This window comes from Plecotus auritus (genome assembly GCF_963455305.1).
Source record: "Plecotus auritus genome assembly, chromosome: 13".
NCBI lineage: Eukaryota > Metazoa > Chordata > Mammalia > Chiroptera > Vespertilionidae > Plecotus > Plecotus auritus.
The window spans coordinates 30,587,198-30,648,434 of record NC_137779.1 but is presented as its reverse complement, the minus strand read 5'-3'; the positions used below and the strand labels follow the sequence as shown (position 1 = coordinate 30,648,434).

Here is a 61,237-nt window from a genome sequence, read left to right as displayed (position 1 = left end):
CCCTGGCACCTCTGATCCCAGACTCAGCCCCTTCCCAAGCCTAAAGCCTCTGCGCCAGGCTTTAAGCTTGGGAAGGGGGACCCCGCGCCCCTCCAATTGCAGGCTCAGCCCCTTCCCAAGCCTAAAGCCTCCACCCCAGGCTCTAAGCTTGGGAAGGGGGACCCCCCACCCCTCCGATCGCAGGCTCAGCCCCTTCCCAAGCCTAAAGCCTCTGCCAGATGGCCAGCTGGGAGTGACCTGGGTGCCGAGGAGGTTCCCGGGACCCAGGTGTGCATGCAAATTAACTTCCATCTTCGTTGGGTTAATTTGCATACTCACTCTGATTGGCTATGAGCATAGTGGAGGTACGGTCAATTTACATGTTTCTCTATTATTAGGTAAGATAGTTCTGACAGTTCTTCCATTTTGAATAAAAGAAAAAAAAACCTTGTATGTCATTTTCTCAACAGCAAAGGAAGCCACCAGGGCAACACCATCCCTATGAACACGGACAGGGTCCTCCACCAGCCGATCCGAGCCTTTCCGGAATGACGGTGACACAGCGATGCGTGACAAGGGTTTCTGGCGTCCAGGCATCATCAGTAGAGTCAGCGGCAATGCTAAGGGTGCAGGGACGTAAATGCAGTTGTGTGAACCCCGAGTAAGCCAGAAGGAGGATGTGTGGCTTGTAAGTTACTGACAGTGTTTCTTTATATATATATATTTTATTGATTTTTTACAGAGAGGAAGGGAGAGGGAGAGAGAGCTAGAAACATCGATGAGAGAGAAACATCCATCAGCTGCCTCCTGCACACCTCCCACTGGGGATGTGCCCGCAACCAAGGTACACGCCCTTGACCGGAATCGAACCCGGGACCTTTCTGTCCGCAGGCCGACGCTCTATCCACTGAGCCACACCGGTCAGGGCAGTAGTGTTTCTTTTTATGTTTTGTCTGAAAGTTATACGTACGGCTTTTTAGTCTGCAGTGTTCATTTCTGCCGGGAGAGGGAGCAACTGGGACAGACTGGGTTAGCCAGGAAGCCGGCAGCGCCCCCAAGTGGCTGTAATTGATCGAGTAATTGGTTCCTCCGTATCTTTCCTTACTTTCTCTTTTAAAAATTTATTTTATTTATTTTTTTTTGTTAATCTTCATCCAAGGATATTTTTCCATTGATTTTTAGAGAGAGAGTGGGAGGGAGGAGAGATAGAGACAAACATTGATGTGAGAGAGACACAGCCATTGGTTGCCTCCGGGGCCGGGGCCGGGGATCAAAGCATGTGCCCTTGACTAGGATCAAACCCGGGGCCTTTCAGTCCACATGACTCCAAACCCGCATCATCTGCTGGCTACATGGGTGCCGCCTGCCCCCGGTTGGCTCCGAGGCTTCACCAGCCACAAGGGGGCGTGCGTGAGGAGGTGGCCGAGCATCACAGCCTCGCTCTCCTTTCCTCCCCCTGAAATACCGCCCCCCTTCCTCGAGTTCTTCACAATGTTGAGTCTTACTACTTTTTGGAAACATCCTTCTTTGTTTTTTTTTTTTAAAAAAAAGACTGATTTCTGGGGTACAGCTCAGTCTTCAAGCGTGTCCCTCAGACCTCATTCCTTAAAAACAAGCGGAGCCACAGGCCACATTTGTGGGAGGCCACGGATATGAAATGTCCAGAGTCATCACGTCTGTGAGACAGAAAGCAGGCGGGGGCTGCCAGGGGCAGGGGGCCGGGGCGGAATGGCCGTAAGTGGGACGGGTACAGGGTCGTGTTTCGGGGATAGAAATGTTGGGGAACTAGAGGTGGAGGGTGCACATGGTGAGTGCACTGGCCTGTTCAGTTTAAAAGGGTCAAGTTTGTGCCCAGCCGGTGTGGCTCCGTGGCGGAGCGTCGACCTAGGAACCAGGAGGTCATGGTTCTGTGAGGGATGGAGCCCGCAGCCCGGGCATGTGCTCTGACTGGGAACTGAACCCTCAGCTGGTTCATAGGTTGACGCTCAACCACGGAGCCACACCGGCTGGGTGGTTTTTTGCTATTTTTTTTTTAAATATATTTTATTGATATTTCACAGAGAGGAAGGGAGAGGGATAGAGAGCTAGAAACATCGATGAGAGAGAAACATCGATCAGCTGCCTCCTGCACACTCCCTACTGGGGATGTGACCGCAACCAAGGTACATGCCCTTGACCGGAATCGAACCCGGGACCCTTCAGTCCGCAGGCCGACGCTCCATCCACTGAGCCAAACCGGTTTCGGCGGTTTTTTGCTATTTTTACAAAAGGTGGTTAAAAGCACATGATGTCAAACATACCCTCTTACCCACTTGGAAGTGTGCCGTTCATTCGCGCCTCGGGTCCGCACCCGATCTTCCACATCCCGCAGAACGAACACTAAAGGCCGTTCAACAACAGCTCGGCGTCTGGAGGGCCAGCCTCGCCCGGAGAGGTGGTCTGTTAAAGGCGAGCGCGTTTGCTCTGAGCGGGGTGTGGGCTGCTGGCTTCCGTGCAGGAATACCAGAGCTCAGGGCTTGTTTCGCTTAAATAAGAATCCGCTTCCTCTGGTCAGCTCCTCTGTGCTGGGTCAGAGGCATGTCACTTCCTCATTGGTCAGAAGTTACACAGAACTGAAAGTGGCAACAGGGCACGTACGAGAATCAACCGGTGAACGCGTGAGTGAGTGGGATAACAGATCGATGTTTCTCTCTCCCTCTCCCTCTCCCTCTCCCTCTCCCTCTCCCTCTCCCTCCCCTCCCCCTTCCCTCCCCCTCCCCCTCCCCTTCCCTCCCCCTCCCCCTCCCCTCCCCCTCCCCTCCCCCTCCCCTCCCCCTCCCCCTCCCCCTCCCTCTCCCTCTCCCATCATCAGTAAGAAAACCAAACCAAACCATGCAGGGTTCCTGGGGTCTCCACCCAAACCTTTGAACTTGGCTCTCAATACACAATGTTACTTACAATGGAGGCAGAGACCCCGTCTACACTGCGACCCTGAGGATAAGTGTCCGGCAGTGAGCGTCCCAAGCAGCGCAGGGGAAAGCAGCGCGAAGGGTTCAGATTTACTGCTCAACACAAAGAGGAGGCCTGGATGGGCGGCCAGACAGTCTTTGTTCTTTTTTTATTAATATATTTTATTGATTTTTTACAGAGAGGAAGGGAGAGGGATAAAGAGTTAGAAACATCGATGAGAGAGAAACATCGATCAGCTGCCTCCTGCACACCTCCCACCGGGGATGTGCCCACAACCAAGGTACATGCCCTTGACTGGAATCGAACCCGGGACCCTTCAGTCCGCAGGCCGACGCTCTATCCACCGAGCCACACCGGTTCGGCCAGTCTTTGTTCTTAGAGAGGAGGAATCGTCTTGAAAAGATGTCAGAGTTCCCTAAAGTTAGTCAGAAATCAACGCAACGCCGATTAAATAACCAGCAGAAAATTTGGGGGAATTTTAGAAAATACTGCTGACGTAACATTAAAAAAAAAAAAAAGAATATATAAACATTTCCAGGAAAATTCTGAAAACGAAGAATAGCGAGGGAAGACTAGCTTTTCCAAATATATATTTTTAAAATAGGTTTTCATTGGCTCGAGAGAAGGAGAGAGAAACATCAATTGTACCAGCGACCTCTCAGTGCCCAGGACAAGTGGGCCACGCCGGCCAGGGCTCCAAATATTGCACTGATAGAGAGGTGGAGCGTGCGGTACAGCGGGCTTTCGAGAAGGAGTGGGTAGACTGAGCTATGCCGTAAGCGAGAACAGTCCAGAAAGAGGCCGGAATATATAGGGAAACGGGTGGTCACTTCATTCCGTGGGGAAAGAATCAGAAATAGCCCTAACTGGTTTGGCTCAGTGGATAGAGCATCGGCCTGCGGACTGAAGGGTCCCGGGTTCGATTCCGGTCAAGGGCATGTACCTGGGTTGCGGGCACATCCCCAGTGGGGGGTGTACAGGAGGCAGCTGATTGATGTCTCTCTCTCATCGATGTTTCTAACTCTCTCTCCCTCTCCCTTCCTCTCTGTAAGAAATCAATAAAATATTTTTTAAAAAAAGAATCAGAAATATATTGGGTTGGAATCCCTGGATTCTTTTTTTATAACATATTTACTGATTTTTCACAGAGAGGAAGGGAGAGGGACAGAGAGCTAGAAACATCGATGAGAGAGAAACATCGATCGGCTACCTCCTGCACACCTCCCACTGGGGATGCGCCCACAACCAAGGTACATGCCCGTGACCGGAATCAAACCTGGGACCCTTCAGTCCGCAGGCCGACGCTCTGTCCACTGAGCCACACCAGCCAGGGCCTCCCTGGATTCTTATCCCACAGCTGAAAACAGCATCAACCCCAAGGAGAGCAGAGACTGAAAATGCAAACACGCGGGGAGACGGGAGACGGAACAATTCCCACCCTGGGCGGCGTTTCCGAACATGACCCAATCCCAAGACGTCAAAGGGAAGGCAAACCCGGTCACCAGAAACATCAAAGTCCATGTTTTTGCAAACGATCACCGAGCCGCAGCCAATGGGGAAATAGATCTGCAAGTCCCATGCCAGGCGCAGCGTCGATGTCCTTCCTATCCAAAGCTTGGCCCACAAAGCAGCCCGGGGGAGATGGGGTCACAAGAGGCCCCCCCCCACCCGCCCCGCCCCAGTTCACAGAAGGAATGTGCGTGGCCAGTGAGCATGCGGAGAAATGGTCAGCCCCCTGGCTGGCGGAAAGAAGGCGGTCTGCCAACATCAAGAGCTTGAACCTGAAACCCGCATCGTTTTATTACTCAGTGTCATCCCAGTACATTCAATTTGTAAAAAATATACTTTTATTGATTGCAGAGAGGGGGGGAGAGAGAGAGAGAGAGAAATATCCGTGATGAGAGAGACTCATGGACCGGCTGCCTCCTGCACGCCCCCAACTGGGGATCGAGCCTGCAACCTGGGCAGGTGCCCTGCCCGGGAATCGAACCCTGACCTCCTGGTCCCTAGGTCGGCGCTCAACCACTGAGCCACACCGGCCGGGCTGGGGTCTGAATTTTATGCCTGTGCAAGGGAAGCCAGAGGAGGGGGAGGCAGGAAGTAATGCGATCCTGCTTGCTCTGAGGCCCGCCTGCCCCTGGCCTCGGTGAAGGTGAGATTCCCCCGCCGGCTTCCCTCCCGCTGAAGCATTTCCTCGGGCGTCACTATGGGCTCGCTGGCCCGGCAGTAATGTCTTTGTCCCCAGGGGCGTGGGACCCGCCGGAGGCCAGGGCCTCCTGCTCCCGGGGCCCCCTCCCCAGAGCAGTGCTCAGAGAACTCAGGGACACAGCAGCCCTGTGGGTGGGCGCCCCCCCTTTCCCCCCCCCACACCCCGCCCCTGCCCGACCAGGTCCCGGCTGCTGGGGGCCGCCCTGCAGTGGGCCCCGTGCAGTGCAGTCCTTTCCCGGGAGTATTTTTAGGATCTGCTGCCGCCTGGGCTCCGGCCACCTCTGCCATCCGCCTCCGCCCGGTGCCAGGGACAAATCTGAGGCCCTCGGGAAGAATTTGGCACCTTTGCTACAGTTCGGTGGTTGTTTTTTTTTTTTTTTTTAAGAGGACAGGGGCCTTTTCTACGGAAAGCATTCTTTTTTTTTTTAAATATATTTTTATTGATCTCAGAGAGGAAGGGGGGAGAGAGAAACATCCATGATGAGAGAGAATCACGGATCGGCTGCCTCCTGCACGCCCCCCACTGGGGATGGAGCCCGCAACCCGGGCAGGTGCCCTTTGACCGGAAGTTGAACCTGGGACGCTTCAGTCCACAGGCCGACGCTCTAGCCACTGAGCACACTGGCTAGGGTGAAGGCATTCCTTTAAAGAATTTTAAAATTTTTTAGTTAATCCTCACCCAAGGATATTTTTCCCCAGTGATTTTTAGAGATATTGGAAGGGAGGGGGAGAGGGGAGAGAGAGAGAGAGAGAGAGAGAGAGAGAGAGAGAGAGAGAGAAAGAGAGATTGGCTGCCTCCCACACTGGGATCACACCTGCAACCCAAGTACATGCCCTTGACTGGGAATTGAACCCTTGACCCTTTTGTGCGCAGGCTGACACTCTAACCACTGAGCGACATGGGCCAGGACTCAAGAGCATTCTTTGTACCGACCTTGGCCGGCTGCCCACCTTGCTAGGTTGTGGCCTGTCCCCAGGCGCTGGCGGCCGGACCCAGGTGTCCCTGGGGGGGAGGGGGGGAGTGGATGACGCGGGAGGAAAGGCGGTGACAGGAGCTGCAGCCTCCTGGGCAGGAGGAATAGCAAAAACAGATGGGGACCCGCCGCCCGCCCGTGGGCTGATCGGGGAGGCCGAGGCACAGAAGCTCCGGTTTGCACGTAAAAGCGCGAGGCAGGCCCACGCGGGGTGCAGGGGGCGGTTCCTCCTGAGCGCTAAGCCCAGATTTCACCAACCAGCGCTCCTCCGCGGTGGGCCTGGGGCACAAGCCCTCAGAAAAGAAGGAAAAAGAGAGAGAGGGAGGGAGGGAGGGAGAAAGAGAGAGAGGGAGGGAGGGAGGAGAGGCCTGGGGCTACGGCCTCTGTGCCCCTGCCAGCATCACGCCGCCCACCGGCCCACATCCCAGCTCCTGGGACGCGCCGTTCCCTCCCACCTCAGGGCCTTTGCACGCGCTGTGCCCTCCCCCGAATGCTTTCCCGGGTCCAGAGGAGACGCACGCTCATCTCACTGGCTTTTTAAAATTAAATATATTTAATTTAGCCCTGACCGGTTTGGCTCAGGGGATAGAGCGTCGGCCTGCGGACTGAAGGGTCCCAGGTTCGATTCCGGTCAGGGGCATGTACCTTGGTTGCGGGCACATCCCCAGAAGGGGGCGTGCAGGAGGCAGCTGATCGATGTTTCTAACTCTCTGTCCCTCTCCCTTCCTCTCTGTAAAAAATCAAGAAAATATATTAAAAATATATATATATTTAATTTATATATTAAATATAGAAGGGAGAGGGAGAGAGAGAGACAGAAAGATAGATGATGAGAGAGAATCATCGATTGGCTGCCTCCTGCACGCCCCCCACTGGGGATCAAGCCCACAACCGGGGCCTGCGCCCTGACTGGAGGGATGGGGGGATGAACTGTGACCTCTTGGTTCATAGGTTGATGCTTAACCACTGAGCCACACTGACCAGGCTCACCATTATTTTTTATTGATTGATTTGAGAGAGGGAGAGAGAGAGAGAGAGAGAGAGAGACATTGATTTGTTGTTCCATTGGTGCATTCATTGGTTGCTTCTTGTGGGTACCCTGACCAGGGATTCAACCTGCAACCTTGGTGTATGGGGGCGACGCTCTAACCCCTGGGCTACCCGGCCAGGGCTGAAAGATGCCTTCAAACCTAAATCGGATCGGGGTGCCCTTATGCTGCGAGGCCACCAGGACTGAAATCCGAATTCTCGGATTGTGCAGACACTGAGTGAAAGCGATGCTAGCAAGATGCTGTTGGGCCAAAACCGGTTTGGCTCAGTGCATAGAGCGTCGGCCTGCGGACTGAAGGGTCCCGGGTTCGGTTCCAGTCAAGGGCACGTACCTTGGTTGCGGGCACGTCCCCAGTGGGAGGTGTGCAGGAGGCAGCTGATCGATGTTTCTCTCTCATTGATGTTTCTAACTCTCTATCCCTCTCCCTTCCTCTCTGTAAAAAAATCAATAAAATATATTAAAAAAAGATGCTGTTGGGCCGAAACCGGTGTGGCTCAGTGGATAGAGCGTCGGCCTGTGGACTGAAGGGTCCCGGGTTCGATTCCGGTCAGGGCACAGGTTCGATTCCGGTCAGGGCACAGGCCTGGGTCGTGGGCTCCATCCCCAGTGGGGGGCGTGCAGGAGGCAGCTGATCGATGATTCTCTCTCATCATGGATGTTTCTGTCTCTCTTTCCCTCTCCCTTCCTCTCTGAAATCAATAAAGATATATATATATATATATATATATATATATTAAAAAAAAAAGATGCTGCTGGAACAAGAGGGTGGCCGTGTGTCTGAGGGTCCTTCTGAGGGTCCTCACGGTGTGTCCCTGCGTGTCTGCTCCGTGAACCAGCTGCCGTCTGGCCCCACGGCCAAGGGCCTTTGCCCCGACTTGTCGCTTTGCCAGGAACGTCCTCCCCGGCTCATACCCTCCAGGCCTCACCCCCGCGTTTCTCTGCGCAGTTACTTCACTTGTCCCTCCCAGGAGCACGTCCAGCGGCACCAGGCCTTGTTTATTTGTGTCTGTGGTTATTGTTCTGTTTCTAAATCTCTCTCCGCCACTCAGAAAGCAAGGCCAGGCCCGGCCGGGCCGGTGTGGTTCAGGGGTTGAGTATTAACCTAGGAACCAGGAGGTCAGGGTTCGATTCCCAGTCAGGGCACAGGCCCGGGTTGCGGGCTCCATCCCCAGTGGGGGGCGTGCAGGAGGCAGCCAGTCTGTGATTCTCCTTCATCATGGATGTTTCTCTCTCTCCCTCTCCCTTCCTCTCTGACATCAATACAAATATATTTAAAAAAAGAAAAGAGAGCCGAAACCGGTGTGGCTCAGTGGATAGAGCGTCGGCCTGCAGACTGAAGGGTCTCAGGTTCGATTCCGGTCAAGGGCATGTACCTTGGTGGCGGGCACATCCCCAGGGGGAGGTGTGCAGGAGGCAGCTGATCGATGTTTCTCTCTCATCGATGTTTCTAGCTCTCTATCCCTCTCCCTTCCTCTGTAAAATATCAATAAAATATATTTAAAGAAAAAAAAAAAGAAAAGAGAAAAGGAAGGCCGGGACCTCGGGGAGTCTGTCTGTGTTGCTCACGATGCTATGGCCTGTCCCCAGCACACAGTAGGCCCGGCACAGCGTGTGTGGTAGCAGAGGAGTGAGTGAATGAATGAATGAGTGAATGAATGAATGAATGAATGAGTGAATGAATGAATGAATGAATGAGTAGGTGCCTCTCCTCTCTGGGAGGTGCCGCGGAGCCGGGTGCCCTCGGGAGCCAGGCCGGTGTCTCCGGCTGCTGTGGGCGGAGGGGCGGACGGGGCCTCGCTCCTTCCCGACAGAAGGGGAGCAGTGGTTCGCTCCCACGCCGGCACCTTTGTCCTGGAAAGCCGTGTGTGTTGGTTGGAGGCTACGCTCTTGACGGAGGCGATGTCTCAAGTCCCGAAAGCTGGGGGCAAAGGTGATACTCAGCTGCCAGCTCTTAGAGAAGAAGAGGCCGGAGACGCAGGGGCGGCGGCGGAGATGACTCCCCGGGACCCGGGATTGCAGGGGCCGGGCTGGGTCTTCCGCGGGGGGGGGGGAGGAGGGGGTGCTGGGCAGCTGTGGAGGCCCCCCACCGATGATCACCAAATTGGAGGGGCATTTCCACCTGCTGACGGAAAGCTCAGGAGCCCTCCGCCTCCGCCGGAGAAGCGGGCACCTTATTGGAAGGCTCGCGGGCTGCCCCTGCCCCAGGGCCTTTGCACGGGCTGTGGGAAGCTCTTCCCCAGGTTTCTGCTGGCTCCTTCCCGCACGTCCTTCGGGTCTTTTTTGTTGTGGTTGTTAAACCTCATCTGAGGATATTTTTCCCATTAATTTGTTTAGGGGGAGGGACGGGAGAGAGAGAGAGAAAAAAACAACAACACTTCGATGTGATTGAACCTGCAACCCTGGCCTTGACCGGGAATCAAACCCTCGACCCTTTGGTGTGAGGGCTGGCGCTCTAACCACTGAGCAGCAATGGCCAGGGCCTTCAAATGCCATCTTCTCACAGAGGCCCCCCCGCAACCACCCCCTTTAAATGGGGTCCTCCCGCCTGGCTGGCGTGGCTCTGTGGTTGAGCGTCGACCTAGGAACCAGGAGGTCACGGTTTGATTCCCGGTCAGGGCACAGGCCCTGGTTGTGGGCTCCATCCCCAGTGTGGGGCGTGTAGGAGGCAGCAGGTCCATGATTCTCTCTCATCGTGGATGTTTCTTCCTCTTCCTTCCTCTCCGAAATCAATACAAATATGAAAAATTTACTAGCTAATTTTTTTTTAATATATTTTATTGATTTTCTACAGAGAGGAAGGGAGAGGGATAGAGAGCTAGAAACATCGATGAGAGAGAAACATCGATCAGCTGCCTCCTGCACACCTCCCACTGGGGATGTGCCCGCAACCAAGGTACATGCCCTTGACCGGAATCGAACCCGGGACCCTTCAGTCCGCAGGCCGTCGCTCTATCCACTGAGCCACACCGGTCAGGGCTACTAGCTGATTTTAAAAAGTAAAGGAGAAACCAGCAAAATTAATTTTATTTTTTTTATATATTTTATTGATTTTTTACAGAGAGGAAGGGAGAGGGATAGAGAGTTAGAAACATCGATGAGAAACATCCATCAGCTGCCTCCTGCACACTCCCTACTGGGGATGTGCCCGCAACCCAGGTACATGGCCTTGACCGGAATCGAACCCGGGACCCTTCAGTTCGCAGGCCGACGCTCTATCCACTGAGCCACACCGGTTTCAGCCAAAATTAATTTTAATTGTGTATTTTATTTCACCCACCGTGTCCGATTCCGGCATGTCATCGATCCACAATACTGAGATTGTATGATGACCCCGCTTGCCTCCTGCGTCTCTGCCACTCGGCACCTTTCCCGGGGACGGGGCCCAGTCTCCGCAGCCGCCCCACGTGAGCGGCGACCGAATGGCACAGCACCGCTCCGACCTGTTACCAAACTGGGCGCGTGGGATCCGCCAGGCCTGGGAGCGTCCTCGCGTCCACCGCTGTGGCCCCTGCACCTGGCTCAGCGGCCCGGCGCATAGTAGGACGCTCAGTCAGTACGGGCCGCACGAATGAACGGGGCGTGAGCGCCTGCTCTGTCCTCGCCCGGGCCCGGGGCCCTGATGTGGCCAAAGGCGATGGCTTCCCCTTCCTGCTGGCCTTTCCCTGGCTCCCGTCCCCCTCCCCCCGCTCGCCTCTCTTCCTTCTACTCACTTCCCCTTCCTCCCCTCCTTCCTTCTCCTCTGCAAAGACCCAGGATCGCTGCCCGCCCGGGGCTCTGGGGAAAAGTGACCTCGGTCCAGGCCCCGCCCCGCCCACACCAGCTGGTGATGACTCTTCTGAATGGAGCCATTAATTCCACGCGGGACCTCGCCATGGCTGCCTGCGGGGGGGTGGGGGCAGGGGTGGGGGGGGCGGCCGGCAGGGAGCGGGGATTCCTCCTGCCTGTGGGCACCTTGCTCCGCCTGTGGCCGGGTGAACGCATTTAACCCTCCCGATGCCCGGAGCTGGCACCTGATCCCTGCTGCTTGGACCAGGAAGCCAGGTGCCCAGGTCACCCCGCTACGCAACAGATTCTTTTTCTTCTTTTTAAAAATATGTTTGTATGGATGTCAGAGGGGAAGGGAGAGGGAGAGGGAGAGAGAAACATCGATGAGGAGAGAGAATCCTGGATGGACTGCCTCCCGCACGCCCCCCACTGGGGATGAGCCCGCACCCCGGGCCTGTGCCCTGACCTCCTGGTTCCTAGGTCGACGCTCCACCCCTGAGCCATGCAGGTCGGGTCCAGAGTTTCTGTTTTTTTGTTGTTTTTTTAAAATATATTTTATTGATTTCTTACAGAGAGGAAGGGAGAGGGATAGATAGTTAGAAACATCGATGAGAGAGAAACATCGATCAGCTGCCTCCTGCACACCCCCCACTGGGGATGTGCCCGCAACCCAGGTACACGCCCTTGACCGGAATCGAACCCGGGACCCTTCAGTCCGCAGGCCGGCGCTCTATCCACTGAGCCAAACCGGTCAGGGCCTGTTTTGTTTTTATTGATCTGTATTGTTGAAAGTGACACAGATGTACCCTCCCCCCCCCCCCCCCCCCCGCGACCCCTTCCTACCCGCCCCCTCCCTCTCCGAGCCGGTGTGGAGCCGAGGAAGACCGTCGCGGAGGTGGCTCTGGCGGCCTCTGGGACCTCAGTGATGAGCGCCTCGTCCTATCCCTCACCTCGGTCCTCTCCCGCATCCTTGCCCCACGGCCTCTCTCTAAATCAGCCGTGGGCAAACTACGGCCCGCGGGCCGGATCCGGCTGTTCTATCCGGTTCTCTTGCTCTCCCCTCCGCTCCTTTACTTTGAATTTATATTAGTTCACACAAACACTCCATCCATGCTTTGGTTCCGGCCCTCCGGTCCAGTTTAAGAACCCACGGTGGCCCTCGAGTCAAAAAGTTTGCCCACCCCTGCGTCTAAATCATGACCCAGGCTTCCCCTGCTTAGACCTCTCCCCCATCGGAAGTGCCTCCCCTCGCGGGGGTCATGGGTGGTCAGGGGCCCCACCTCCCTTCTTCTCCGCCTCTCTCTCTGGTCAGGTGACGGCGTGGCCTGACATGACGGGCCTCCCGCCGCGGCCTTGGGCGTCTTGGGTAAGCACCACGCACGTTTCGACCTTGGAGGCCTCGGAGACTCGGCGATGAATCAAACTGAGATGGAGCGAGATGTTCAAGGCAAGAGTCCTTGCTCGGGGCGGGGCGGGGCGGGCGGCAGGGTCAGGGTCAGGGCCAGCTCTCAGGGAATCGGTTCAGTCCCGAGGAGGACACGGAACACATAAACGAGACCGTCCCCGGGCCGACGACCCCTGGGTGACGCCCCCTGGCTGACACCCCCTGGCCAATGCCCCCTGGGTGACACCCCCTGGCCGACGCCCCCTGGCTGATGCTGCTGACCGTCTTCAGGAATTCCATGCGATATGTTTGCAGGTGGATCCCCGTGCGTCCTGATTAAGGGGTGCGTTCCTTAGCCAGTGGGTGACTGCAGTGATTACTGAGTGATGACGACCAGTGGACTCACAGTTTCCCAATCCCTTTCATCTTTCTTTGTTTCTTTTTTTTTTACTATTAAGCAGGGGTTTTATTTATTTATTTATTCTTAATCCTCACCCAGGGATATTCCTCCCACTGATTTTTAGAGAGCGTGGAAGGGGGTGGGGCGCTAGAGAGAGAGAGAGAGAGAGAAACACATCCATTGGGAGAGCTAGAGATGTGTGCCCTTGACCAGAATCGAACCCAAGACCCTTTAGTCCACAGGCCGACGCTCTATCCAGGGGTCCTCAAACTACGGCCCGCGGGCCACAGGCGGCCCGCCGAGGACATGGATCCGGCCCGCCGGGGGCCGCTGCCTGTCCTGCTTAGCAGCCAACGTGTCCCGGGCCCGCAGTGCGCATAGGAATTTGTTCATCGTTTTTTTTTTTAAACTATAGTCCGGCCCTCCGACGGTCCGAGGGACCATGAACTGGCCCCTTGTTTAAAAAGTCTGAGGACCCCTGCTTGGAGCCAAACCGGCCGGGGCCCGATCCCGTTCATCTTCACGGCGGCCCTTGGAGAGAGGCCCCTCTCCCCATTGGACAGATGAGGAAACGGAGGCACAGAGCTGGCCACGCCACTTGCCCCAGGCCTTTGGGCTGGGAACTCCTGGAGGATGGATTTTCTGGGGAGTCTGTTCCCATCGGGCACCACAGCCGTGCCCTAGCCACCCTGATCGGGGTCAGGGTGGGGCCCTGCTCCTGGCACCCTGGGCAAGGCTGGGTCTCCTGCGGCGAAGGCAGTGCCAGGCAAGGCTCTCTGGCCAACATATAGTAGGTGCTCAGTAAACACTGGCTCAGGTAGGGACGGGCCGCTGCCCCCACCAGGTGGAATAAGAGTTCCAGAGGGCCTGGCTCTGCGCCCTCAGGGCCCCCGCCTGCCCTTCTAGGTATCAAGGACACCCTCCTCCATCCCCGTGTAACCCCACCTGGAGAATGAGAGGAGTGGCCTGGCCCCGGCCGGTGTGGCTCAGTGGATAGAGCGTCGGCCTGTGGACTGAGGGTCCCGGGTTCGATTCCTGGCCAAGGGCACAGGCCTGGGTTGCGGGCTTGTGACCTCAGTTCAGGCCCCGCCCCGCCCACACCAGAGGCAGCCGATCCATGATTCTCTCTCATCATGGATGTTTCTCTCTCTCTCCCTCTCCCCTTCCTCTCTGAGATCAATAAAAATAAATTTTAAAAAAGAAGAAGAAGAAGAAGAATAGCCTGCATCCGGGGTCCAGAGCTCAGGGCAGGCCTGGGTAAGACTGGGGGGGGACACGCGCCCACCTATTTTAATTCCCTGGGGCGCTGGCTACCTGCTATTCCCCACCATTCCTTGGCTCACGCCGGTCATCCATCCCTTCACCAGGAAGCGAAGACCTAGCTCTGTGCACCTCTGTGTGCCTGTTCCCCTCTCTGTCACCCGGGCCACCCGTGCAAGGCCCCTCGCTCAGGGCCCGGCCCCCGGAGGACTCCTCCTCGGCTCCTTCTGTGTGCAGAGGGCACGCGGCGCGTGGGGTCCCTCCCGGGCTGGCTTTTGCACGCTTCCTTCAAGTGTGGGGGGCAGGGGGGCCAAGGTCTCGAATGCAAAACACAAACGCAAGTGGGCCAGGCCGGGTGGCGCGGGCGATAAGGCGGGGCGGGCCGGAGGTCCTTTGACTCAGGGTGGCGGGAGGCCTTGCTGATAAGGTGGCTCCCCGCAGCCCAGAAGGAAGGAGCCGGGCAGATATCTTGGGGTGCAATTCCAAGTCCAGGGTGTCAGGACCCCGAGGCAGGAGTCCCAGGCTCGAGCAGGGAGAGGCTGGTAGAGTGTGTGTGTGTGTGTGTGTGTGTGTGTGTGTAGGGGAGGGGGACAGAGATGAGGGTACACAGGGCCCCCCCCCCCCGCGGGGGAGCCTGGGTGCCTCCCCTCAGTTGGGAAAGTCTCACTAAAAGGGAACCAGGCCCCAGCCGGTGTGGCTCAGTGGATAGAGCCTCCGCCTGCAGACTGAAGGGTCCCAGGTTTGATTCTCAGAAATCAATAAAAATATTAAGCCCTAACCGGTGTGGCTCAGTGGATGGAGCGTCGGCCTGCGGACTCAAGGGTCCCAGGTTCGATTCCGGTCAAGGGCACGTACCTTGGTTGCGGGCACATCCCCAGTGGAGGGTGTGCAGGAGGCAGCTGATCGATGTTTCTCTCGCATTGATGTTTCTAACTCTCTGTCCCTCTCCCTTCCTCTCTGTAAAAAATCAATAAAATATATTTTAAAAAATATTTTAAAAAATCTTACAAAAAAACACAACAACCCTTCATGGACACACAGACAATACGGTGCTGAAGGCCTGGGGCGCGGTGGCGGGGGCGGGGGGGGGCGGGCGGGCTGGAGGGGGTCAATGGGGGGAAAAGAGGACATATGTAATACTTTCAACAATAAAAATTTATTTAAAAAAAACCCTCTTTAAAAAAAATAGTGAACCATGAGGACGGTCAAGGCTGGAGAAGTGGGCGGGGAGGGGGACAGGGCGGGGAAGGGGAGGGATGAGCGGGGAGCAGGTGGGAGGGGGGAGGGTGATAGGAAGAGGAGGGGGAGGGGAGCCTGGCACGCGGAACGCCGGGCCTCCCCGAAAAGGGAAGCGAAGGCGTGGCGGCCCCGCCCCCTCGGACCGTCCGATCCGCGCCCCGCCCCGGCCCCGCCCCGGCCCGCCCCCAGCCCGCGGGCGCCAGCCCGAATCCCGCTGCCCGGGGCGCCGGGGGCGGTCCGGCGGGCCCTCCCTGGATGGCGCATAAAGCCGGCGGCCACCTGCCCGGCTGCTCCTCCGCGCGCCGCTGTCCCGGGCCCGCCGTGCCGCCGCCGCTCGCGTCCCCGGAGTCGCCGCCTCTGTCGCCTCTGCGCCCGGACCCCGTTCCCTTCGGGCGCGCAGTTCCAGGAGCGCCGCGTGGGCCCCGGGCGCGCGGACATGGGCGGGCGCGCCAGGGCGGGCTGGGCGGCCGCGGCGCTGGGCGTCCTGGGGCTGCTGTGCGCCGTGCTGGGCGCCGTGATGATCGTGGCGGTGCCGTCCCTCATCAAGCAGCAGGTCCTCAAGGTGGGTGTCGGGGGGCGGGCGCCGGGGGGCGGGCGGGGAGCGAGGGGGCTGGCGGGCTGGGCGCCGGGGAGCGGCCGCTGCGCCCTCCCCACGGCGCCCCCCGTCTGGCTGAGGCTGGGAGCGCAGGGGAGCACCCGGGGGCTTGGCTGAGGCTCGCTGGGGAGGCCCGAGTGGCCCGCCAAGCGGGAGCCCGACCTCGCGCTCCGGGCTGCCCCCACCCGGCCGGTCCTGGCGCGGAGCCGCGCTCTGGGGTTGCCCCAGGAGCCGGGAGTCGGGGAGCGCGCCCACACGCCCGCGGGGGGTGCCTGCTTCAACCAGGGCTGCTTCCGCCTGTTCCCCGGGAGGTCAGGAGCCCAGGAGCCCAGCGCTTATGGGCTCCTGAGGGGGCGCCCCTGGGTGCCAGGCCTAGTCGGTGCCAGCAGCCACTCTCTCTGCTGCCCAGCCTCTCCAGGGGAGCCCCTCTCGAGGCCAACCGCTCCCCCTCCCCTGCCCTGCCTCCCTGGCGCAGGATAAGCCGCTTTTCTCTGCAGATCCACGCCGGGGCGGGCACAGGCCCAGGGCTGAGCAGGCAGGCAGGGTCCCTGGAGCCCACGGCCAAGCTCCCCTAGTTACACAATCCTGCCCTTTCAACCGGGCCCAGGACGGGCAGGTGGCCTCCAGACGGTCAGCTCCTGCCCTGCGAGGCCGGGCAGCCTGTTTGAATGAGTCTGGAGGCGCCCAAGGGCCACGGGCGGGTTGCAGGCTGCACTGGAGCTCAAAGTGGCTCCGAGCTGGCACCTGCACCGGGGTGGGACCCGGAGGCTCACCTCTGCCCAGGATGCCGCTGGCCCGGAGCTGCGCGGAGGCGGGTACTGTCTGTCCCTGGCCAGGTGACCTCTCTCTCCCTCCGTCTGCTTTGCTTCAGGTGACGTTTTAAGAACAGAGACTTGCCCGTATTCCGCCCCCCCCTCCATGCCCCATGCCCCGCGTAGGGGGCCTGGAGAATGAATGAATGAATGAATGAGCGAAGGAAGAAGCCTTCCTCTGCTTAGACCTGGCCCACCCTTCCTGGGACCCAGCCAGGCAGGGACCAAGGGAGGCCTTTCTCAAGGTCTCCGGGTGGGGGGGGGGGGGGCGGTCGTCGGATCTGAGTCATCTCGGCCACGTTGTATTTTGTGTTTTGGTTTTTCAAATCTTGTCCTGAGTCCTGTAACCTGATGGCGCGGAGATCCCTGTGACGGCCCGAGCACTGAGTTCCTCCGGGGTTTGCGTGTGTGTTGCGTGTCGGCGTGTGTTGTTGGTGTTTTGGTTTTATTGGGGGGTATTTTTGTGTTTTTTTTGCTTTGTCCTATGGGGATGGTGGGGAAAAGCTTGCGTGGGGGGACCTCAGACTGTAGAACTGCAGCTTTGCCCGTGCCCACGGCGGCCGGCGGCGGGGACGGGGCGGGTGCCTGGGATACTTTTCAAAGTTGAGCGCTTTATCTCCGCCGGTGCTGGGGGGGGGTGTGCCGAGTGCACGGAGGGGCTGGCGCCCAGGTGGCGTGAGTGTGTGAGCGTGAGCGCGGGGGGCCTCTTGCTTTGGGGGCGGGGGGTGACAGGTAGGGGGGCGGGTTTGTCATCGGGGAAGAAAGTTGTCAGCTCAGTCATTCCCGGCCTATTTCAGTGGGGTTTTCTTTCTACGGCTGTGGGTTCGGTTAACCCTGTCGGCTGTGTGTGTGTGTGTGTGTGTGTGTGTGCGTGTGTGTGCGTGCCCAGGCACCGCCTCATTTCCCACCCCTGCCTCGCCCCCAGCCGTCCCGGGGCTGGGACTCCTGGGCTGAACGTGGAGCGAGAGCTGCCGGCACCCTCCGTGACTCTCAGCGGCCATTGGTCCGCGGCGGAGTGGCGTGAAGGCTGCGGGCCAGCCCGGCCCAGCCCGCGGCTCCCGGGCGGGCCCCCGCACCGGCCCGGGCCCCGCGCTTCCTCAGGAAGAAGGGTGCCAGTGTCCAGGGCCGCGGCGGGAGCGGGCGGGAGGGGCTGGCCCCGTTTCCGTTGGCTGCGCACGTCCACGGCCGACATGAATGGGACGTCTGTGCTTTGATTTCTGTTTTGATGTTTTTGGGTGACTTCAAAAAAAAATCCCGATGGGGAAAAATAGAGACGGTTTTCCTCATTTGGTTCCCCACCTCACACAGGCCCTCCGTCGCCATCCCCAGACCTTGGCCGGTAGAGACGTGGCCAGCACGCCCTTCTGCACGTTAATACGCGTTTTATTTTATTTTTTTAAAATATATTTTATTGATTTTTTTACAGAGAGGAAGGGAGAGGGATAGAGAGCTAGAAACATCGATGAGAGAGAAACATCGATCAGCTGCCTCCTGAACACCCCCCACCGGGAATGTGCCCGCAACCAAGGTACATGCCCTTGACCGGAATCGAACCCGGGACCCTTCAGTCCGCAGGCCGACGCTCTATCCACTGAGCCAAACCGGTTTCGGCGACCCGTCACGTTCTTGCTCACAAACAACCGTGCCGTCGGGACTTACGCTCCCATCCCGGGAGGAAAGTACCGCTGCCCCCCCGCCCCCCCCACCCCCCCCCCCATCGCTGGCGAGGACCCCTGTGTTAGCATAGCATCGTATTCTTTTTTTAACTGTTAACTTTATTAACTGTTTTTATTAATTCGAGAGAGAGGGGAAGGGAGAAGGAGAGGCAGAGAGAGAGAGAGAGAAACATCCATGATGAGAGCGAATCACGGATCGGCCGCCTCCTGCACGCCCCCCACTGGGGATGGTGCCCCGACCGGGGATCGAACCCTGACCTCCCGGTTCGCAGGCGGCTGACGGGGGTGAGTAGGGAGGCAGAGCTTTGCAGCGCCTGCCAGCGTCCGGAGCCCAAGGCTGCAGGCCCGGTGGGCCGGTTCCGTGGGGGGTGGAGGGCGGCGGGCCTCGGGCGCGTCACGTCACCTGTCAGACGGAGGCCCGTCGGGGTGCCTGGTGACGACACAGGCGGTGCGGCGCGTGTGGAAATGCCCGGTGGACCGCGGCTCTCGTGCGCATCCAGGCACAGCCTCTTGTGCAACAGGCGGAGGCGATGGTGTGGTGCCTCCCCGCGGATGAGGAAACTGAGGCAGAACAGAGGTCAGCCGCGGGCGGGGTTGACACAGCTGTGGCCGTGCGGGGCGGGAGCCCTCAGTCGCCGCACCTGGGTCACGGGAGATCCAGCGGCAGCTCTTGGGTGGGTGGGTGTCCCAGACCCGGCGGTGGGGGGCGGGGGGAGCTGGAGAACTGGACGCGCATTTAGCGTCGACCTGTGAACCGGGAGGTCACGGTTCCATTGGTTCGCTTCCCCACCGGGGCTCACACTCGGGGGGCGGGCTCCGTCCCCAGTGGGGGGCGTGCAGGAGGCAGCCCATCCGAGAGAGATTCTCTGGCGTCGTTGATGTTTCTCTCTCTCCCTCCCCCTTCCTCTCTGAAATCAATAAAAACATAATATTTCTTTAAAAAGAAATACAGCCCTAACCGGTGTGGCTCAGTGGATAGAGCGTCGGCCTGTGGACGGAAGGGTCCCAGGTTCGATTCCGGTCAAGGGCATGTACCTTGGTTGTGGGCACATCCCCGGTGGGGGGTGTGCAGGAGGCAGCTGATCGATGTTTCTCTCTCATGGATGTTTCTAACTCTCTGTCCCTCTCCCTTCCTCTCTGTAAAAAATCAATAAAATATATTTTTAAAAAAGAAATACATAAAAGAGTAGCAAATCCATAGCTTTCTCCAAAGAATGGCCAAATGGATCAGACCCCAAACCAGGAGAAGCCCCCTCCCCATCCCCCGCCCCCGAGGGTAGGACCAGATGAGAGGTGCCCAGGATCATGTATCGCCGGCGCCAGGCAGTGGTCAGGGGGCCTCTGTGCCCATCCCCTCCTTTAGTCCAGGGGGATTCTGGGACAGATGTCTCATCCTCACGGACAGTTGGGCAATAGAAGCTTAAGGTAGTCACCTGCCTCAGGTGACCTTGCTGGTATGTGCGTGTCTGGCGGAGGGGGAGGGGAGGTGGCGGGGAGAGAGAGACGTTCGGAGGCGGACCCAGGGGGATGGGAGTTGTGCACCCACCACCTGGGGTTGAGCCTGCATGCCTGGCCCTCTGGACTCCAATGCCCTGGGAGCTCATGCCCTTGTTTTTGTTTTTTTTTTAAGGGAGATCACCTTTGTATTTTTTTTTTTTAAATATATTTTATTGATTTTTTACAGAGAGGAAGGAAGAGGGAGAGCGAGTTAGAAACATCGATGAGAGAGAAACATCAATCAGCTGCCTCCTGCACACCCCCCACTGGGGATGTGCCCGCAACCAAGGTACATGCCCTTGACCGGAATCGAACCTGGGAACCTTCAGTCTGCAGGCCAACGCTCTATCCACTGAGCCACACCGGTCAGGGCTACCTTTGTATTTTTAAAATATATTTGTATGGATTTCAGAGAGGAAGGGAGAGGGAGAGAGACAGAAACATCCATGATGAGAGAGAATCATGGATCGCCTGCCGCCTGCACGCCCCGGGCCTGTGCCCTGACCTGGAATCGAACCGTGACCTCTCGGTTCCTAGGTTGACGATCAACCGCTGAACCACGCCGGCCCGGCTTCGCTCATCTCCTGGATGGTCCTTGGGCCCACCAGGCCTGGTCCCTCTCGGAGTCTCTGGCTTGGTCCCCTCTGCCCGGAAGGCTCACCCGCCCCCCCCCCCCCCCACGTCTGTGTAGCTCATCCTGTTTCCCTAAGCGTCGACCCCATTATTCTACATGTTTCCTCCTGGGTTCTCCTTCTCGCCCCTGAGCAGGGAGCCTGCTGGGGCAGGGGCTGGGCTGTCACGGTCGCCGTGGTGTCCCCACGGCCCAGGCGGGTTCAGCGGCGTGAGCAGAGGTCGGCGCTGTGAGGTCCCCTGCTCCTAACCTCCTCCCCAGCCTGGCCCCGCCTCAGCCTCCCTGTGCCTCCGCCTGCCCCGCCCGCCCCGCCCTCCGTGCCCTTTGGCAGAGCCTGGCCCCATCAGTTAGAAGGCGAGGGTTCGGAGATAACAGCCATGAGCGCCCAGTCCGCCGGACACCGTCTCGGCGCTCTCCATGCAGCTCGCTGCGTGGTACACGCACGGCGCCGCTCCGGGCGCTGGGCACGGGGACGCACAGGCTGGGAAGTCACCTGCCCAGGTCACACGGCCGAAGGGGTAGAACCAGGTTGTCCATCCAGGGAGCCCTCTGCGTCCCCGGCAGCTGGCCTGGATGTTGGGGGCAGGGCCCCCCGGTCTAGGCCCGGGTCCGCCTCCCCTTTCCTGTCCCGGCGTGGCCAGGACGGTGGGTTCCCCGGCCCCTCTCCTCAGCACTTCCTCCTCCAGAGCCGCCGGGATGCCCCCCCACCCCTCCCGTCGGGGCCACGTTCCAGACTCCGATGGCCAGGGAGCTGGGAGGCAGCCTCCCGCTGTGGTCCCACCGGGCCTGGCCTGTCCGTCCTGCGGGACCTGCTCGCTCAGCTGTGCCGGAGGGCATCGCGTGGCAGACGGACCGCTCCCGGGCCCCGCACGGCGGGGTGCCTCCCGCAGGCCCCGCGCCTGGCCGCGTAGGGAAGCCGTGGGACTGGGCCGGGGCCGGGATCGTGGCCGTGGCCGTGGCCCCCGCCCGCCTCCATTTGCTGTTTTCTTCCTCTCCCGCCCCCACGAGGCACTTCCCTATCCCCCGGGCGTGCGAGGGCCACGCCGGGCTCCGTGGTGCCGCCGCCGGGAAGCCGCACACGTGCCTGCGCCCTTCATTTTCGGTTCCTGCTTTGCTCCTGGCAGATGAGCTTCTCTCTGGCTTCACAGTGAGGTGTGCACACGTGGGTGCTGATGGGTGCACACGCGGGCCCATTGTGCACACGTGACTGTGTGGGCACGGGCACATGTGTGTTTTAGTGTGATCACATGCCAAAGCACGTGCACACATGTTCACCGTGTCAACACGTGCAGGCACGTGCCTCTGTATTGGTGTGTACATGGAATGCATGTATACATGTGTTGATAATGTGCCCACACACCAGCACAACCGACGTGAGCCCATGTGTTTGCATACGTGGGCACCCACGTGGCAATGTGGGCCGGTGCATGTGGGCGTGTGGTTACATGTGTGGGCAAGTGCGCACACACGTGAATATGGCCCCATGCCGGTGTGCATGATCACACACGTGGGCACACGCACACAAGTGTTTACATAAGTCTCGGTGTGAGCACACACGGAACACATGTGTACATGCGTGTTCTGTGTCTCTGTGTTGGGGGTGCACACATATGCGATGTATGCCAGTGGGGCCCCAGGGCTGGCGTTTCTCCTTCGGGGAGCGGTTCCCAGGGGTTCCGGGAATGACCGACATGGGCTGTGCTGCCGGGAGAGGCAGGGGGTTACCCAGAACTCGCCGCCCGCGGCTGCTGGCATCGCCCCGGCCGACGGGCTCGCTGGGTGTTGGTGCCCGGGAGGCTGTTCCCGCATCCTTGTCCGTCACAGGGGCCCCGGGGGTCACAGCCGCCCCCAGGCCGCTTCCCGGGCGGGCAGGCCGGCGGGACAGGCTTCTGGTGCGGAATCGGAGTTAGAGGACTCGTGCGGCGGCCTCCCGCTCCCAGGCCCCGCAGCGGGAGCGCCCACCCTGCGGAGAATCCCGTGTCGGGCTCCGGGAGAAACACGCACACGTACCACCCAGCAGGCCGGCCTCCGTGCCGCCTCCCCTCCTCCTTCCGAGCGGCCTTGCCTCGGGGAGCGGCCGCAGAGCTGAGATGGGAAGAGAAACAGGACAGCACACAGTGGCTCGTGGGGGGCCGGGGGGCGGGCTGGCGAGGCCCTGGCCGGGGTGGGGGGGGGGGGGCGGGCTGGCGAGGCCCTGGTGGGGGGCTGATTCGGTCTGGTTGGCAGCTGGGAGCCCCTGAGCCCAGAAGCCACGACCTGTGACCCAGGGACCTGTGACCCCCTCACCCTCTACATTTTCTGTTCCCTCCCCCGCCCCCCCCCCCCCCCGTTTCTTCCTGTTCCCCGGCCCCTGGGCAGGGGAAGGAACAGGAGTGGCCTGACCCTTGCTCGCTTCTCGCATTCCGGGAGGTTCCTTCCCCCTTTCGGAGGCTCTCAGGCTCCGGAGACACTTGAAGGTGCCTCCTGCCCTGTCCCCTGTGTCTGTTTCCTTGACCTCCTGACCTTGGGGTGTCGGAGGACTCAGGCGGCCTCTGTGAGCTCACGCATTCCCTGGTGAGCTCACCCCTCTGTCCACGCCGCCTTGGCCCCGTCCGCTCCCACACGGGCGTCCCGGGCCCAGACCTTCCCCCCGAATTCAGCGGCTCCGGCTTCAGCTCCAGCCCCGGCTCCGGCTCCGGGTGGTCCAAGGCGGCTCAGCCCCGCCGCGCCCGCCTCCTCATCATCGCTGCCCACAGCCCGTCCCTCCGGCCTCGGTCCCATCTCAGTGGTGGCTCCCGCATCCCCCCCGCCACAGCCTTGACCCGCTCTGCTGCCCCCGGGGAGCCGCCAGCGGGTGGTGGTTCTGTTGTTGTGAATCCTCGCCCGGGGATGTTTTTCCCGTTGGTTTTTTGTGCGTACGTTAATATTTTAATGAACCGGGAAAACCGAAGTCTGATTTACATTCTCACGTCGCTTGGAAAAGGGGTGAGAAAAAAATCCATTGATTTTTTTTTTTTAAATATATTTTATTGGTTTTTTACAGAGAGGAAGGGAGAGGGATAGATAGTCAGAAACATCGATGAGAGAGAAACATCGATCAGCTGCCTCCTGCACACCCCCCACTGGGGATGTGCCCGCAACCAAGGTACATGCCCTTGACCGGAATCGAACCCGGGACCTCTCAGTTCGCAGGCTGATGCTCTATCCACTGAGCCACACCGGTCAGGGCAAAATCCATTGATTTTGAGAGAGAGAGGGAAGGAGGGAGGGAGGGAGGGAAAGGTGGGGCGAGAGAGAGAGAAACATGGATGTGGGAGCGATACAGCGGTTGGCCGCCTCCGGCACAGGTCCTGAGTTGGACTGGGGATCTGATCTGCAACCCAGGTTCACGTGCCCTCGATCGGGAATTGAACCCACAACCCTTTGGTCCTCAGGCTGACGCGGTAACCGCTGAGAAACACCCACCAGGAGGTTTGAAGGCTTCAGAACGTACCCAGGCCCGGCCGGCGGGGCTCCGCGGTTAAGCGTCGACCCAGGCAGGAGATCACGGTTCAATTCCCAGTCGGGGCACAGGCCCGGGTTTCAGGCTTGATCCCCTGTGGGGGGCGCGCAGGAGGCGGCCGATCGCCGACTCTCTCATCATCGCTGTTTTTCTCTCTCTGTCCCTCTCCCTTCCTCTCTCTCTCTCGAAAGTCAATAAAAACATATTAAAACACACACACACACACACAGATAATGAGCTGTTCAGCTACCACCTCCTAGAGAGGTCGTGGACCGAGTCAGACAAAGCAATCTTTAAGGCTGTAAGCTCGGGGGCCCAGCCTGAGCACGTGAAGTGCAGAGACTGTTCGGGGGCAAAGGGCGCATCAGCCCTCCTTGCTGCCCCACCTGCCCCACTTCTGCTAACGTGAAATAGGAGCCAAACCTAAGAGCCGGGGACTGAGCGGGGTGGGGGTGGGGGGGGCAGAATGCCAGGGAGCAGCCACAGCACGTACCAAGGCCCTGAGGCAGGACAGTCTGGTGTGTTGGAGGAGAGAGCCTGGGAGGTGTGCAGGGGCCTGCGAAGAAGGTCCTTACAGGCAATGGGGCCGGATGGGCATTACCCCATCGGGGGGAGGGGGGTTCAACCAGGGGCGTGAAATGCTACAAACTGCATTTTTTTTTTTTTTTTTTAAAGAGAGCATTCTGGCCCTGGCCGGTGTGGCTCAGTGGATAGAGCCTCGGCCTGCAGACTGAAGGGTCTCAGGTTCAGTTCTGTTCAAGGGCACCTACCTGGGCTGCAGGCTCGAACCCCGTCCCTGGTCGGGGCCCCTGCAGGAGGCCACCCATCGAGGTGTCTCTCTCAGGCGGGTGCTCCTCTGTCTCCGCCCCTCCCTTCCACTCGTCTCAAAATCAACAAGGAAAAATACCCTCGGGTGAGGATTAAAAAAAAAAAAAAAAAAGAGCATTCTGGCTGCAGAGAGAGCTGCGTGGTCAGAGTGTGGAGCGGGCCGTGCGGGGGGGGGGGGGGGGGGGGGGAGCCAGCCCGTGGCCCCGCGCAGGGCCACACCGGCCACTGGGGCCACTCGGCACGCGCCTCCCCGTGAAGCCAGCCGCGTCTCCCACACGCCCGTCCGATCGATCTTTGAGAATCCGCGGGCCTGTGCCGGGCAGCGGTCCAGGCGGCTCGGGACATGGAGACCAACACCACGGAGGTCCCTGCCCTCCCGGCCCACGGTCCTCCCGGGGCAGACAGACCAGAAGCGGTAAACACGCTGCAGGGGTCACGTGCACGGGGTCCCTCCGGGAACTGGGGCCGGCCTCCACCACTGAGCCGCCCCGTCGGGCAGCAGCGACGTGTGTGTGTGTGTGTGTGTGTGTGTGTGTGTGTGTGTGTGTGTGTGTGTGTGATGGGGGCGGGTTTCCTCAAGTCTCAGGGGGTCAGGCGTGGGACTTGGGTTCAGCTCCGTGCCATCCTTTTCTTTTCTTTTGGGGAAAAACCCGGAGGGAGCAGGGCCGTCGGGGAGACCCCACCCCAGGGCGGGGAGCCGGGCAGGCGGAGGGAGGCCCGAGCAGCCGGGAGCTGCGGGAACCACTCACTCGCCGGCCGCCAGGCAGCAAGCCCCGGGGCCACGCCGCTCCCTGCCGCTCACGCGGTGGCGGGGCTGGGAGGAGCCGTTGTTCTGTGAGCGTTGTTCTGTGAGCGGGGAGCCGCGTGGGCAGGCCAGGGTGTGCCAAAGTTCAGGGTTTGTCTGCCGCCGCCGCCGGTGGGAGGCTCCGGTGTGTGCCGGAGGGCACGGGGGCGGGCCCGGGGGAGCAGAAGACTCCGTGCCCTGGACCAGAACCTGCCGGGGGAGACGCGGAGGGGTTGGTCTGGACTCGTGGCCGGCAGGCACACTCTGCACCGTGGCCCAGACACCTGTCAGGCCGGGGTCCCGCTGGAATGGCCGCCGGGCACGCCCTTCTTTACCCGGGACTGTGCGGGGGTGCGGCCGGGCCCCTGGGAGCCACCCTCTGGGAGCTGGGAGGTGCCCTGGGTGTGGGTGTGAGCATATCCATGTGGGGGAGAGGTGATGGGGCATGGGGGGCTGGGGGCTGGGGCCAGGAGGTGGCTCTGGCATCCATGGCATTTATTTATATTTTTTAAAAACAACTTGAAGCCCTGGCTGGTGTGGCTCAGTGGACAGAGCGTCGGCCTGCAGACGGAAGGGTCCCGGGTTCGATTCTGGTCAAGGGCCAGGTTGCAGGCTCCATTCCCAGTGTGGGGTGTACAGGAGGCAGCTGATCAAGGATTCTCTCTCATCATGGATGTTTCTATCTCTCTCTCCCTCTCCCTCTCTGAAATCAATTTTCAAAAAGTATATATATATATATATATATATATATATATATATATATATATATATTAAAGCAAAAAAAACTCACTTTAAGCCCTAACCGGTTTGGCTCAGTGGATAGAGCGTCAGCCTTCGGACTGAAGGGTCCCAGGTTCGATTCCGGTCAAGGGCATGTACCTTGGTTGCAGGCACATCCCCAGTAGGGAGTGTGCAACAGGCAGCTGATCGATGTTTCTCTCTCATCGATGTTTCTAACTCTCTATCCCTCTCCCTTCCTCTCTGTAAAAAATCAATAAAATATATATTTTTAAAAAAACACTTTAAAATATATATATATATATATATATACAGTTTTATTGATGTCAGAGCACAAGGGAGAGAGAGAGAAACATCCATGATGAAAGAGAATCCTGGATCGGCTGCCTCCTGCACCCCCCGCATGGGGGATCGAGGCCGAAATCCAGGCCTGTGCCCTTGACCTGGAATCGAACCCTGACCTCCTGGTTCCTAGGTCGACGCTCACCAGCTGAGCCGGGCCGGCCAGGCCTCTAAGGACATCTGTCCTCGGAGTCAGGGCCCCACTGAACCCAGATGACTCATCTGAGATCCTGAACTAATTATATCTGCGCGGAGGCTGCGTCCAAATAAGGCCCCACCCGGAGGCCCCAGGTGGACGTGATTTCTGGGGGACACCGTCTGACCCCCGGCAGCGTGAGTGCCCGGCCCTCGCACCCACCCCCGGGACGCTGGGTGCACCTCGGACCCCGGTGCTGGGCCCCCGGGAATGTGACGTCGTCCTGAAAGCCGCTGCCTCCTCTGCGGACGGGCCGTTTTCTCGGCCGTCACGGCTCCGTGGCAGCTGGACGGACTGAGACGAGGGGAGGAGAAGGGGCAGGAGGACCGATGGGAAAGCGTGTGAGAGGTGCCGCCGCGGGAACACGGAAGGCACCCCGAGGGGCCGCCGCTCCCTGGCCCCCGGGTCCTCGCCCGGAGGTGACGCGGGTCCGGCTTCCTCCTGAGACGGTGTGTTTGTCCGCAGGATGTCCCCCCCCCCCCCGCCCCGCTGGACGCACGGCCCTTGTTCCCCCGCCTCTCTCCCCTGGCGCTGACGCCGCGGGGATCCGGGAGGCCCTCCCGCTGGCACCTATGTCACACGCATGTGGGCGGGCGGGAGGCCTCCCGGGGCGCCCTGCCTGCCTCGTACACGCGACACCATCGGGCAGAGCTGCCCGTCCCTCCTCACAGAGCAGGAGGGCAGCCACAGAGGCCACGTTCCCTGGGAGGCCACGGAGGTTGGGGGTCCATTTTACCTGATTTTATTTTTAAATTTATTGATTGAGCCCGGCCCTTGGGCCTCAGGGGTGGAGCGTCGACCTAGGGACCAGGAGGTCACGGTTCGATGCCCGGTCAGGGCACAGGCCCGGGTGGCGGGCTCGATCCCCAGTGGGGGGCGTGCGGGAGGCAGCCGATCCATGATTCTCTCTCGTCATGGATGTTTCTCCCTCTCCCTCTCCCTCTCCCTCCCTCTCGGAAATCAATAAAAACATTTGTTTTAAAAATGCACAAAAGCCCTAACCGGTTTGGCTCAGTGGATAGAGCGTCGGCCTGCGGACTGAAGGGTCCCAGGTTCGATTCCGGTCAAGGGCATGTACCCTGGTTGCGGGCACATCCCCAGTAGGGGTTGTGCAGGAGGCAGCTGATCGATGTCTCTCTCTCATCGATGTTTCTAACTCTCTATCCCTCTCTCTTCCTCTCTGTAAAAAATCAATAAAAATATTAAAAAAAATGCACAAAAGACTAAAGGCTTTTGCTCGCAGGCAGGGAGGGAGCAGGGCAGACAAGTGTCCCTGGTGGCCCGTGGGGAAGGGACCCCAAGGAGCAGGCAGGCGTGGGCACAGCACGTGCGGATGCCCCAGAGGGAGGGGAGACAGGCCAGCAGGCCGGGGAGGAGTGACGGGGACATCGGTGAGAGGCAGGGCAGGCCAGGCCACGTGGGACCACGTGCGGAGTTTATTTTTTATTTTATTAAATATATTTGTGTTGATGTCAGAGAGGAAAGGAGAGAGAGAAACATCCATGAGGAGAGAGAATCGTGGATCGGCTGCCTCCCGCACGCCCCGCACTGGGGATGGAGCCCGCAACCCGGGCCTGTGCCCTGACCGGGAATCGATCCACCTGGTTCGTAGGCCGACGTTCTAACCCAGGGGTGGGCAAACTTTTTGACTCGAGGGCCACCATGGGTTCTTAAACTGGACCGGAGGGCCGGAACAAAAGCATGGATGGAGTGTTGGTGTGAACTAATATAAATTCAAAGTAAAGGAGCAGAGGGGAGAGCAAGAGAACCGGATAGAACAGCCGGATCCGGCCCGCGGGCCGTAGTTTGCCCAAGGCTGTTCTAACCACTGTGTACGCTGGCCAGGCCTATGGGGCCTGACCTGGTGGGAGTGGGTGCCAGGCCTGCCCGCGGCTGGGATTGGATCTGCAGACGGCCAGACCCAGGGCCCTGGGGGCAGGAGAACACGCAGCGCCTCTGGCAAAAGATTAACCCGCGGCCGGCGGGGCGCCCCGCGTTTTAAAAGGTGCAATTCCTGACGGACTGTTTAGTCAGGGGCACTGACCCCTTCCCCTTGGGGTGTAAAAAAATGAATAAATACAGACAGCAGCCAACGCCAACAGCAGCCGTCCGGGTGCCTGATTCAAAATGACACCTATTGTTTCGGTCAGGTCGGCAAAACGTGCATTTCTTGGTGTGCCGTGTGTGTGTGTGTGTGTGTGTGTGTGGGGGGGGGGGGTGCCGTGTGTGTGTGTGGTGTGTGCGTGTGCGTGTGTGTGTGTGTGGTGTGTGTGTGTGTGTGTGTGTGGTGTGTGTGTGTGTGGTGTGTGTGGTGTGTGTGTGTGTGGTGTGTGTGGTGTGTGTGTGTGGTGTGTGTGTGTGTGGTGTGTGTGTGTGTGGTGTGTGTGTGCGGTGTGTGTGTGCGCGCGTGCGTGTGTGCGTGCGTGCGGTGTGTGTGTGTGCGGTGTGTGTGTGTGTGTGTGTGGTGTGTGTGGTGTGTGTGTGTGTGGTGTGTGTGGTGTGTGTGGTGTGTGTGTGTGTGTGGTGTGTGTGTGTGTGGTGTGTGTGTGTGTGTGTGTGTGGTGTGTGTGTGTGTGGTGTGTGTGTGTGTGGTGTGTGTGTGCGCGCGGTGTGTGTGTGTGTGGTGTGTGTGTGTGTGGTGTGTGTGGTGTGTGTGTGTGTGGTGTGTGTGTGTGTGGTGTGTGTGTGTGTGGTGTGTGTGTGGTGTGTGTGTGTGTGTGTGTGTGGTGTGTGTGTGTGTGGTGTGTGTGTGTGGTGTGTGTGTGTGTGTGGTGTGTGTGTGTGTGTGTGTGTGGGTGGGTGTGTGGTGTGTGTGGTGTGTGTGTGTATGTGTGGTGTGTGTGTGTGGTGTGTGTGTGTGTGTGTGTGTGTGTGGTGTGTGGTGTGTGTGTGTGTGGTGTGTGGTGTGTGTGTGTGTGGTGTGTGGTGTGTGTGTGTGCGTGTGCCGGGCGAGGGGGAAGGCCGGCCTCTGAGGGAGGCAGCCCGGGGCCTGGGGTTCCTGCCGGCGTGATGCGCTGTCCACCTGTCGCACGACCTCGGCCACCCCGCCACGTGTTCCTGGAACGTGGCCACGGCCGCCGAGGCGGCTCATTGGGCAATCGTCCTTGTGACACAGTTACACCCGGTGCCATCTTCAGGGCAGGCGGGTGGGGGGGGGTCTTGTCACTCTCTCTGCCCTGCCACGGGGTGGGGGCGGGGGGAGGAAAGGGCAACGCCCACGTGGCCACGGGGCCAGTCGGGAGCGAGGAGGAGAGGAGTGGGGGGACACTGCCTGGGGGGGGGACAGAGAGGCGTGCTCTCGGCTTTGCCGGCCCAGCTGGTTCTGTGTGAGCCGCTCGGCTCCGCTGCCGTCACCGTCAGCAGATGCCACACGCCCGGCCGGTGAGGGTCAGGGGCTGAGCGTCGACCTAGGAACCAGGAGGTCAGGGTTCCATTCCCGTCAGGGCACAGGCCTGCATGGCAGGCTCGATCCCAGTGGGGGGCGTGCAGGAGGCAGCCGATCCATGGTTCTCTCTCGTCATGGATGTTTCTCTCTCTCCCTCTCCCTTCCTCTCTGACATCAATAAAAACGTATTGAGTCCTGACCTGTGTGGCTCAGTGGATAGAGCGTCAGCCTGCGGACTGAAGGGTCCCGGGTTCGATTCCAGTCAAGGGCATGTACCTTGGTTGCGGGCACATCCCCAGTAGGAGGTGTGCAGGAGGCAGCTGATCGATGTTTCTCTCTCATCGATGTTTCTAACTCTCTATCCCTCTCCCTTCCTCTCTGTAAAAAATCAATAAAATGTATTTTAAAAAAAGTATTGAAAAGAAGAACAGAAAAATAGGCTAATAGCTTAAAAATGAACGTGGATGAAATTTTCATTCTTTCCCACCACCCGTTCTTCAGGCCGCTGCCCGGCCCAGGCTGGGCCCCAAGCCGGCCGCACTCTGTGGATTTTGAAAACACTTAACGATGAGTCACGAAAACATACGCAGGCAGACGAGCAAGTGGCAGAACCGCCCCTCGATGCTTCGGGGGATCTTGTGCGTCTCAGAGCTCAGCGGCTGGCAGCTCGGCAAGGCTTGCTGAAGGGCTGCTGGGCGCCATGCCCCGGCCCCGGCCCGGAGCTGCCTGGGGACACAGCAGACGCCGGCCGGAACTCCCAGGCCGCGCCCACAGCGGACGGGTTCGTGGGCCTTGCAAACCTCCTGCCACGTGAGAGCCACCACGTGAGGCCTTGTGTATCCCCTGCTTGGTGTTTTTATTTTTATTTATTTTATTTTTAAAAAATATTTTATTGATTTTTTTAATATTTTTATTGATTTCAGAGAGGAAGGGAGAGGGAGGGAGAGATAGAAACATCAATCAGAGAGAATTATTGATTGGCTGCCTCCTGCACGCCCCACACTGGGGATCGAGCCCACAACCTGGGCATGTGCCCTTGACCAGAATCGAACCTGGGACCCTTCAGTCCGCAGGCCGATGCTCTATCCACTGAGCCAAACCGGCCAGGGCATTTTATTGATTTTTTTACAGAGAGGAAGGGAGGGGGATAGAGAGTTAGAAACATCAATGAGAGAGAAACATCGATCAGCTGCCTCCTGCACACCTCCCACTGGGGATGTGCCCGCAACCAAGATACATGCCCTTGACCGGAATCGAACCCGGGACCCTTCAGTCCGCGGGCCGACGCTCTATCCACTGAGCAACACCGGTCAGGGCTTGGTGATTTAAAAAAATATATATTTTTATTGATTTCATAGACGAAGGGAGAGGGAGAGAGAAACCTCAATGATGAGAGAGAATCATGGGTCGGCTGCCTCCTGCATGGGCCCTGACTGGGAATCGAACCGTGACCTCCTAGTTCATAGGTTGATGCTCGATCTCTGAGCCACGCCGGCCGGGCTGTATCGGGTTTTGTTTTTTGTTTTGTTTTGTTTTTAAATATATTTTATTGATTTTTTTACAGAGAGGAAGGGAGAGGGATAGAGAGTTAGAAACATCGATGAGAGAGAAACATCAATCAGCTGCCTCTTGCACACCCCCCACTGGGGATGTGCCCGCAACCAAGGTACATGCCCTTGACCGGAATCGAACCCGGGACCCTTCAGTCCGCAGGCCGACGCTCTATCCACTGAGCCAATCCGGTCAGGGCAGTATCGGGTTTTGTTTTTTTTTTAAAAAAAAAAAACTTGTTAAACTTCTGGGCAGCCCCTCCCGACTGCCAGGGGTGGGTCGGATCAGAGGGAGTGGCATCCAACAAGGGGTCCCCTCGACCCTCTCTCCTAATCTTTGTGTTGTGGTGACCTTTGGCCTCGGGGGAGGAGCGGGATGGAGTATTTGGCCTTGGTGAGGGGGTGGGGGGAGATGGAGTCAGGTACGTGGGCACAGGGTAGGGTCCTGGCTGTGTGGCGGCACTGCTGCGGGCGGCGGGACCGGACCCGGTGTCTGACCCGTGGGGTCAGGCCCAACCTGAGCTCAGCGACCTCGGGCCTTGGGTTCTGGCGAGGAAAGAATTCAGAGCGAGACCCACTCGCAAGAGAACATTTAGCGGGTAAATCTCGGAGGTGGGAGCAGGCGTTCCTGGAAGGAATGGGCTCGGGAGGCGAGTTCGAGAGGCCAAGGAAGGGTCCTCGTGGCTCGGGAGGGAGGGAGGGAGGGAGGGAGGGAGGGAGGGAGGGAAGTGATGGTGAGGAGCCTGTGGGGGTGAGGCGGGGGAGAGGGAGGGGGAGGGAAAGGCAGGGGGAGCTCCGGAGGGAGGGAGGGGCGCTGGGTCCTCCGTCCTAAGGGCTTTAGGGGGGAGATTTTAGGGGAGGCCCCAGGGAAGGATCCAACAGGTCAGTGGTCGGCAAACTCATTAGTCCACAGAGCCCAATATCAACAGGACAGCGACTGAAATTTCTTCGGAGAGCCGAAAACCGACCTCTGCGCACGGGCCACGAAGTTTCAGTCGCACTGTACGTGCGCGCCCGCACGTGGTATTGTGTGGAAGAGCCACACTCAAGGTGCCCAAGAGCCGCACGTGGCTCGAGAGCCGCAGTGTGCCGACCACTGCAATGGGGACATTCAGCAGCTCCCCAGGTGTGTCCTTCAGGGTCGGGATCTCCCCTGATGGCTTGGCGGGTGCCGGGGTGGGGGTGGGGGTGGGGGTCACACTCACTGCAGCTGGCCCCGACCTCAGCCTCAGCCTCAGCCTCAGCCTCAGCCTCAGCCTCAGCCTCAGCCTCAGCCGGGGCCGGCTTTGCTGCTTCTCTGGGCCTGGAGCTGAGACACAGCTGAGGCCTAGATGCTCTCTCAGGGAGGAAAGGCCAGGGGGTCCAGACCCCAAACCACAGGACCCGCGATGTGCGGGGGGAGGGGGGCCGGGGGGGAGGGTCACCCGGGCGAGGTCCCGTCCACGGTGGATTGTCCCGCGAGGCCTGGGGCTCCTTCACTTTAATTGTGCAAACCTCCTGGACCTGCCCCTCGTCCCTGTTCGGCTCCGTCTGCCCAACCGCCCGCAGCGGCTTTTCCCCGCAGTTGGCTCCCTCCTGTCCCCGAGGGGGGTCTGTTGTTTGGGGACCCGGCGGGGTATGTGTGGGTGGCCACGCGGGTTATTTTAAGACGTGTTTTTAAAGCACACTTGTTGCTGGCGGACGTGTCGATACGTCCAGCTTCCTTCCTGGCATTTGCACCGCTGGGTCCCCGGCCAAGATCGCCCGCCCGCCCGCCCCGTCTGTTCCTCGCCAAGCCCCGCTCAGGTGCCGGCGCCCAGCTCACAGCCCCCTGTCTGGGCAGGGAAGGGTTTGAGAAGAGGGGGTGGCGTCCAACCCGGAGTCACCCCTATCCCCACAGGGAGGACACCCCCTCCGGGAGGTGGTGCCAGAGCAGCTGGTGAGCCAGCTGTGGCCTGAAGAGTGAGGTGTGGCTCAGGGGGTGAGCGTTGACCTATGAACCAGGAGGTCAGGGTTCGATTCCCGGTCAGGGCACATGCCCGGGTTGCAGGCTCTATTCCCAGTGTGGGGCGTGCAGGAGGCCGCCGATCCATGATTCTCAGCACTGATGTTTCTCTCTCTCTGAAATCAATAAAGATATATTGAAAAAGAAGCTCAAGAAATGTGGGGGGATCCGCAGGAGCCTGGAGGGGGGTGGCCGCTGATGCCTTTGGTTTGGGGGTGACCCCATCAGTGCACAGCTACCCCCCCAAAAATAAAACCGTGGTCTCTTGGTCCCAGATACCTTGTCCACATTGGACTGAACTGGAGACAGGCCCTCGTGCTCCCCATGGCTGGCACACAGGGACTCCCCAGCTCCCCCCACCTCACTCCCCAATCTCGTGGCCTTCACCTCACAGCGAAGGGGTCAGCGGTAATCCGTCACTGTGGTCCCGGCTCCCGCTCCCCCAGCCAAGCAGGACCTTCCTGGACAAAGGTCAGGGTCGGGGCCTGTGGAGGACAGTCACTTAGGCCCTCATTCAAAGTGAGGAGGAAGCAAAGACAATTGCAATGCTTGGCACGGCTGCTGGGGAGGGGTGGAGGGGGAGGGCTGCCGGGGGAGGGCTGCGGGGGGAGGGATGGAGGTGGAGGGCTGCAGGGGGAAGCATGGAGGGGGAGGGCTGCAGGGGGAGGGGTGGAGGCGCTGCTCAGGAAGGGGTCATGTGGGAAAGAGCTGAGAACAGCCCTGGCCCGTGTTGCGCAGTGGGTAGAGCATCGGCCAGTAGACTGAAGGGTCCCGGGTTCGATTCCAGTCAGGGCAAGTGCCTGGGTTGCGAGCTCGATCCCCAGTCGGGGGCGTGCAGGAGGCAGCCGATCAGTGATTCTCATCGTGGATGTTTCTATCTCCCTCTCCCTCTCCCTTCCTCTCTGACATCGATAACACACACACACACACACACACACCAACCAGCATAACTAGGTTCCCTGATCACTTTAATTGTGCAAACCCCTTTCCGACGTGCTGTGGGGGCGGGGGTGTCGCTGGCTCTGTGGCGGGTGGGCGGGCGCGAGGCCCTGGTCACCCTCCTCACAGGCGTGTCTGTCTCGCCCCCAGAACGTGCGCATCGACCCCAGTAGCCTGACCTTCAACATGTGGAAGGAAATCCCCGTCCCCTTCTACCTCTCCATCTACTTCTTCGACGTCCTCAACCCCAACGACGTTCTCCGGGGCCACAAGCCGCAGGTGCGGGAGTGCGGGCCCTATGTGTACAGGTGAGCGCGGGCGGGCGGGGCGGGCGGGGGCGCAGGGCGGACGGGACGGGGGGCTGCCGTGCGGAGCCCCTGAGGTGACTCCAGACGCAGGCCCTGGCTCTGGGGACAGCGCGGGCTGGAGGGGTGCTGGCTGGGTTCTGGGTAGCCAGGGGCAACGCTCAGCAGCTGTGCCCCAGGCTTGGGAGTCAGAAACTCTGGTCCGAGTCCGTGGCAAGCATTCACCCCCTCCCTCATCCACTCATCCACTCATTCATTCACCCACTCATTCTTCACTCAGCTGCTCCTTCACTCATTGATTCATTCACTCATTCATTCACTCGCTCATTCACTCACTCATTCATTCACTCACTCATCCACTCATTCATTCACCCACTCATTCTTCACTCAGATGCTCCTTCACTCATTGATTCATTCACTCATTCATTCACTCGCTCATTCATCCACTCACTCATTCACCCCCTCCCTCATCCACTCACTCACTCATTCATTCATCCACTCATTCTTCACTCAGCTGCTCCTTCACTAATTGATTCATTCACTCACTCATTCACTCACTCATTCTTTATCCACTTATTCATTCACTCATCCAAGCACTCATTCATTCACTCTGCAATCATTCATTCACTCACTCATTCATCCACCATTCACTCATTGATTCACTCGCTCAATCACTCACTCATCCACTCATTCATTCATTCACTCTGCAATCATTCATTCACTCTGCAATCATTCATTCACTCTGCAATCATTCATTCACTCATTCATCCACCATTTACTTATTGATTCACTTGCTCATTCACTCACTCATTCATTCATTCACTCACTCATCCACTCATTCACTCATTCATTCATTCACTCATTCTTCACTCAGCTACTTCTTCACTAATTTATTCATTCACTCATTCATTCACTCACTCATCCACTCATTCATTCATTCACTCATTCTTCACTCAGCTACTCCTTCACTAATTATTCATTCACTCATTCATTCACTCTGCAATCATTCATTCACTCATTCATCCACCACTCATTGATTCACTCGCTCATTCACTCATTCATTCACTCACTCATCCACTCATTCATTCATTCACCATTCTTCACTCAGCTACTCCTTCACTAATTTATTCATTCACTCATTCATTCACTCTGCAATCACTCACTCACTCATTCATCCACCATTTACTCATTGATTCATTCGCTCATTGGTTAACTCATTCATTATTCACTCATTCAGTCATTGATTCATTAACTCTTTCATTCACTCACCCATTTACTCATTGATTCGTTCACGCATTGATTCACTCATTCACTCATTCACTCATTTATTAATTGATTCGTTCACTCCTTCATTCGACAAACGTCTGTTGAGCACTGAGTGGATTTCTGTGGCTGTTCTAGGCACAGGGAACCCCGAAATGGACAGAAAGCGCTGAGCTGCCTGCCGTCGAGGTGGGGCGGGCGGGTGACGATGAATGAGTGGAATCCTAGGTTAGTGTCGGGGGAGGGGGGGTACCTAGGTTAGTGTCGGGGAGGGGGTACCTAGGTTGTGCCGGGTGCTGGACTTTAGGCCTGAGACGACCAGGGGGGCTCTCAGACAAGGTGACACGTGAGCAGAGACTGACAGAGGCGGACAGGCCAGGTGTGTGGGGGGGGAACCTATCGGGCTTTGGGGCGCTCTCCTGGGCGCGGTGGGCAGACGGCGGGAGGACGGACTTGGGGGGGCGTCCAGGCTCGGCTGTGGCCCCGGCAGGTTGGAGATGTGCAGAGACACGCGCGCCCCCCCCCCCCCCCCCCCCCCCCCGCAAGCCAGGCGTCGCCCCACTTCCCGCGGGCGCTGACCCGCCCCCTCCCCGCAGGGAGTACCGGCACAAGAGCAACATCACCTTCCACGACAACGACACGGTGTCCTTCCTCGAGTACCGCAACTTCGAGTTCCAGCCGGACAAGTCCAGGGGCTCAGAGAGCGACTACGTCAACATGCCCAACATCCTGGTGCTGGTGAGGCGCCCCCGCCACGCCCCCGCCACGCCCCCGCCACGCCCCCGCCACGCCCCCGCCACGCCCTCGCCACGCCCTCGCCACGCCCTCGCCACGCCCTCGCCACGCCCTCACGCCCACTGCAGGGACCCTTAGCCAGACATGTTCCCCGGTGGGCGCTCTCTTGCTCTCTCTCTCTCTTTATTTTATTATTATTATTATTTTTTTTGCAATTAACATTTTATTATTTTTTTTTGGCATTTTATTTTATTTTATTTTATTTTATTTTTATTAAGGTATTATATGTGTACATATCTTACCATTGCCCCCCCCACCCCATTCCCGTACATGCCCTCACCCCCAATGTTTTGCATCCGTTGGTTACTCTTATATACATGCATATAAGTCCTTCAGTTGATCTCTTATTTCCCCCACCTCTCCCTAACCTTCCCGCTGTAATTTGACAGTCTGTTTGATGCTTTACTGCCTCTGTATCTTCTCTCTTTATTTTAATATATTTTTATTGATTTCCGAGAGGAAGGGAGAGCGGGAGAGAGAGAAAAACATCCATGATGAGAGAGATTCACCAATCCGCTGCCCCACGCTGGGGATGGAGTCCGCAACCCGGGCCTGTGCCCTTGGCTGGGCATTGCACCGTGACCTCCTGGTTCCTAGGTTGGACGCTCCGCCCCTGAGCCCCGCCGGCCAGGTGCCCCCTGGGCTCTCTGCCTTGAGGCCTGGCTTCAAGGCCCCAGGCGGGGGCGGGGGGACGGACCGGCCAGGCCCAGCCTCTGACCCCAGCTGTTCCCCCTCGCTCTGCAGAGCGCAGCCATGATGATGGAGAAGAAGCCCATGGCCCTGAAGCTGCTGATGACCTTCGCGTTCTCCACCCTGCGCCAGCAGGCCTTCATGAACCGCACGGTGGGCGAGGTCATGTGGGGCTACGACGACCCCCTCGTCAACCTGGTCAACAAGTACCTGCCCGGCGTGTTCCCGCTCAAGGGCAAGTTCGGGCTGTTCGCGGAGGTACGTGCGGCTCAGGGAGACCTTCCCTGGTCCTCCAGCCACCATCCTGGAGACCAGTCGCCGGCTTCTTATTTTTATGTTTTTAATTTATTTTTTATTATTATTTTTTATTTAATTTATTTTTTAAATATATTTTATTGATTTTTTTAAAAAAATATATTTTATTGATATTTTACAGAGAGGAAGGGAGAGGGACAGAAAGCTAGAAACATCGATGAGAGAGAAACATCGATCAGCTGCCTCCTGCACACCTCCCACCGGGGATGTGCCCGCAACCAAGATACATGCCCTTGACCGGAATCGAACCTGGGACCCTTCAGTCCGCAGGCAGACGATCTATCCACTGAGCCAAACCGGTTAGGGCTTATTATTTTTTTTTTTAATATATTTTATTGATTTTTTACAGAGAGGAAGGGAGAGGGATAGAAAGTTAGAAACATCGATGAGAGAGAAACATTGATCAGCTGCCTCCTGCACACCTCCTACTGGGATGTGCCCGCAACCAAGGTACATGCCCTTGACCGGAACCGAACCTGGGACCCTTGAGTCCTCAGGCTGACGCTCCATCCACTGAGCCAAACCGGTTAGGGCAGTCGCCGGCTTTTTAAAAAAACGTATTTTTATTGTTGACAGTGTAACGGAGAGCTCCCGTTTCCAGCCACCCGCTGTCTGGGGGGCCGGGGGCCGCGGGTGGTCACGGGCAGAAAACCTAGCTCCTCGTGTACCTGAAAACCCAAAGGACGGGTTCAGGCACGGTTTGATCCAGGCTCCCCTGATGTGATTGGGCGGGATGGGTGCCGAGGAGGCAGGTCATACACGGCGACGATAGCGCCGATCTGAGCTGCCTGGTTTTTCTTTCCTTTCTTTTCTTTTTCTCTTTTATTTATTTCTTTCTTTTTTTTTTCCAAATATGTTTTTATGGGTTTCAGAGAGAGGAAGGGAGAGGGAGAGAGAGAGAGAGGTAGCAACATCGATCGGCTGCCGCCTGCACGCCCCCTATTGGGGATCGAGCCTGCCTCCCGGGCACGTGCCCTGACCCGGAATCAAACTGGCGACCGCTCGGTGCCTGGGTCCACGCTCCACCACGGAGCCACGCCGGCCGGGCTGGTCCTTCTCCCCTCGATACTGGGGCGCGGGGGTTGCCTGGGACTACACAGCGGGGGGTGGGGGGGCTTGCGGGGCCAGCCCCTGGGTACCTCCCCCGCTCCTGACGCTCGGAGCTGCTGTTCTCTGCTGTGTCCGCAGCTCAACAACTCCAATTCGGGGCTCTTCACCGTGTTCACGGGGATCAAAAACTTCAGCCGCGTCCACCTCGTGGACAAGTGGAACGGGGTCAGCAAGGTGAGAGCCGGGGCCCCGGCGGGCCCAGCACGCGTCCTCTTCTTAGAACCCAGACCGATGGGGAGTGTTTGTCGTCCCTCCTCACTCACACCCCAGCCCCGGCCGCCCCGAGCCCCGCGGAAGCCCTGGCCACCCGCCGCGGCCGGAGGGCCTTCCCGCTGCTCCCGGTGCCCCTCACCCTCTGCGCTGGCCTCCCCGCAGGTCAACTACTGGCACTCGGACCAGTGTAACATGATCAACGGGACGTCCGGGCAGATGTGGGCGCCGTTCATGACTCCCGAGACCTCGCTGGAGTTCTACAGCCCCGAGGCCTGCCGGTGAGCGCCCCGCCGGACCCTGCGCGGAGCTCGGCCTCGTGGCTTAGCCACGTGGCCTCTGTCGTGGCTCGGAGAGTGTGGCTCCCCCGGCGTTCGCCAGCCCTCGTGCCCTTTGCTGGCTCGTTGGTTGCACCTGGAGGAGCCAGGCTCCGGCCGCAGCAGCTGGTGCAGGGACAGGGGAGGGAGGCCGCTGGTGCAGGGACAGGGGAGGGAGGCCGCTGGTGCAGGGACAGGGGAGGGAGGCCGCTGGTGCAGGGACAGGGGAGGGAGGCAGCTGCACGGACAGGGGAGGGAGGCCGCTGGTGCAGGGACAGGGGAGGGAGGCCGCTGGTGCAGGGACAGGGGAGGGAGGCAGGGACAGGGGAGGGAGGCAGGGACAGGGGAGGGAGGCAGGGACAGGGGAGGGAGGCAGCTGCAGGGGAGGGAGGCAGCTGCAGGGACAGGGGAGGGAGGCCGCTGGTGCAGGGACAGGGGAGGGAGGCAGCTGGCCACGGGCGGCCGTGGGGCTGGGGTGGCCGTGGGCAGGAAACCGTGGAGGCTGCAGGGGGCGGTGACACAAGGCCATGACCGTCCCCGCTGGCGCCGTCTGGCTGCGCTGGTTTCCACCTGGGCACGGAGTCCTCTGGGTGCGTCCGCCTGGGCCCTGGGTCCGGGGAGGTGCGGCCGCGGAGGCTGGCCCAGGGCTCCGGCCGAGGGCGCCTGGGCAGGGTCCTATCTGTCCTCCTTCCCGTGGGAACTCTCCAGCGTGAGCAGGGGCTCCCCTGCCCCCCGGGGTGGGTGGGGCACTGGGGACATGGCCGGGACAGGATGGGACCGGTCCCTGACCCTCAGAGCTGTGTCCTGGCTGGGGACCCAGGCCATGTGCCCCCAGGGGGGTCAGAGCAGGAGGGGATTGTGCTGTGCGTATTCACTTTGTAAATTTTTATTTTATTTTATGTTTTAAATATTATTTTTTATTGATTTCGAAGAGGAAAGGAGAGGGAGAGAGAAACATCGATGATGAGAGAGAATCGTGGATCAGCTGCCTCCTGCACGCCCCACACTGGGGACCGAGCCCACAACCCGGGCCTGTGCCCTGACTGGGCATTGAACCCTGACCTCCTGGTTCATAGGCTGATGCTCAACCACGGAGCCACGCCAGTTAGGGACACTTTAAAAAAAACACACGTTTCTATTGATTTCAGAGAGGAAGGGAGAGGGATAGGGAGAGAGAAACAGCCATGATGAGAGAGAATCATGGATGAGCTGCCTCATGCTGGTGGCATCGCCACGTTCCGGGGGTCACCCCACCCCGTCTGTCCCCCGCAGGTCCATGAAGCTGATCTACAAGGAGGCCGGGGTGTTCGAGGGCATCCCCACCTTCAGGTTCAAGGCCCCCGACACCCTATTTGCCAACGGGTCCGTCTACCCGCCCAACGAGGGCTTCTGTCCGTGCCTGGAGTCCGGCATCCAGAACGTCAGCACCTGCAGGTTCAGTACGTGTCATCGCCCGAGGGTGGGATGGTCACCCTGACCTCTGACCCCAGGGCCCGAGGGTGGGACAGTCACCCTGACCCCAGGGCCCGAGGGTGGGACGGGTCACCCTGACCCCAGGTCCCGAGGGTGGGACGGGTCATCCGGCCCTGTGACCTCAGGCCCAAGGGCGGGTGGGTGAGGGCGTATCTGCTGAGCGCTCCATCCAGGCCTCGGTGCTCTTGATAAGCCGGTCGGGCCCGAGATAACGCGGCCGCAGAAAGGTAATCTGAAAGAAAGAAAGAATCTGTCAGATCTGTCAGTTGCCTTCGTAATAAATTCCCACGAACTCCGTGACCTGGGACGCAAACCGCGACTGTAAACAGCTCTGTGGCTCCCAGCCGCCCTGTGGCCGCGTCCTTGACCTTGGTGGAGTCCGAGGGTCCCGAAGCGTCGGGTCACCCAGGCCGCGTGCCCCTCCGAAGGCGGGTTCCCTGGGGCCTGTCCCCTCCTGTGCTCCGGCCTCCGCACCACCACGACCTGGGGCTTGGGAATGAGCTCCGGCAGGCGCCCTGCACCTTGTCCCGGGAGGAGAAGAGGCTGGCCGATGGTTCTGGAACATATCGCCGGGGGCCCTGCCGTTGTGGGGTGGGCGGGTGGTCGTGTAGGCACAGAGCCCTCTGGCCTCGGCCACCACCCCCTCCGCTCCCTCCCTCCCTCCGCCAGCGGGGCAGCCAGCGGGCAGGCGGCCCTGCCTTCGGGCTCCGTGCGAACGGAATCGGGGCGCGCTCTCTCCATGTTCCCTCTTTTCTGGACCCTCTGCCCCTTGTCTCATCCGCAAGCCCCATCCCTGTGGTCGTGGGGCGCAGCACCCCCTTCCCGGCTGCAGACTGCTCCACCCGGGACCGCACCTCACGCTCCTCGCCTCGGTTACTGCTCACGGGCTTCTGGGCCTTGGGGCTTTGAAAGCGTGATCTCTGGGGCCGCGGGGACATGCCGGTGCGTGTCTGGGTGCGTGCGTTCCTGCCTTCCTGCGGCGTTTTATCTGGAGATAAGATAGCCCCACAATCTCCCTTCCCGGGAGACAAGCTCTTGGACCCCCCGAGCTCTCTCCCCTGCAGCCCGTGCTGTGGGAGGGCCCCAGGCTCCATCCAAACAGCCCGGAACCGCAATCCCCGGTGATACGGGCAATTCGATGTGGTCAGAGGCGCCATAAAGCCATAAATTAATTAGCACTTGCAACCTGGGCGGGTCCTCGCGGGCTGTTTGGAAATAAAATGGAAAGAAGCACATGTCTGGGTGCTGGCCCAACGCCAGGCGGGGTGACTGTCCGCGGCCGGGGCAGGAGCCGGGGCAGGAGCCGGGGCAGGAGCCGGGGCAGGTGATGGCAGCCTGGCCCCACCCGCTGTGCTCCCCGGGGCCCCGGACCCATGGCCACGGGGTCTGGTGGAGACGCGCCACCTTCAAGGTGGGGGCCGGGCTGGGGGACCGCCTCCCGCCCCGAGAGCCCCCGCGTTCCTCCCCCCGGCCCCGCCCGCTGTGAAAGTGGGGTCCTGGCGTTGGCTCTGACGGGCTCCGTCCGCGGTGCAGATGGGAAGATGGGGGATGGGGTTGCCTAGGTTACGGGACATCGTCCCTCGGGTGACGTCACAGGTGCCGGAAGGTGGCTTGGGAGGCCAGGGATCACACGGGGAAGGAGGGTTTGTGTTTCCCGTGCCCTGTCTGTCTGTCTGTCTGACCATCTCCAGGAGGACGTGTCTGCTGGTGCTCCGGGCCTCGAGCAGCTTTCCAACGCGCGTCTGTCTCTCTCTTTTGTGACTCTTCGCCCAGGGAAACGTTTCCCATTGATTTTTATTTATTTTTTATTTTTTTAAATATATTTTATTGATTTTTTACAGAGAGGAAGGGAGAGGGATAGAGAGTTAGAAACATCGATGAGAGAGAAACATCGATCAGCTGCCTCCTGCACACCTCCTACTGGGGATGTACCCGCAACCAAGGTACGTGCCCTTGACCGGAATCGAACCTGGGACCCTTGAGTCCGCAGGCCGACGCTCTATCCACTGAGCCAAACCAGCCAGGGCCCCATTGGTTTTTAGAGAGAGTGGAAGGCAGGGGGAGAGGCAGAGAGAGAGAGACACATCGATGTGAGAGACGCGTCGATGGATCGCCTCCCGCACGCTCTCCAACCGGGGCCGGGCATCGAACCTGCCACCCAGCACCCACGGGTGAACTGGCCGGCGCTCTAACCACTTAGCACCCCCAGCCAGGGCCTCCTCGGGAGGTTCTGAGAGGCCGGCTCCACCTTTCCCGCTGCTCTCCCTGCGCGGCGGGCACCGCGCTGTCCTGGCCGCGGGCGATGTGCCGGGGATCCTGGCTGGGTCGGCTGGCGGAGGCGTCTGACCTCACGTTTCTGGGGGGGCATTTCCCACTCCGGAGCCCGGCTCAGGCCCCGCTCTCACTGGCTGGCATCCCTCCCGCGGACCAGACCGGCTGCCGGGCGAGAGCAAAGGTGTGTCTCCCTCCCTCCCGTGGGCGTCGGGAGACCTGGCCGTGGGTGTGCGCACGGAGCCCCTGTGATCCTGGCTGCTTGGCTTGGCGACGCTCCCCCCGCCCCCCCCCACCCCGTCAAGGTCAAATCTGGCTTCGATTCACGATTCATGTTTGTAGCTTCAACTCCCACAGCTCCGTCCACACCGTCTGCTCCCCGTGCCCCTCCCACCTCCTGCATCGATCCCTGCCACCCCTTCCTCCTGGAATGCCTCGCCCGCCCTCCGCCCTCTGCCCTCCGCCCTCCGCCCTCGCCTGGCGCCTCCTCGTCCTCCCTCAGAAGGTCCCCGCGTCCCCCTTCCCCTGGCACAGAGCTGGCCCCCTGCTGGCTTCCAGACCGAATGGAGGCATCCTCTCTGTCTAGTTATTGTCGTCTGCATCGTGTCATCGTCACGGCACGCCCTGCGGCTGCGTGTCCTCGTCCCCCATCCCCCTGTCTGGCATGAAGCCTCGGGACGTGCCAGCGCCCTCTGTCCGACGCCCCCTCTGCCCTCTGCCTGTCTGACGCCCCCCCCCCCCGCCCTCTGCCTTCCAGACGCGCCCCTGTTTCTCTCCCACCCTCACTTCTACAACGCCGACCCCTCGCTGGCCGAGGCCGTGCTGGGCCTGAACCCCAGTGAGAAGGAGCACTCCCTATTCCTGGACATCCACCCGGTGAGCCCTGCCCGGCGGCCTGGGGGGGACTTCGGGGGGATTTCTGGTTGGTGCCCAGTCGGCCTCACCCCTCCCCCTGGCACCAGGCTGTCGGGGAGGGGGAGGGGGCGGGGGCGGGGAAGCCTGGCTCTCTGGCTGCCACAGCTCCTGGGATATCAAACCGCCCGAGGTCCCTCCTTTGCTCGGACTCCATAGTTCAGGAGCTTGGTTATCTCTGAGGAAGGGAGGGGTGTCCGTAAAAGGATCATAAGACAGTAAATTAATTAGGACTTATCAGCTGCCAATTACAGAGGCCGCCAACCTACCAGAAAGGTCTCCAGGTGCCGGCGGGGCCCGGAATGCCTTGCAGATTAATTGCCGTCTGGGGAATTCCAGCGAGAGCGAGGTCCCCGGTTCTCACTTCTGTGGGTGGGTCTCCCTCCCGCCCCCACCCCCAACCCCATCCCCACCCTGAGGACCAGGCAGTTTCGTCCGGGAGGCCGGAGAAAGGCTCCCAGCTGCTGGGCAGCCGCCAGGGGCCGGCCTCTCCTCCTCCAGGTCAGCGTGGAGGCCGGAGCGGGAGAGGCCGGAGCCGGAGAGGCCGGAGCGGGAGAGGCCGGGAGCCGGAGAGGCCGAGAGAGGCCTTTCATTGTTGCCTTGGGCGCCGTGGCTGCCGGTTAGGCGTTAGCCGGGGGCCATGTGGGTATTTGTGACATCGCTCGAGGGCCGCCACCATGATCAGCTTTAAACCTGAGCCCGCGGTATCTGGTCGAACGTTTCCTTTCGTTGTGGCTAACCCTCACCTGAGGATTCTTCCCACTGATCGTTAGAGAGCGTGGAAGGGACGAAGGGGGGAAAGAGAGAGAGATTCATCGATGTGAGAGAGACACATGGATGGGTCGCCTCCCGCAAGCACCCTGACAGGGGCCAGGGAATTGACCTTCAGCTCAGGCATGTTCCCTTGACCGGGAATCGAACCCACAACCGTTGGGTGCACGAGCCAACACTCTACCACAGAGACACCCCAGAGACACCCCGGCCAATGCTGGTCAAACATTTTTTAAATATATATTTTTATTGATTTCCAAGAGGAAGGAAGAGGGAGAGAGAGAGAGAGAGAGAGACACATCCATGAGGAGAGAGAATCATCCATCGGCTGCCTCCTGCACGCCCCCCACTGGGGATGGAGCCCACAACCCGGGCCTGTGCCCCGACCGGGAATCGAACCCTGACCTCCTGGTTCCTAGGTCAACGCTCAACCCCTGAGCCACAGCAGCCGGTCAGACATTTCATGAACTCACCTCTAATGCCTTGGCAGGGCCAAACCAAATGATCTCTCGGGCCTTCTTCAGCCCGCGGGCCGGACGTTCCCACCCCTGCTGTAGAGTGGGTGGAGGGGGCCCCAGAGCCTGGGCCAGGGAGCTGGGACAGGCCCCGTCCGGACGGGACAGGGAGAGGGGGCTCGGGCCGGGGCCAGGCCCTCACTGTGCGTGTTGCCGCAGGTCACGGGGATCCCCATGAACTGCTCGGTGAAGCTGCAGCTCAGCCTGTACATCAAGGCCGTCGAAGGCATCGGGTGAGTGGGGCCGGGTCAGAGGGACGGGGTCTGCGGGTGGGGCCGGGTCAGAGGGACGGGGTCTGCGGGAGGGGCCGGGTCAGAGGGACGGGGTCTTCGGGAGGGGCCGGGTCAGAGGGATGGGTCTGCGGGAGGGGCCGGCCCCCCGGGATGTGGCGTCCGGTCCCGGCCATCGATCGTTCCCCTAAAGGGAGTCTTAGCTCTGCCGGAGGCCCCACCCGCATCCCGACAGCCCCGGCCCAGGACCCCCACTCTCTCCCGCATTCGCCCGCCCCGAGACAGAAGTTTCCCCACTGAGTCGCGTGCCTGGCGCGCAGCGAGGGGCAGAAACGAAACCCGGGCAAAACCCAGGGTTGGCCACGGAAACCGATCAGACAGCATTCTCACGTGGCGGTTCCCTTCGTAGGAGGAACTTTTTTAAGCACTGATTTTGTTTTTATTTTTTTATTTTTATATTTTATTGATTTTTTACAGAGAGCAAGGGAGAGGGATAGAGAGTTAGAAACATCGATGAGAGAGAAACATCGATCAGCTGCCTCCCGCACACATCCTACTGGGTAGGTGCCCACAACCAAGGTACATGCCCTTGACCGGAATCGAACCCGGGACCCTTCAGTCCGCAGGCCGACGCTCTATCCACTGAGCCAAACCGGTTAGGGCTGTTTTTATTTTTTTTTAAATAGATTTCGATTGGTTTCAGAGAGGAAGGGAGAGGGACAGAGAGAGAGGGAAACATCCATGATGAGAGAGAATCATGGATCGGCTGCCTCCTGCACGCCCTACATTGGGGATCGAGCCTGCACCCGCCTGACCGGGAATCGAACCCTGACCTCCTGGTTCATAGGTCGACGCTCAACCACTGAGCCACGCCGGCCGGGCTATTTTTCATTTATTTTTTTGAACAACAGCTTTATCAAGGTTTAATTCCCACGCTATCAAACCCCAGCCTGTGAAAAAGGTGCAGTACAATTCAGTGATTGCAGTATGTTCACGGCGTTGTGCGGGCATCACCCAGTTTTAGGACATTTCCATCCACCCCAAAGAGAGACCCCACACCCGTTTCCCCCAGCCCCAGGCAGCCACCTATTCGCGGACACGGTGGCTGTTCGGGGACACGGGAGCCGTTCGGGGACACGAGGGCCGTTCGGGGACACGGTGGCCGTTCGGGGACACGGTGGCCGTTCGGGGACACGGTGGATGTTCGGGGACACGAGGGCCGTTCGGGGACACTGTGGCCGTTCGGGGACACGGTGGCCGTTCGCGGACACGGTGGCCGTTCGCGGACACGGTGGCCCTTCGGGGACACGGTGGCCCTTCGGGGACACGGTGGCCGTTCCGGGACACGGTGGCCGTTCGGGGACACGGCTCTCTGTGGGCCATGGTCTCAGGCCTCTCGGGCGGACACCGGCAGCAGAACCGCTGAGTCGGGCGGCCACCGAGCTTCGCCGCTGGAGGAACTGCGGGCTGTTTCCCACGGCGCCCGCCCTGCCAGCGGCCGTGCAGGAGGTTCCGGCTTCCCGTCCTCGCCAGCTCCGGTTTGACCGAGCCGAGGCGGTGCGTGCCGGTTCACCCCATGTCCGTGTCGGCACTCCTTGGCATAGCTTCATCTAGAAACGATCCCCTGGAAAGGGCCCGGGCGGCAGGAACGGGGGGCGGGGGGTGGGGCCCTCCGGGAACCGCCTCTCAGCCTGGAGAACCGCTCTGAGCGCGGGGAGGGAACACGCACGTTCATCTTTTTTTTTTTTTTTAATTTTTTTTAATTTATTTTTTTTAATTGTTTGAAGTATTACAAATAGTAGTACATATGTCTCTTTTTTTTCCCCCATTGACCTCCCCCCAGCCTCCCCTTCCCCCTAGTACATGCCTTTACCTGCCCCCCCGCAGTGTCTTATATCCATTGGTTATGCTTATATGCATGCGTACAAGTCCTTCAGTTGATCTCTTACAGCCCCCCCCCCCCCACGCATGTTCATCTTTTTTTTTTTAAAATATATTTTATTGATTTTTTACAGAGAGGAAGGGAGAGGGATAGAGAGTTAGAAACATCGATGAGAGAGAAACATCGATCAGCTGCCTCCTGCACACCTCCCACTGGGGATGTGCCCGCAACCAAGGTACATGCCCTTGACCGGAATCGAACCCGGGACCTTTCAGTCCACAGGCCGACGCTCTATCCACTGAGCCAAACCGGTTTCGGCTCATGTTCATCTTTATGCTCATGGGCTTTCATTGTTAATCCTCCTCCTAGGACGTGTGTTTGTGGATTTCGGAGAGGAAGGGAGAGAGAGAGAGAGAGAGAGAGAGAGAGAGGAACGTCAGTGATGAGAGCACAGCGTTGGCCGGCTGCCTCCTGCACGCCCCACACCGGGGATCCCGCAACCCGGGCCTGTGCCCTGACGGGATTGAACCGTGACCCCCTGGTTCCTAGGTCGACGCTCAACCACGGAGACCCCTGACCAGGGATCGAACCCGTAACCGTGTGAGAGCCCAGCCCGGGATATTTTTCCCGTTGATTTTTAGAGAGGATGGAAGGGAGGGAGGGGGAGAGAGAGGAGAGAGAAACATCGACGTGAGAAACATCCCGCAGGCCCCCCGCCACTCCCCCCCCCACACCCCACCGGAGCGGGAATGGAACCCGAGACCCTTCAGGGCCTCCCTGGGGCTTTGCGTTGGCCCAGATGGAGGCTGCTCAGAGTTCACGCCAGCAGAGCCCATGTGTGGGGGCGGCGGGGGGCTGCTATCCTGACCTTCCTGGGCTTCTGTGTCCCTGTGAACGGGAGTGGTGGGGGGGGGGGCGGCCCGCACAGCGGCCTGATGTCCCTGCCGCTGGGACAACCTCCGGGGAGCTGGTCTCCCCGCGGGGCTTGGCGCCACCTGGAGGGCGGAGGGGGGACGGGCGCGGGGACTTCTGGGCTGCTTGCCGGGAGGCCTGTCCTCTGATCCACCAAGTGCTCTTTGCACTGAACTCCCGTCCGTTTCTAAAAACACACGCGTGTGTCTGTCTGGGGTGTCTTCTGAGTCTCTGCCCCGTGGGTGACGCTGTGTGAGCTCACCGCCCTGCATGAGAGTCGCCGCCGCGGGTGGCCCGAGAGATTGGTGGGAGCTGTGGCCCGGGACGCGGCTTTTTGTGCTGAGTCTGGTCCCCGCTCTGTGCAGCCGACCCTCCCAGCACAGGAGCTCAGAATATCTAACAAGGGCGATAATGACCAACTCGGAGCACTTTTCCCACTCGGTGTTTTTCTTTTCTTTTTTTTAAATATATTTTATTGATTTTTTACAGAGAGGAAGGGAGAGGGATAGAGAGCTAGAAACATCGATGAGAGAGAAACATCGATCAGCTGCCTCCTGCACACCTCCTACTGGGGATGTGCCCGCAACCAAGGTACATGCCCGTGACCGGAATCGAACCTGGGACCTTTCAGTCCGCAGGCCGACGCTCTATCCACTGAGCCAAACCGGTTTTGGCTATTTTATTGATTTTTTACAGAGAGGAAGGGAGAGGGAGAGAGAGTTAGAAACATCGATGAGAGAGAAACATCGATCAGCTGCCTCCTGCACACCCCCCACTGGGGATGTGCCCGCAACCAAGGTACATGCCCTTGACCGGAATCGAACCCGGGACCCTTCAGTCCACAGGCCGTCGCTCTATCCACTGAGCCACACCGGTTTCAGCTGTTTTTCTTTTTTAAAACATATTTTTATTGACTTCAGAGAGAGGAAAGGAGAGAAAGAGAGAGAGAGACATCAATGATGAGAGAGAATCATGGATCGGCTGCCTCCTGCACGCCCCCTACTGGGAACCGAGCCTGCATCCCGGGCCTGTGCCCTGACCGGGAATCGAACCCTGACCTCCTTCATGGGCGGATGCTCACCCACTGAGCCCTCCCGCCGGGGGAGCTGTGCGCTTTTAATTGAAAAAGATCTCTCTGGTTGTCAGCCGGCTCCCTGCCAGGAAATAGAACATGGCCACCCCTCCAGCCCGCACCATGGAGTCGTTGCTCAGAGCCCTCCTGCCCCCCAGCGTCCGACCGCGTGTCCGACCGCGTCCGACCCCGACGGAAAATACTGCGAGGAAACGTCTCACGGGCTCTGTCTCCCTTATTTCCAGGCAAACCAGGAAAATCGCGCCCGTGGTCCTGCCGCTGGTGTGGTTTGAGGAGGTAAGGCCGCCTGGGCTCCCGCACGAGGGGCGTCTGGTGCCACAGTGGGGAGGCCGTGCGGGCACTCGAGGCTGGAGCGGGGTGGGGGCCAGGGCAGCCCAGTGTGGGACCTAGAACAACCCAGAGAAACCTCACATGTCACAGACAGGAGCTTCCCCAAAACGGTGCGACCCGAGCCCCAGGGCCGAGTCGCTTTCTCAAGGCACCGGGAGGACTTCTCCCCGCGGGAAGCTGGTTTCAGGGCGTCAGCTCCCCGGTGGGGGAACTTCTTTCCTCCCCGGCTTTCCAGGGCCCCCGCTGGCCTCGCTCGTTTGGGGAGAAGGGAAAGCGAGAGAGCAACCCTGAGTGGTTCCATTCATTGGCTGATACTTTTTTTTTTTTTAAATATATTTTATTGATTTTTTTTACAGAGAGGAAGGGAGAGGGAGAGAGAGTTAGAAACATCGATGAGAGAGAAGCATCGATCAGCTGCCTCCTGCACACCTCCAACTGGGGATGTGCCCGCAACCAAGGTACATGCCCTTGACCGGAATCGAACCTTGGACCCTTCAGTCCACAGGCCGACACTCTATCCACTGAGCCAAACCAGCTAGGGCCATTGGTTGATTCTTTATGTGGCCCCTGACTAGGGATCGAACCCGCAACCTTGGCGTATCAGGAGACACTCTGGCCTGGCCAGGGCCTGGCCCAGTTCATTTTAATCCTCACCCGAGAAGATGTTTTTCCACTGCGTGGGAAAGAAAGAGAGAAACATTGATGTGAGAGAGACACGGTGCCTTCTGCACATGCCCCGACCAGGGCCGGCGTCAAACCTGCAACCCAGGGACGCACCCTTGACCAGGAATCGAACCCTCTAACCACTGAGCCACACGGACCGGGGCCTGGCCTCGTTCATTTTAAACCAGGGTGACCTCATGCCCAGCTGGGGTGTCTCCGTGGTTGAGCATCAACCCATGAACCAGGAGGTCACCAGTTCGATTCCCGGCCAGGGCACAGGCCCGGGTTGTGGGCTCCATCCCCAGTAGGGGGCGTGCAGGAGGCACCCAATCGATGATTCTCTCTCCTCATGGATGTTTCTCTCGCTCTCCCTCGCCCTTCCTCTCTGACATCAATAAAAAGATATTGTTTTAAAAAACCTAGAGGGAGCCGACACCAGATTGGCTCAGTGGATAGAGCGTCGGCCTGCGGACTGAAGGGTCCCGGGTTCGATTCCGGTCAAGGGCATGTACCTTGGTTGCGGGCACATCCCCAGGTGGAGGTGTGCAGGAGGCAGCTGATGGATGTTTCTCTCTCATCGATGTTTCTAGCTCTCTATCCCTCTCCCTTCCTCTCTGTAAGAGATCAATAAAATACATTTAAAAAACAAACAAAAAAAACAAACAAACAAAAAAAACCTAGAGTGAACTCAGGGCCAGAGCAGGCAGCTTCAGGATGTCAAGGTCACGGCCCAGTCTGATTTGGGCCGGTGGGAGGCAGAGCTCGGCTCCACGCGGCCATTCGGGCCGGCAGGCTCCTCCGTCCTGTGGGCCCACCCTCCCTGAGACCCTCAGAGTTCAGTGGGTGGGGACCCTGATGGGGAGAACCCGGGGGAGGTTTTCACCAGCCAGGTGTGGAAGTATTGCATCACGGTGCCCTCATCCCATTGGCCAGAATGCGGTCACATGGCCCGGCCAACTGCAAGGGAGTCTGGGAAATGTAGTCTCCCCGTGTGGCCCCGGAAGCAATGGAGGCCCCTGGCGGCTTGAGATGGGGAAGGGGTCTGGGGGGGTGGGGCGGGGATGTGGCCCCAGCCCACGTGTTTGTGGTTCTCCCTCCGCAGCGAGGGGCCATGGAGGGCCAGCCCCTCCAGACGTTCTACATGCAGCTGGTGCTGCTCCCCAAGGTGCTGCACTACGCCCAGTTCGCGCTCCTGGCCCTGGGCGGCCTCCTGCTGCTCGTCCCCGTCGTCTACCAGATCCGGAGCCAAGTAAGTGGTGGCCGGAGCGTGGCCGCGCGGGCGGGCGGGCGGGCGACCCCCTGCTTACTGCTGGCTCTGCGGGGACCCCCGGCCGGCCGCCCCTTCCTGCTGCCTCCACGACCCCGGAGCCCACCTCGGGCGGCGTCCGGGGTCTGTGCTGGGGACGGGGCGCTGTCGCTGGGCGCCTGCCTCTCCTGTCCTGCCTGCCGCTTCTCTGCCTGTCCCGGGAGGCCTGGGGTCCAATGGCTTGTTCATCATGCGGGCGCCTGCTGGGAGCCGGGCTGTCAGGGGCAGGGTGCGGGGCGGTGAACAGGCAGACACAGTCCCTGCTCCCGGGGCCGGCCGGGCTGGCATTCCCGCCGGGAGACAGGGAAAGGCCAGGCCAATAAGCGAGATCGAGTCACAGGTGAGAAAGGTGATGGCCGATGGGAGGGGCTAGAGCAGGGACGCCCAGGAGGGACAGGACCGGGCCACGTGCCCGATTTTAGTGTATTTTTACTTTTTAATTGATTTCAGAGACGAAGGGAGAGGGAGAGAGAGAGAGAGAGAGAGAGACATCCACGATGAGAATCCTGGATCGGCTGCCTCCTGCACGCCCCCCACTGGGGATCGAGCCTGCAACCCGGGCCTGTGCCCTGACCGGGAATCGAACCCTGACCTCCTGGTTCCTAGGTTGACGCTCAACCCCGGAGCCACCCCGGCCAGGCTATTGGAGGCTTTTAAGGGGAGCAGGGCCTGGGTCCGCGGCTGTGTGGCAGTAGGTCCTCGGTGGGCAGGGCAGACGCCGGGGACCAGTGAGCGAGGTGGCGGCCGGCACCAGGGTGGGCACGGGTGGTATTTGGAAGGAAGGAAGCCGAGTCGGAGACGGGCTCTGAGGCATCCGACCTCCAGAGGCAGGAAGAAGCGGGGTGACAAGAAGGGCCCCCCCTTCTTGCCTCGATGCCATTCGTTCATTCCTTATTCATTCATGGCATGGGCACCCCTGCGGTGAGCGAGCGGCGGACCGTGTCTGAGGCTCCGTGCGGTGTGGGGGGACACAGACATGGCTGGCGCGTGAGCCTGAGACCAGGCGCGGCCGCACAGGGGTGGGCCTGTGAGTGCAGGGCTCCAGAGGCCGTGGGGATGGGTGGCCGCTGTGTGGCGGGAGGGGACACGGCTTCGTGGCAGGAAGCCCGGAGAAGCCCTTGGGGATCCGTGAATCAGAAAGCCACCTGGGTGGTCCGGGGGGCCCAGGCCAGGCCTTGGGGGTGCTGCTCAGCCCCAGCTGCCCCGGGCCCTCTGCACTGCCTCCTCTCTGCCTCAGAGCTCGCTCTCCCCCTCGCTCTCGCTCTCTCCTCTCTCTCGGGGCAGCTTGCTCGCTCACCTGTTTGCTGGGCAGTCACAACCCTTCCCCGGGGCTCAGCCTGGCACTTACTCCCATGGTCACATCAGCCACGCTCCCTCCCCACGGGTCCCGTTGGCCGCCGCGTGGTGGACGTTTATCCCACGACGTAGGTCTCGGCTTAGCCTTCAATGCTGCTGTTTGTGCCGATTAATAGAAAGAGAAGGATCGTGCCCGGCCAGTGTGGCTCAGTGGTTGGGCGCTGTCCCATGCACCAGGAGGTCACGGTTCGATTCCCGGTCAGGGCACACGTGCCCGGTTGCGGACTGGGTCCCCTGTAGGGGGCGTGCAGGAGGCGATGGAAGCTCCTCTCTCATCATCCATGTTCCTATATCTCTCGCTCCCGCTCCCTTCTTCTCTCTCTAAAAAACGAATGAAAACGTATTTTAAAAAAACAGCAACAAGAAAACAACAGCGAAGGGGTCACCTGCTGGTGAACTCGACATATTTTAACTTCAGAGAAGCGTTTCTGCTCCGTTCACTCTTTACAAAGAATCAAAAGTCTATTTTTTTAAAATGTAGGATTCACTTTTTTTAAAAAAAAAATGTGTTTTTATTGATTTTCAAGAGAGGGGAAGGGAGAGGGATAGAGAGATAGAAACATTGACCTGCCCTGACCGGTGTGGCTCAGTGGATAGAGCGTCGGCCTGCGGACTGAAGGGTCCCAGGTTCGATTCCGGTTAAGGGCATGTACCTTGGTTGCGGGCACATCCCCAGTGGGGGGTGTGCAGGAGGCAGCTGATCGATGTTTCTCTCTCATCGATGTTTCTGGCTCTCTGTCCCTCTCCCTTCCTCTCTGTGATAAATCAATAAAATATATATATATATATATATATTTTTTTTTAATATATTTTATTGATTTTTTTACAGAGAGGAAGGGAGAGGGATAGAGAGTTAGAAACATCGATGAGAGAGAAACATCCATCAGCTGCCTCCTGCACACCCCCTACTGGGGATGTGCCCGCAACCCAGGTACATGCCCTTGACCGGAATCGAACCTGGGACCCTTCAGTCCGCAGGCCGACGCTCTATCCACTGAGCCAAACCGGTTTTGGCCAATAAAATATATATTTAAAAAAAAAAAAAGAAAGAAAGAAAGAAAGAAACATCGACCTGCACACCGCTTACTGGTGCGTAAGCCGGGAAGTCGGGCACGTGCCCTGACTGGGAATCGAACCGGCGGCCTCCCGGTGCATGGGTCCATGCTCAACCAACTGAGCCACGCCAACCGGACACATCAGAAGTCTTTTAGCAGAAAAATCCCTGTTTCTGGTTGATTTAAAATGCCCCCTGCTCGACCCGCTGATTCCCATCCGATTCCTCCCACCTCGATTCCTAAATTCTCAAGTGGACACACGCTTTTCAACGTGGCCTGCCTGACCCGGGGACTCCCCACATCTCGGCCAGCCCCCCCTCGCTCTGGTGTCGGACTCTAGAACCCCGCACCCTCTCGCGGGCCTCTGGAACCTCCGGGAAGCAGCCGCGTAACCCCGCTCCCCCGCGGCCTCCCGCCGCCTGTAACCGCGCTGGTCTCTTCCAGGAGAGGTGCTACTTGTTTTGGAGCCGCGATAAGAAGGGCTCGAGGGACAAGGAGGCCATGCAGGCCTATTCCGAGTCCCTGATGACCACGGCCCCCAAGGGTACAGTGCTGCAGGAGGCCAGGCTGTAGGTGGGTACCGGGAACCCTGCCCGCCCCGCCCCGCCCCGCCCCACCCGTAGCGAGCAGAACCCCACACACGGGCGGGCTTGGTCGCGCTTCTTCGGCCTGAGCTCCCCTGGAGGGTCGAGGCACTGAGAGACCCCGTTTGTCTGTTCTGCTCTGGGCACACAGCCTGCCCTTCTGGGGTTTCCAGCGAATGGCAGCACCCCCCCGCCCCCCGTCCCCCTGCCCCCCCATCCTCACCCGGGGCGCCTCGTGTGCTGTGGGCTGGTGTCTTATCTACAAGGCTGTGTTGGCGAAGGCCGGATCCAGGTGTGGGACGGCGGTCTCTCCAAGCTCGGGCGCGTCAGCCTCGCCCTGGCCTGTGTGCTCCATGGTTAGAGCAGGGGGTCCTCAAACTACGGCCCGCGGGCCACAGGCGGCCCGCCGAGGACGTGGATCCGGCCCGCCGGGTGCCGCTGCCCGTCCCGCTTAGCAGCCAACGCGTCCCGGGCCCGCAGTGCGCATAGGAATTTGTTCATAGTTTTTTTTTTAAACTATAGTCCGGCCCTCCCATGGTCTGGGGGTCAGTGAACTGGCCCCCTGTTTAAAAGGTTTGAGGACCCCTGGGTTAGAGCATCGGTCCACGCACCTTAGGGTGGCAGGTTCGATCCTGGGTCAAGGCCATGTACCTGGGTTGCAGGTTTGATAGCCGGCCCCGGTTGCAGGAGGCAGCCAATGGATGTGTCTCTCTCACATCGATGTTTCTCACGTCCCCTCTCCCTTCCTTTCCACTCCCTTAAAAAAAAAAAAAAAAAATGGTACCGCTCAGTGGGTGAGCGTCGACCTATGAACCAGGAGGTCACGGTTTGATCCCCGGTCAGGGGCGTGCAGGAGGCAGCCGGTCCAGGATTCTCTCTCGTCACTGATGTTTCTCTCTCTCTCTCTCTCTCTCTCTCTCTCTCTCTCTCTCTCTCTTCTCCTCTCTTAAATCAGTAGGAAAATATTTTTTTAAAAAACAATGGGAGCCCTGACCGGTTTGGCTCAGTGGATACAGCATCGGCCTGCGGACTGAAGGGTCCCGGGTTCGATTCCGGTCAAGGGCACGTACCTTGGTTGCGGGCACATCCCCAGTGGGAGGTGTGCAGGAGGCAGCTGATCAATGTTTCTCTCTCATCGATGTTTCTAGCTCTCTCTCCCTCTCCCTTCCTCTCTGTAAAAAGTCAATAAAATTTTTTTTTTTTAAATCAATGGGAAAATATCCTCGGGCTGAGGGTAAAGAAAGGAAACCACCTCTGGTGCAAGAGCCTCTTCCGGGGACGTTTGCTGCCACGGCAACTCCTCCCTTACCGGTTCGTGGACCCAGGGCCCCGAGTCCGTATTTCCGCGGACCCCTGCGGGGACCCCTGAAGCAAAGGGTCCACGTGAACCAGGGGGCGGGGGGGCAGGGGCGGGGATTGGCCAGGAGAACAGCACTGGGCCCCCCTTGAGCGCCAACTGAAGAGCCAGCCTGCGGCCTGAGGGGGGCGCTGCCTGGATTGAGGGAAAACAAGTCAAATACACCCAACAACGAAGAAACAGCAACAAAAAAGGCTGCCGTTCGGCTCCAATTCCGGGGGCAGAGGGAATAACGTCCGGGACAAGTGTGTCCCGTGCAGTGACCGGGGCGTGCTCGTCGGAAAACCCGCTCGCAGTTCCCCCGGAAACGGAATGGAGGGGGGCACCGTCTGCGGGAGGAGCAGCCGGGCCGTGGGGGGAGCCCTCCTCCTGGGCCGAGTCCCCGGTTTTGTTTCTGAAATTTATTTATTGATCCGAGAGAGCCATCAGCTTGTTCCACGTACGGGTGCATCCACGGGTGGAGGCTGGCACGTGCCCGGACTGGGGATCCAGCCCGCCGCCGTGGGGTACCGGGAGGACTCTCCCCAGCCACCCGGCCAGGGGTGTCCCTCTGTCTCGGGATAAGGTGCGGTCCCTCCAGCCGCTGGGCCTGCCCCTGCCCAGGGTTCAGGAGCCGGTGAGGCACAGCCTGCAGGGAGGGCCCTGGCTGCCTCGGCTTGCTGACTGCCAGGCCGGAGGAGGAAATAAAGTAGAAAACTGGAAGTGCTGGGAGCTGGTGTGTTTGTGTTGGCAGGTGCTGCGGGCCCTGCGAGGAGGAGGAGGAGGAGGAGGAGGAGGAGAAGGAGGAGGAGGAGGAAGCGGAGGAGGAGGAAGAGGGAGGGGAAGGGGTGGAGAGCTGTGACCCCAGCCAGGCCCTGGGGAGCGTGCCCTGCCCCTGGGTGTTGGGGTGGCCAAGGGGCTGCCTTGCTTGGGAGAAGGCAGGAAATTCGGCCTCCACTAGCCCCGAAGGATATGTTTTTAATGTTTTTACGGATTTCCGAGAGGAAGGGAGAGGGAGAGAGAGAGAGAAACATCCATGATGAGAGAGAATCATGGACCGGCTGCCCCCTGCACGCCCCGGACTGGGGATCGAGCCCGCAACCCGGGCCTGTGCCCTGAGCGGGGATCGAACCGTGACCTCCCAGTTCACAGGTTGACGCTCAGCCCGGAGCCGCGCCGGGGCAGCACTGGCATTCCTAACATTGCCCAAGCTCCTGGTGCACACGTTGCCGGGTTTCGCCTTGTCTGGGTGACGGAGTGTGTGTGTCGCCTGCCGCTGGCTTCCCTCCCCCCTGCCCCCGCCCCCCACGAGACCTCCCAACGCCTTCCTCCTGGCGACGGGCATTCGGGGTGTTTGCAGTTTGGCCGCGATAACAGCATTGCACATGCGTCCTGGGCTCCTCGCTTTGCCCTTCTCCCGGCATCAGGCAGGTCCCTCTGGGCCTCAGTTTCCAGAGGGGAGGGCACGCCGAAACCGGTGTGGCTCAGTGGATGGAGCGTCGGCCTGCGGACTGAAGGGTCCCGGGTTCGATTCCGGTCAAGGGCATGTACCTTGGTTGTGGGCACATCCCCAGTGGGAGGTGTGCGGGAGGCAGCTGATCGATGTTTCTCTCTCATTAATGTTTCTAACTCTCTCTCCCTCTCCCTTCCTCTCTGTAAAATATCAATAAAATGTATTTTAAAAATAAAATAAATTAAAAAAAATAAAATAAGGGGAGGGCAGGGCCAGACGGTGTCTGGTGAGATGGGGAGCCCATAGGTCCCTCGGCCTTCCTCATCTTGAACTTGATAGACGGGTGCTGCTGATGGGGAGGGACAGGGCCTTTCGGTCGGCAGGGGGATGTGGGGGCGGCACTGGGGAGTGGGCTGGGTGAGATGTGGGCGGGGCCTGGTGACGGCCTGGTGACCCAGCTCCCCCTTTCTCCACAGGGTCCCCAAGATCCCGAGAGCCAGCCCAGCCCTGCCGCTCAGCCAGCCTGGCTCCCCAGCCCCTGCACCCCACTTCTTCAGGACCCTCTCAGCGGACAGCCTGCCAGCCCCAGCGTCTGAGCTGCACACGTGTGACCAAACACTGCACACACACCCCCCCCACCTGTCGGTGTGCACAGGTGTGTCAGACACACTCAGGGATGGGGATGCTACCGAGGGGACTCCGGGAGCGGCTCCACCAGCGGGGACTGTTCTGGAACCTTCTCTCCAAGGCACTCATGGGCGTGTGGGCGGAGTCCGTCAGCCACTGGGCCACTGGGCCCCAGCGCCCCGCCTATGGGCCTGCAGACACCACGGCCCCGCGTGGCGGCTCACCCAGCAAGACAGAGCTCACACGCCCGGGGCGGCCCTCCCGAAGCTCAGCCCGGGGCGCAGAGTTCTCCTGCCAAAGCCGGGCAGATGGGGGCCGTGGGCACAGCCCCTCACACAGGCCTCAGAGCCAGCCCCCCCCCACCACCCCGTCCCCTCAGCCCCCACAGGACTCTGGTCTCCTGGGGCTGGGTGTGGGGGGCCCCTTCCCTCCAGTGAAATGACATGGAGCTGCATTCCTGAGCCGGCCACTGGGGTGGCGGAGGCCCTGCCGCAGCTGCCCCCCCATGAGGGCCCCATCTTTTGGTGCCGGGCCAGAGGCGGGAGGTCAGGGCCCTGCAGCCCGGGGGTCCGGCCTGGCGGGAGGCCTGTCCACTCGGCTTCCCGCTCCGGGGAACGCGCCTCTGTCTCTTTTCTACTGGAAGAAAAATGAGTTTTATCATCTTTTTAAAAGAATCCACTGTTGAAGTAATAAACCGTTTAAAAAGTGAGCATGCGTCCGAGAGGCCTGTGTGCTGTGGGGGTGGGGGGGGGGGGCAGCTTTCCAGGACCCCTGGGCTCTCCGTCAATAGCTCTCTTCCGGAAGCTGCCGCGTCTCGGGCTGGGCCGCCTACCTGCCTCCCCGTGGTTTTAAAATTTCCACATGGTGTGTGTTTCCCATTTTAGGTGTACGTTTATTTATTTTATTTTTAAAAATATATTTTATTGATTTTTTACAGAGAGGAAGGGAGAGGAACAGAGAGCTAGAAACATCGATGAGAGAGAAACATCGATCAGCTGCCTCCTGCACACCTCCCACTGGGGATGTGCCCGCAACCAAGGTACATGCCCTTGACCGGAATCGAACCCGGGATCCTTCAGTCCCCAGGCCGACGTTCTATCCACTGAGCCACACCGGTTTCGGCTAGGTGTACATTTATTTATTTTTAAATGTATTTTTACTGATTTCAGAGAGGAAGCGAGGGGGAGAGAGAGAAACATCCATGAGGAGAGAGAATCCTGGATCAGCTGCCTCCTGCACGCCCCCTAGTGGGGATTGAGCTGCAATGCGGGCCTGTGCCCTGAATGGGAATCCGACCGTGACCTCCTGGTTCCTAGGTCCACGCTCAACCCCTGAGCCACGCAGGTTGGGCAAGTCTCTGCTGTCTTTTGTTTTTTGTTTGTTTGTTTTGTTTTGTTTTGTTTTTAAATATATTTTATTGATTTTTTACAGAGAGGAAGGGAGAGGGATAGAGAGTTAGAAACATCGATGAGAGAGAAACATCTATCAGCTGCCTCCTGCACACCCCCCACCGGGTATGTGCCTGCAACCAAGGTACATGCCCTTGACCAGAATCAAACCCGGGACCTCTCAGTCCGCAGGCCGATGCTCTATCCACTGAGCCACACCGGTCAGGGCAAATTATTTTTTTAAGTATATTTCTTTATTGATTTCCGAGAGGAAGGGAGAGGGACAGAGAGACAGAAACATCAGTGATGAGAGAGAATCACTGATCGGCTGCCTCCTGCACACCCCCACTGGGAATCGAGCCCACAACCCGGGCATGTGCCCTTGGCCGGAATCGAACCTGGGACCCCCCTAGTCTTCAGGCTGACGCTCCATCCACTGAGCCAAACCCGCCAGGGCAAGAGATTTTTTTTTTTTTTTTTTTTGAAGGCTGTAACCCTGCCCCTCTCCAGCACACTTGCGCAGCTCCTTGAGGTTGCCTCCTGGGAATGGTCGTCAGCGTGGCTCAGAGACGCTCAGAGATGCTTGTGCGATTCTTACATCACAGGGTGGGCTCCCGACTGCTGGGTTTGCGCCCCATAAACCAGGGCAAAGCAGGGCACAGGGCCTGGTCCCAAGGTCCCTTCAGGGTCCTACAAAATTAGGTTCATTTCTGGGCAATTCCTGGCTCGGCCACGTGGGGGCGAGCTGCCCCCGCAGGTTGTTCAGAGACCCGCGCTCTCAGAGGCGCTGCCGGTGACCTCCTTCCGCTGGGGGTGGGTGTGGCCTGAGGTCCCAGCCTGGCTCCAGGAACCCGTGACCTTAAGAAACTGCATTTTATCCATGTGTCTGGGCATTTTCCCTCCCTGGGAAGCGTTTTCTGAATAGTCTTCAGATTTTCCAAGGCGTCTCGACCCTCTCTCCCCAAGGATCGCGTGGGCAAGAATAACTCCCGTGAAATCGAAGCCAGGGCCACGTATGTGAACTGGCTGTGGCTCAGCATGGAATGCAATCACGGGCGTGCACACGCGTGATGCTCTGAGCTCCCCAAGGAGGGTGCCATGGAAGTGGATGTGTGAGCCCGCCCTGTGGGGCCGGGGACTATTACAGAAGGTCTCAGGTGCTGGGCCCCCAGCAAGCACTGATGAGGTGCCTACTGTGTGCAGAGCACTTGCTGGGCATGGAGGAGGGGAGCTCTGAGAGGGCCCTGTAGATGTATCATTCGTTCATTCATTCATTCATCCATTCAACAAATGTGTTCTGGGCACGCACCCTGGGTCAGACACTTTTTGTATATACTGGGACTTGTTGGGGGTTGGGTCCCCCCATTGCAGACGCGGAGACAAAGATTCTTGGCCCAGGGCTGTCCCAGGAGGGCAGTTTTTCAAGGA

The 61,237-nt window shown here is 59.4% G+C and overlaps 1 protein-coding gene across 2 annotated transcripts; it reads left to right on the top strand.

Moving 5' to 3' along the window:
• The first annotated feature begins 15,401 nt into the window (after positions 1 to 15,401).
• Positions 15,402 to 59,131, top strand: SCARB1 (scavenger receptor class B member 1). Of its 2 annotated transcripts, XM_080649978.1 has the most exons (13): positions 15,402 to 15,771; positions 34,798 to 34,955; positions 36,812 to 36,953; positions 37,755 to 37,958; positions 39,204 to 39,299; positions 39,501 to 39,616; positions 40,925 to 41,091; positions 44,154 to 44,272; positions 45,754 to 45,827; positions 49,936 to 49,987; positions 51,807 to 51,953; positions 54,866 to 54,994; positions 58,271 to 59,129. In XM_080649978.1, exons 1-12 carry the CDS (start codon positions 15,646 to 15,648, stop codon positions 54,992 to 54,994), a joined length of 1,530 nt encoding a protein of 509 aa, XP_080506104.1. In that variant the 5' UTR covers positions 15,402 to 15,645; the 3' UTR covers positions 58,271 to 59,129. The 2 variants fall into 2 exon arrangements, with proteins under 2 accessions (XP_080506104.1, XP_080506105.1); XM_080649979.1 differs by lacking the exon at positions 54,866 to 54,994 and having other exon boundaries at positions 15,507 to 15,771; positions 58,271 to 59,131.
• The last annotated feature ends 2,106 nt before the right edge of the window (positions 59,132 to 61,237 follow it).

Excerpts from the sequence above, each read along its gene's own strand:
- SCARB1 (XM_080649978.1), top strand. The coding sequence starts at position 15,646 with ATGGGCGGGCGCGCCAGGGCGGGCTGGGCGGCCGCGGCGCTGGGCGTC. Across the intron at positions 15,772-34,797 it reads TCAAGCAGCAGGTCCTCAAG|AACGTGCGCATCGACCCCAG; the intron begins GTGGGTGTCGGG and ends TCTCGCCCCCAG. Across the intron at positions 44,273-45,753 it reads TATTCCTGGACATCCACCCG|GTCACGGGGATCCCCATGAA; the intron begins GTGAGCCCTGCC and ends GTGTTGCCGCAG.